This window comes from Ictalurus furcatus, chromosome 7 (genome assembly GCF_023375685.1).
Source record: "Ictalurus furcatus strain D&B chromosome 7, Billie_1.0, whole genome shotgun sequence".
NCBI classification, from domain to species: Eukaryota; Metazoa; Chordata; class Actinopteri; order Siluriformes; family Ictaluridae; genus Ictalurus; species Ictalurus furcatus.
In genome coordinates, this window is record NC_071261.1 from 6850159 (window position 1) to 6919516 (window position 69358).

General features: G+C 42.0%; 7 protein-coding genes across 18 annotated transcripts; 2 read left to right on the plus strand and 5 right to left on the minus strand.

Moving 5' to 3' along the window:
* Positions 1-5267: 5267 nt before the first annotated feature.
* Positions 5268-11043, minus strand: tmem53 (transmembrane protein 53). The gene is made up of 3 exons (XM_053628040.1): positions 10868-11043; positions 6640-6743; positions 5268-6540 (listed from the first exon to the last, which is right to left on the minus strand). The coding sequence occupies exons 1-3, from the start codon at positions 10920-10922 to the stop codon at positions 5854-5856; spliced, it is 846 nt and encodes a 281-aa protein (XP_053484015.1). The 5' UTR covers positions 10923-11043; the 3' UTR covers positions 5268-5853.
* A 1772-nt stretch (positions 11044-12815) lies between these two features.
* On the minus strand, positions 12816-15701 carry opn4.1 (opsin 4.1). The gene has a single exon (XM_053628054.1). The coding sequence runs from the start codon at positions 14499-14501 to the stop codon at positions 12996-12998; it is 1506 nt and encodes a 501-aa protein (XP_053484029.1). The 5' UTR covers positions 14502-15701; the 3' UTR covers positions 12816-12995.
* Positions 15702-20112: 4411 nt separating this feature from the next.
* On the minus strand, positions 20113-42851 carry si:dkey-154p10.3 (zinc finger protein ZFP2). Of its 3 annotated transcripts, XM_053628048.1 has the most exons (12): positions 42360-42851; positions 42211-42280; positions 42109-42137; positions 41824-41902; positions 41606-41682; positions 26431-26927; positions 25624-26317; positions 24132-24219; positions 23769-24002; positions 23225-23358; positions 21915-22038; positions 20113-21638 (listed from the first exon to the last, which is right to left on the minus strand). In XM_053628048.1, the coding sequence occupies exons 5-12, from the start codon at positions 41646-41648 to the stop codon at positions 21440-21442; spliced, it is 2013 nt and encodes a 670-aa protein (XP_053484023.1). In that variant the 5' UTR covers positions 41649-41682; positions 41824-41902; positions 42109-42137; positions 42211-42280; positions 42360-42851; the 3' UTR covers positions 20113-21439. The 3 variants fall into 3 exon arrangements, with proteins under 3 accessions (XP_053484023.1, XP_053484025.1, XP_053484024.1); XM_053628050.1 differs by lacking the exons at positions 41606-41682; positions 41824-41902; positions 42109-42137; positions 42211-42280; positions 42360-42851 and adding an exon at positions 27268-27413 and having other exon boundaries at positions 26431-26924; XM_053628049.1 differs by lacking the exons at positions 41606-41682; positions 41824-41902; positions 42109-42137; positions 42211-42280; positions 42360-42851 and adding an exon at positions 27268-27413.
* prpf4ba (pre-mRNA processing factor 4Ba) lies at positions 27697-40023 on the plus strand. 7 transcript variants are annotated; one of them, XM_053628045.1, is made up of 18 exons: positions 27697-27777; positions 28414-29631; positions 30153-30272; positions 30394-30543; positions 30681-30762; positions 31854-32052; positions 32670-32743; positions 33258-33348; positions 33450-33597; positions 33879-34016; positions 34269-34422; positions 34515-34629; positions 35954-36105; positions 36272-36358; positions 36531-37606; positions 37871-38392; positions 39131-39179; positions 39646-40021. In XM_053628045.1, the coding sequence occupies exons 1-15, from the start codon at positions 27740-27742 to the stop codon at positions 36732-36734; spliced, it is 2970 nt and encodes a 989-aa protein (XP_053484020.1). In that variant the 5' UTR covers positions 27697-27739; the 3' UTR covers positions 36735-37606; positions 37871-38392; positions 39131-39179; positions 39646-40021. The 7 variants fall into 7 exon arrangements, with proteins under 7 accessions (XP_053484020.1, XP_053484019.1, XP_053484021.1 ...); XM_053628044.1 differs by having other exon boundaries at positions 37871-39179; positions 39646-40023; XM_053628046.1 differs by lacking the exon at positions 39131-39179.
* Positions 42852-43287: 436 nt separating the features above from the next.
* Positions 43288-48028, plus strand: LOC128609544 (myosin regulatory light polypeptide 9). 2 transcript variants are annotated; one of them, XM_053628057.1, is made up of 4 exons: positions 43288-43398; positions 43896-44116; positions 45334-45495; positions 46742-48028. In XM_053628057.1, exons 2-4 carry the CDS (start codon positions 43933-43935, stop codon positions 46912-46914), a joined length of 519 nt encoding a protein of 172 aa, XP_053484032.1. In that variant the 5' UTR covers positions 43288-43398; positions 43896-43932; the 3' UTR covers positions 46915-48028. The 2 variants fall into 2 exon arrangements, with proteins under 2 accessions (XP_053484032.1, XP_053484033.1); XM_053628058.1 differs by having other exon boundaries at positions 43313-43398; positions 43913-44116.
* Positions 48029-49715: 1687 nt separating this feature from the next.
* On the minus strand, positions 49716-55565 carry ccr9a (chemokine (C-C motif) receptor 9a). 2 transcript variants are annotated; one of them, XM_053628056.1, is made up of 4 exons: positions 54734-55565; positions 51717-54625; positions 51459-51532; positions 49716-51308 (listed from the first exon to the last, which is right to left on the minus strand). In XM_053628056.1, exons 3-4 carry the CDS (start codon positions 51510-51512, stop codon positions 50265-50267), a joined length of 1098 nt encoding a protein of 365 aa, XP_053484031.1. In that variant the 5' UTR covers positions 51513-51532; positions 51717-54625; positions 54734-55565; the 3' UTR covers positions 49716-50264. The 2 variants fall into 2 exon arrangements, with proteins under 2 accessions (XP_053484031.1, XP_053484030.1); XM_053628055.1 differs by having other exon boundaries at positions 51717-55565.
* A 3479-nt stretch (positions 55566-59044) lies between these two features.
* On the minus strand, positions 59045-64288 carry zgc:136930 (uncharacterized protein LOC563946 homolog). Of its 2 annotated transcripts, XM_053628052.1 has the most exons (10): positions 63446-64288; positions 63225-63285; positions 63043-63138; positions 62772-62951; positions 62497-62622; positions 61085-61305; positions 60939-60976; positions 60108-60188; positions 59352-59390; positions 59045-59164 (listed from the first exon to the last, which is right to left on the minus strand). In XM_053628052.1, exons 1-10 carry the CDS (start codon positions 64213-64215, stop codon positions 59112-59114), a joined length of 1665 nt encoding a protein of 554 aa, XP_053484027.1. In that variant the 5' UTR covers positions 64216-64288; the 3' UTR covers positions 59045-59111. The 2 variants fall into 2 exon arrangements, with proteins under 2 accessions (XP_053484027.1, XP_053484028.1); XM_053628053.1 differs by lacking the exon at positions 60108-60188 and having other exon boundaries at positions 63446-64287.
* Between the last annotated feature and the right edge of the window lie 5070 nt (positions 64289-69358).

Sequence of the window (69358 nt, forward strand, 5' to 3'; positions counted from 1 at the left end):
CGCAATCTGCGATCGGTTAACGACCGACGCTTAGTAGTGCCTACTCAGCCGTCTCTTTCCAGAACCTCCACACTAACTGTCCCTCAGTGGTGGAATGAACTTCCACCCTCAATCCGGACCGCAGAATCTCTCACCATCTTCAAAATACATCTAAAGACCCACTTCTTCCGTGAGCACCTAACCAACCCCTAAAACGCCATCCCCACATTATTTTTTTTTTTAAAAACCCACCTTACTCTGGCTCTTACACCTCGACTCTGCGCACTTTGCTTCTCTAGAACTTAATTAAAAGATCTTGTACGGTAGCACTACTTGTATTCTTCTCCGCTTGATATATTTTTGCTTTGCTTGCATTTCCTCATTTGTAAGTCGCTTTGGATAAAAGCGTCCGCTAAAGGAATAAACGTAAACGTAAAATGGTAATGTTACGTTGTTACATGAGTCATATGATAAACCATGTTGCAAATCCAACCAAAACGACTTACATTTCAATCCTGATTCCTTCCTAATCTTTTCAACTTTTTTTTTTTTGCTCTGTTAGTGATTTTTACTTATTTATTTATTTATTTTGCTTCTACAAATTTTTTTTTTTTTGTCCTGACGTTTGACACTTATTATTATTTTTTTTTACAGATAGGTGGCCTTCTGAGGAAGGTGTACACCTTTGTCCATGTCTACTGATCAAAGTTCTCTGACCCCTGGTCCCACCATTGCAGGCCCATCTGGACCGAGTTCTCAGCAGCAGATATTTCTAGCCTGGAAATGCAGCTGCCTAACTGTGTGTGTAGTTATGTTGCTTCCTCGCTGTTAACAGAAATATGATTTGGCTTTGGTTGCATGGCCTTTGAGAATAGGCCAATTGGGAATAGTGTAATGTTTGACCGTAGTAAGCCAATCATATACAGCTTTGATTTGGATTACTATTATTATTATTTATAGTGCAGTAACAAAGATTTCTGGGCTGTCTGCTAATCTCTTATATCATCCAACAAGAATTTGTACAAAGAATGTGTTGAATTGTTGATGTTTCAGGTGGTACGGTGGCTTAGTGGTTAGCATGTTTGCTGTACATTCCCAGGGTTGGAGGTTTGAGTTCCGCTTCTGTCCTGTGTGTGCGGAGTTTTTTGTAAATATTTCCATCAAATACATATTCCATACTATGTACTATGTATATCTTTTTGTTAGCCATGCTACCTAGAGTATGTAAGTAAATCTGTCGTTCTCCAGAACCATAAACCCCAGAATCATCTCCTAACATTACTCATCAAATGACAAATTATTATTACTGTATACACATCATATTGGGCGATTCATATTCATATTCATTACTTATGCAGTATTTTAAATGCTGGCTACCTTGTTGAAGAAATAGCTTTTAGGAATAAATTAATAACACTGTTCTGACATTTTAAAGGGTATACTAATGTATCAATTCTTACAGGGCAAATGAAGGACAGCGAGTGTTTGGTAACTAGCTTTTGCATGAAATTTACGAAATCAGAAAGCTTTTTCGACAGAATGGTCTGCCTCGGAAGTTTCAAGAGAACATGGTTTTCTTGGGGCATCCATTTGTTTAACCCGTTTAAGATCGTTCTACGTACACCGCCCTATAACTTGGTACATGTTACTGTCAAAAGCCACTTCTTAAAATCATTTTTCTCATGGCCAGCTGGCCGTGTGAGCATTCGCTAATGTTCGGAGCATGACAGGAGCCATTTTGCACGGGCGAGGAGGCTGAAGAGGCCTGGTGACCCCTTTCCACCACAATTTCCCCACATCACACTGTGAGACTTCATTAACTCTGAGGGCAATTGTGACACTTTTTTTTGAGGCATTACCATCGTGGAGTGCTGTACATTACACAGCCTTGCCACATAAATGAAATTCAATAATAAGGTGTTTAGCATGAAGGCCAGAGGACCAGCTTTTCACTTTAGCTATAAATTTGATGGAGTCATTCTTCTTTTGTGTGTCAGCTTGACAGGAAATGACAAAGAACTGTACCAAAAACAGTCACATTTTTTTTTTTTTTAATTTCAATATACAATCGCTGAGAAGAGAAAACAATAACAATTTACACCGTTCATCCTGTTCAAAAGTTTACATCCCCCTGGCTCTTAATGTATCGTGTTGCCTTCTTGAGCATCAGTGAACGTTCGTACCTTATGGAAGATGCTGGAAAACCAAAGAATGTGCAGGACCTGGAGGATTTTTCTGAAGAACAGTGGGTAGTTTAACTGCTCAGGACAAACAAGGGACTCGTGAACAACTCTCACAGAACATAAACACAGTCGTGGAGCATCTCGGTATTTAGAATCAAGGGTGTGTAAACTTTTGAACAGGGTAATTTTGATAAATTCAGCGATTATCTTGTCTTGTGGACTATGTGTAAACATCTGTTATGTGAAACAGCGTATTCAGGATGGAATTAAATGAAAAAAAAAGGGATTCGCTGTATGTTTGGAGTCATTATCCATCTGTACTGTGAAGCATCGTCCTATCTGTTTTGCAGCATTTGACTGAATCTGAGCTGAATGTACTGTAAAGCTCTGTGTGCTTCGGTATTCATCCTGCTACTTCTATCAGCAGTCACATCATCAATAAATACCACTGACCCAGTTCCACAGATAGCCAAACATTCCCACACCATAACACTGCCTCCACATGTTTGACAGATGGCATGGTATGCTTTGGATCATGAGCCCTTCTTTTCCTTCTCCATACTCTTCTCTTCCTATCATTCTTGTACTCTTCTTCGAATCTAATCTAAATCCAATCTGACCTTTCCGTTATGGAGTATTACCAGTGGTTTGCATCGTGAGGTAAACCATCTGTATTTACATTCATGAAGGTGTCTCTTGATAGTAGAATTTGACAAATATACGCCTACCTCCTCCAGAATGTTCTTGCCTTGGCTAGATGTCGTGAAGGGTTTTTTTTTTGTTCTTCACCAAGGAAAGAATTCTGCGATCATCTGCTTTACTTTTTTTTTTTCTTCCGTGGTCTTCCAGGCCTTCCTTTGGTGTTGCTGAGCTCGCCAGTGCATTGGTGCTTTTTAAGAAGAAGTACCATATTGTTGATTCGGCCACTCTTAAAGATTCTGCTATCTCTCTGATAGGTCTGTTTTGTTTTTTCAGCCTAATGACAGGCCTTCTTCACTTGCACCAACACCTCTTTGGACCACATAATGAGAGTTCCCATGAACAGCTACCAAATGCAAATACAAAGCTTGGAATCAACTCCAGACCTTTTATCTCCTTAATTTGTCATGTCAATAATGATTGAACAGGCCACACCGGGCCATGAAACTGCTTATCAGTCAACTGTCCAATTACTTTTGAGCCTGTGACAATGGAGGGAGTCTATTGAAAGTCTACACTTCAACGACATCTTGATTGCTTCATTTCAAACCCATTGTGGTGGTGTACAGAGGCAAAATTATGAAACTTGTGTCGGTGTCCAAATACTTATGGACCTCATGGACTGTATATATGGGCTTTTTTTTTTTCTCTCGGGATATATCCGTAATTCTTTGGTCAGATTGTAAATAAATAAAACTGTTATTTACATACCTCTGAGGAAAGACTGTAACATGATGATACATGATGTTTTGTGGCAGTGAAATAAAAAGAGAAATGGCGCCCCCTTTTGAAAAGAATGCAGTCAAAGCAGTGCAGGTGAACTTGACGTACTACAGCATATCTGAGCAATTTTCATAATCACATGGAGAGAAGAAAAATAGTATCTACATTCCCATACAGCTTTCCACTCTGAGATCTGTTCAGAGATAAGAATAATTCCTATCATGTGACCTGTCTGGGTTGACATCAGAACACAGACTGTCTGTCCTACAAAGATCAAATCGGAATTACTTAAAGCACATGAGCTGCATGTTTTCCCAGACAGGACAATCCAGTCCCTGTGCACTCCAATAAGCGATGTTCATCTGTCTAAGTGTATCTATAAACTCTTTGCCCTACCAGTACCTTTAAATGATACATGAAGTAGCAGGGTGAGCTTTCTGGAAAGACAAATGCCAATGGCTCGGTCTGAAATGTCAAACATGACAGTTCCAGACATCCGATGGGAAGATCTGCGTGATCAGTTTGAAGTGCTGCTGCTCGTATGATTGCTGGCAAAGGCGGATTTGACCTGCCTGGAGGTGAAATGTCTCCACAGCAAGCATGAATGGAGCTGTTAACAGTCTGTAACTCCAGGGGGGGGGAGGTATCTATAAACATGTTAAAGTCAAGACAAAAATATCCACAAAAACATATAGACGACATCCCTTCCAGGGTGTATCCCTGCCTCATGTCCAGACAGACTTCACATCTACTTAACCCTGACCACAATAAAGTGATGACTGAAAATGAAGGAATTAAATTATATAGTACATTCTTAATAACAGCACCACTGGCATATAATGATGGATAAATACCATTACTGGTACGTCGGACAGATCTCCTCACGTCTCATGAGCGTGTGAGGTCATAAGTTTAAGTGCAGAAGTCCGGCACATTCTTTGCTTTTCCAGCATCTTTGCATATTTGACCCCTTTCCAACAGTGACTATATGATGTTGAGATCTATCTTTTCACACTGAGGACACCTGAGGGACTCGTACACGACTACGATATACGGTGCAAGCGTTCACTGATGCTCAAGAAAACAACGGGGGGGTGTAAACTTTTGAACAGGACGATCGGTGTAAATCATTTTGCTTATTTTTTTTCGTTTTGTACCACCCTTCAGAAGCTACATTAGATATTTAGATGTTTACCAGAGGACAAAATAATAACGATTTACACCGATCATCCTGTTCAAAAGTTTACACCCCCCTGGCTCGTAGTGTATCGTGTTGCCTTCTTGAGCACCAGTGAATGTTTGTACCTTTTGTAACAGTCGTGTACGAGTCCCTCGGTGTGAAAAGATGGATCTCAACATCATATAGCCGTTGTTGGAAAGGGCTCAAATATGTAGAAGATGCTGGAAAAGTAATGAATGTGCAGGACCTGGAGGATTTTTCTGAAGAACGGTGGGAAGTTTAACTGCTCAGGACACACAGTGAACTCGTGAACTAGAGTTAGGTTTATAACAAAATATAAAAACCATCCGTTGATCATCCAGGTAAGAACACACCGTGTTAAGAATCGAGCGTGTGTTTTTATGATCCATGTAAACTCATGGCCTCAACTGTATCATTAAGTTGTCCATCTTTTCGCTTAAAAAAAAAAAACACAGATTGTGAACCAACCACCAGACGGCTACTCCAATGAAATGAGTCTTTATTTGAGGAAGGCACATAAGTTATAAACAGATCGAGGATGTCTAGTAGATTTAAAATCATCTTAAATTAAATCAAGCTTTCAATTCACATCACCAGACAAATACAGAATGCAACACTTCAGTTAGTCAAACCTTATATAAACTTATATATAAGGTCAATCAGTACTATTTATACAAGAGGGGGTTGCGGGGGGGTATACACTTTACAGCAGTTTCAAATCACTTAAAAAAAAATATTAAGTAAGAACACAATAGGGTAGGTCTGGGCAATATGACGATACACGATCAATATTGTCATCAATTACAGGAAAAATACAATTCTCTCAGATAGCGTGCTAATATTTTTAGAACGCTGATCAGCTCCATGGTTAATATATCATTTATTGAGTTAAATTTCGTTCTAGAATCAAGTTGGTTTTTTAAACTGCATTACTATTTTGCTGCCGCTTAAGCATCGTGATACATGTTATGCATCAGGACGACATAATAATAAGGATCAGTATCATGATGTGTTCGTTTTCTTTGCCATATCGCCCGACCCTTTCATACGGTCATCGTTACACGTCGTTCACAGGCGTTTCTTCGTTAAGCTCTCGTCACGGTTAGTCATGCAGCTCTTCAGGAAAGTCCGGCACCTGTTCGAATAATCTTCGGGACAGTCTCGGAACAGACTCACGTGAGCCGGCGTGATGAAGTCGAAGCTCTCGACGCGCATCCCTTTCTCCTGCAGTGATTGTACCATCTTCTGCACGTCTCTATACCTGATCACTAGGTCTGCTCTGGAGTAGAGGTACATCTGAGGCCAAGGCGCCGGACGCTCCATCATGGCGTCGTAGTGGTTCTTGTGGAAGTGTTTGGTCACGGGGTACAAGACGACTCTGAGCAGGAACACGGTCACGGTGAACAGAGCCAAGAGAAGACAGCGCAGCACGACGTTGACCTTGGTGCCAAGCGTGGTTTTGAGAGCTCGGACGGCGCCGATGACGTTCTGGTTTCCCGGCGCGCTGTCCATCACCGAGCCCGCCACGTACAGTGAGCCGAACTGCTTGTGGCTTTGCACGAGCTCCACCATGTAGCGGTAGAGCATGAAGCCGCCGTTGCTGAACACATGGAAGAAGATTGGGTTGTTCTCTACCTCGTAGTCGTACAGGATTTCCAGCAGTCTGTGCGCTGTGCTGCGGAGCTCCTTGTAGCCGAACGATTCGGAGATGAACACCGTCTTCAAGGGGGCTGTGTAGCGGACAGTTACACATCCCTGAAATTATGGCAAATAAAACATAAGGCACAGATTATAACGCGCACATGTAAAAGTATAACAGAATGAATTTGGGGGTAGTCGAAGCTCAGAGCTTACTTGTTCGTTATAAATCGAGCTGTACTTTGAGAGATGCTTGTCTCGACAGCCGGCCCAGCCTAAAAGGATAACAACCGGTTGCTTCGATCCGTGCCAGTATTTCTCTAAAAGAAAAGAACAACAAAACAAAACGGAAGGTGTGCAAAGCGCAACAAGCTAAATTCTTATGCCTACACCTTTTAAAACTTCAAACCAGCTATGACACTGTAACGCAAGACCTTTGTTAACAGTACTGTATTAAATAAAGGAATAGCTTTAATAGCCAAAATTTTAAATGTGCACCACTGTCTGAAACGTAATCGATCAGAGAGGACAGGTTTTGTTTCCAAAATTCTTTCATTCATTCATACATCTACAAATCCTGGTCAGGATCGTAGTGGATCCAGGGCCCAAATTAGCATAGCCCATCCACCTGCAGCCATGATTGTGGGAGTCGCGAGGAAACCGGAGAACCTGGAGGAAACCCATAAAGAGGCGGAAAGAACATGAGAATCTCCACACAGACAGGACACACAAGCTCAGGATCACGAACAAAGCAGGACGCTGGAGCGATGAGGTTAAGCGATGGGACGGTAAGTATAGATGTGAATATGCGTGCCAAAGACACATCGGGATCCGATCACTCAAACCATATTAGGAGGTGGTCTGGGACGCATATGGCCACATCCCGTTTGTAGCGTTAACGCAAACGAGTCTCGACACTTCCCAGACAGCAAAAGTGGACCAACTTCAGATGATTCAGAATGCAGTACAATAACCGGCGCGTTACAGTGTATCACAATAACCGGCGCGTTACAGTGTATCACAATAACCTGACGCGTTACGGTGTAACACAATAACCGGCGCGTTACGGTGTAGCACAATAACCGGCGCGTTACGGTGTATCACAATAACCGGCGCGTTACGGTGTAACACAATAACCGGCGCGTTACGGTGTAGCAGAATAACCGGCGCGTTACGGTGTAGCACAATAACCGGCGCGTTACGGTGTAGCACAATAACCGGCGCGTTACGGTGTAGCACAATAACCGGCGCGTTACGGTGTAGCACAATAACCGGCGCGTTACGGTGTATCACAATAACCGCCGCGTTACGGTGTAGCACAATAACCGGCGCGTTACGGTGTATCACAATAACCGGCGCGTTACGGTGTAGCACAATAACGGCGCGTTACGGTGTATCACAATAACCGGCGCGTTACGGTGTATCACAATAACCGGCGCATCACAATAACCGGCGCGTTACGGTGTAGCACAGTAACCGGCGCGTTACGGTGTAGCACAGTAACCGGCGCGTTACGGTGTATCACAATAACCGGCGCGTTACGGTGTAGCACAATAACCGGCGCGTTACGGTGTATCACAATAACCGGCGCGTTACGGTGTATCACAATAACCGGTGCGTTACGGTGTAACACAATAACCGGCGCGTTACAGTGTAACACAATAACCGGCGCGTTACGGTGTAACACAATAACCGGCGCGTTACGGTGTAGCACAATAACCGGCGCATCACGATAACCGGCGCGTTACGGTGTAGCACAATAACCGGCGCGTTACGGTGTAGCACAATAACCGGCGCGTTACGGTGTAGCACAATAACCGGCGCGTTACGGTGTATCACAATAACCTGACGCGTTACGGTGTAGCACAATAACCGGCGCGTTACGGTGTAGCACAATAACCGGCGCGTTACGGTGTAGCACAATAACCGGCGCGTTACGGTGTAGCACAATAACCGGCACGTTACGGTGTATCACAATAACCGGCGCGTTACGGTGTATCACAATAACCTGACGCGTTACGGTGTATCACAATAACCGGCGCGTTACGGTGTATCACAATAACCTGACGCGTTACGGTGTATCACAATAACCGGCGCGTTACGGTGTAGCACAATAACCGGCGCGTTACGGTGTAGCACAATAACCGGCGCGTTACGGTGTAGCACAATAACCGGCGCATCACAATAACCGGCGCGTTACGGTGTAGCACAATAACCGGCGCGTTACGGTGTAGCACAATAACCGGCGCATCACAATAACCGGCGCGTTACGGTGTAGCACAATAACCGGCGCGTTACGGTGTAGCACAATAACCGGCGCGTTACGGTGTAGCACAATAACCGGCGCGTTACGGTGTATCACAATAACCGGCGCGTTACGGTGTATCACAATAACCTGACGCGTTACGGTGTATCACAATAACCGGCGCGTTACGGTGTATCACAATAACCTGACGCGTTACGGTGTAGCACAATAACCGGCGCGTTACGGTGTAGCACAATAACCGGCGCGTTACGGTGTATCACAATAACCTGACGCGTTACGGTGTAGCACAATAACCGGCGCGTTACGGTGTAACACAATAACCGGCGCGTTACGGTGTAGCACAATAACCGGCGCATCACAATAACCGGCGCGTTACGGTGTAGCACAATAACCGGCGCGTTACGGTGTAGCACAATAACCGGCGCGTTACGGTGTATCACAATAACCGGCGCGTTACGGTGTATCACAATAACCTGACGCGTTACGGTGTATCACAATAACCGGCGCGTTACGGTGTAGCACAATAACCGGCGCGTTACGGTGTAGCACAATAACCGGCGCGTTACGGTGTAGCACAATAACCGGCGCGTTACGGTGTAACACAATAACCGGCGCGTTACGGTGTAACACAATAACCGGCGCGTTACGGTGTAGCACAATAACCGGCGCATCACAATAACCGGCGCGTTACGGTGTAGCACAATAACCGGCGCGTTACGGTGTAGCACAATAACCGGCGCGTTACGGTGTAGCACAATAACCGGCGCGTTACGGTGTAGCACAATAACCTGACGCGTTACGGTGTAACACAATAACCGGCGCGTTACGGTGTAGCACAATAACCGGCGCGTTACGGTGTATCACAATAACCGGCGCGTTACGGTGTATCACAATAACCTGACGTGTTACGGTGTAGCACAATAACCGGCGCGTTACGGTGTATCACAATAACCTGACGCGTTACGGTGTATCACAATAACCGGCGCGTTACGGTGTAGCACAATAACCGGCGCGTTACGGTGTAGCACAATAACCGGCGCGTTACGGTGTAACACAATAACCGGCGCATTACGGTGTAGCACAATAACCGGCGCATCACAATAACCGGCGCGTTACGGTGTAGCACAATAACCGGCGCGTTACGGTGTAGCACAATAACCGGCGCGTTACGGTGTAGCACAATAACCGCCGCGTTACGGTGTAGCACAATAACCGGCGCGTTACGGTGTAGCACAATAACCGGCGCATCACAATAACCGGCGCGTTACGGTGTAGCACAATAACCGGCGCGTTACGGTGTAGCACAATAACCGGCGCGTTACGGTGTAGCACAATAACCTGACGCGTTACGGTGTAACACAATAACCGGCGCGTTACGGTGTAGCACAATAACCGGCGCGTTACGGTGTATCACAATAACCGGCGCGTTACGGTGTATCACAATAACCTGACGCGTTACGGTGTAGCACAATAACCGGCGCGTTACGGTGTATCACAATAACCTGACGCGTTACGGTGTAGCACAATAACCGGCGCGTTACGGTGTAGCACAATAACCGGCGCGTTACGGTGTAGCACAATAACCGGCGCGTTACGGTGTAACACAATAACCGGCGCGTTACGGTGTAGCACAATAACCGGCGCATCACAATAACCGGCGCGTTACGGTGTAGCACAATAACCGGCGCGTTACGGTGTAGCACAATAACCGCCGCGTTACGGTGTAGCACAATAACCGGCGCGTTACGGTGTAGCACAATAACCGGCGCGTTACGGTGTATCACAATAACCGGCGCGTTACGGTGTAGCACAATAACCGGCGCGTTACGGTGTAGCACAATAACCGGCGCGTTACGGTGTAGCACAATAACCGGCGCGTTACGGTGTAGCACAATAACCTGACGCGTTACGGTGTATCACAATAACCGGCGCGTTACGGTGTAGCACAATAACCTGACGCGTTACGGTGTAGCACAATAACCGGCGCGTTACGGTGTATCACAATAACCGGCGCGTTACGGTGTAGCACAATAACCGGCGCGTTACGGTGTAGCACAATAACCGGCGCGTTACGGTGTAGCACAATAACCGGCGTTACTACACAGAACCACTGGAAAAGAGGCGGAACTTGCTACTCTTCGCCTGCGAGCTGACACTATTACATCTAGTCCGACTTACCCGAGACCTCTGGCTCCGGAAAAACTATGTTGTAGTCCATGCCATCATCTCCCATATTGAGACGTTTTATTATCCCTCTCGTCTGAATGCCATCAAAGTGAAAACGAGCCTCAGCTTCACTCCGACCTCACTGTACAGGGAATCAAAGAACCCATGCACTTCCGGTTGACGTCTCAGGCTCAATCCCGATTCCCTTCCTGTTGTACAAATAGTACACTATATAACTGTTATATTGTTCACTACTTAGTGCACGTGTATAGGCAACAAAGCGCCATTTGGGATACAACCTCAGTTTCAATGAAACGTTGCTATCGAAACGTAAAATGTAACCGTCGGTGGTCATTTGGGCCTGTGCACGTCCTATAAAGAATAACTAAATTCCTACAAATATAGCCTCCATTTTCAAAGTGAAGCCTTTGCGGCACTTGAATCTATGTTAATAATGTAAATAGGAAAACTTCCATAAAGTTGGTTGGATGTTCGATATTCGTGGATATGAGGAAATTAAGGGACCGTCTCTAAAGTTACATACGACATTGTTATACACGATTCTAACTTCAATAGCATTTGAAGGGAATGACTTACAGTCATATAACCAACTGTAAAGTGTTCATCTAGGTGTCAGGGATAAGAAACACCTTTCAGATTTTTGTTATTTATTAAAATAAGCTATTAAATCATATATAAATTAGACATGAATTTCACTGCAGAATGGACCCATTCTAATATTATAAACAAAATAAACTTTGGTAGCTGCTTTGCAAGTAACGTATTATTGGTGAAGGGGATGAATCTGTATAAGCAGTTAGAAACATTGCTCCTGGACCTGTATGAAAACTCAAGCCGTATAAAGCGTTGAATTGCTTGAATGGGTGGTTTAATGTAAATCAAATAGGCCCTTTTTTTTTTTTTAATCACATAGCGAGCCAGATAAGGTCGTTCTTTTGATGAACCACCTTCACAGAAATGCATTCAAGCTAACAGTGAATATTAGCTAACACCAATAGTGACAAATCTCATGGGAGCTCGTTTCAAAGAAAAAACAATACGGCAGCGGTTCCCCTGACCGTTCTCGGGACATGGTCGGGACAATCCCTTGTAATGCTAGCTCTAATTGAACTCCACTGGTGAGTCTAGATTCTGGGGGTATACTTGTGTACATGGGCACATCATGTTCCAGTGCTGTTGTATTTAACAGCTAGAGGTTCAGTCTTGATGAATCATGACTAATGCACCTTTATGTACTGTCATGTGACAACGAACAAGCTTACACAGCTTATTCTCACTAACAAGCAGTCAAAACACGCGTTGTGTTGATGTCTCCGTAACTAGCTTGAAAGAGAGCAGCAAACAACATGGCTCATTGTGTTGTTTAATATGTTGTTGTAATGTATCGATTAAGAATGCCGGGTATGAGAAACTGGGAGATGTTTGTCAGTCGGTTCTTCAAATACTGATTCGATTAGGATTGGGGGAAAACGACAAAGATAACCGTCTGCAAAACTGCTGCGGAGACGGCCATGGGGCTGAGGAGAGAGTGTCCTGTCCTGACTACTCTAAATTGCTTTTTTTTTTGCTGATATTTTATATTTGGTTTTGGGAAGACATACGCTGTTAGCATTGCATAGATGCCAATGAATGAAATGACAAGTTATTGTTACTATTGCTTTCTTATTTTCAAGTAAGTCCTCGATCAGCGAGTGTCTTTCTACAGTCGACCTGACGATGATCTGGCGTCTGATGATGATGATGATGATGATGATGATGTGGAGTGTCTTTAAGCAGGAATTTCTTAACTGCACTGCGGTTATGCTTAAGTAGGCTTAGTCTGAGGGTGTCTGTGAAAAAAAGAAGCGTGACTGATCTCAACTCGAGTGTTTTATTCAGGTTTTTAAATATATATAACGAAAACACCGGCGTACACAGGACAGATATATGAATTGAAGCTTCTGAAAAGAATGTAATTCTATACATTCAGTGAAATTATATATGATTAAATTTGTACATGGGTAAAAGAGGAAGAACTGGAGTACTTTTTACCCATCTTTAATAATACACCATAGAGTTTATACAGTGAAGCACGTTTTAAAAAGAACATCCATCAAAGCCCTGCAGTGGCAGTCCTCGGTCAGTTACCTGATAGGAGAAAAGATTTAGTGTTAGAAAGCACTCCTCCGTCTGGTTCCAGAATAATGGAGGGCAGAGGAATGCTGCTAACTCTGTCAACCTTCACCATTTTCTGCCCAATTCCTGCGCTCGTGCCAGCCTGCTCCGGAGGGATGGCAGTGTCTGAAGAGATCTCTGTAGACACGCGTCTGGCGAAAGGCAGCGAGTTGGTACTGGAGCCATCAGCCTCACTGTCTGTCCAGCAGGATTCGGTGTCAGAAGCAGAGGACAGCCTTGTCTTCCCCCAGCGGCAGTTAGCACGCGTGGCATTGCCAATCCGGACACCCAGGGCATGCTGGCTGGTTAGGGCTGCCTGATGAGAAGAGGTGCCACTGGTGAAGATGGAGGATGAGCGCTTATTCATTCCAACACACAGGATAAAGCGAAGAAGAGGAACATGGCGCACAATGGCTAGTCTGTATTTAGGGTGTGTAATAGCATAGATTATGGGGTTGTGGATGGCAGAAGCCTTGGCAATCACTGCAGGGATGGAGTTCATATAAGGAGTGATGACATGAGCATAGCCAGCTGTGGCTGTGAGAGCCACCACGGAGTAAGGTGACCAGGAAATCACAAATAGTAAGATGACCAAGAGGGCCACTTTAGCCATTTTCCATTCAGTCTTGATGCATTCGAGCGCCTTAGGTGTTTCACTGGAGTCAAGATGTCTTACCTCTCTCCGGGTTTTTCGGATAGCTCGGAAGATGACCAAGTAACAGGCAGCAATGATGCTCAGAGGGATGAAGAAGACGAACATGAAGAGAAGAATGGTGTAGGTGCGCACCGATGGCGTGAATGACATGTAGTCCCAAGAGCAGGAGGTCTGGAGACCCTCGGGAACATACGCACTCCAGCCGAAGAAAGGAGGTAGACTCCAGCCCAGAGCATAGAGCCATACCAGGGCTAGCACTGTACCAACTCTGCCTTGATTGACCTGTCCCAGCAAAGCAAGAGGCCGGGTTATGGCAAGGCAGCGGTCGACAGCTATAGCTGTTAGAGTCATCATGGAGCAGATCCCAAAGAGGGCACCACAGAAGGCATACAGTTCACACGCAAGCTCGCTGAACACCCAACGCCGGTGAAGGCTGGCCACAAAGAACACTGGCGGCTGAGTGAGTGACATGAAGAAGTCAGACACGGCCAGGTTGACCACCAACATGTTCCCTGGTGTACGTAGTGGGCGGCTGCGGCAGAACACATAGATGACCAGCGCATTCCCTATTACGCCTGTGATCCCCACGATGAGGATGACCGACCCGATAACGTAGTGAGCGTGATCCGGGACGTCCACAGTAGGAAACAGGTGTGCAAATTCGTTGTGGTGGACGGGGGTCGGCCCACGGGATGGTATGTGCTGCATCTTATAGTTCTCAGCACTCAGGGACTCCTTAACCACGGCCGTGCAGTTAGAACCGCCTGGGTGGCAGAGATCACTCTCGCTCTCACTCTCAGTTGACTGGAGGTTCATGATCTTCAGCAAGAATGGTCCAAAATATAATGTATATTTAAAACAAAAGGTTATGTTTAAAGAAGACTTGGCGGAAAGTGTAAAAAAATTTAAAAATGTATCCCGTCGTACTCTCAACGTGAGCAAAAATGTCTCCAGCGCTAGCTTTTTATATGTATATTGATCATTGCACACAGGATGGCATTGATTTGTGTTCTCTGGTCTGGTTTTACATCCACGGATTGACGTCCTCACCTATGGTGGAGATTCAAAATAGTAGCAGACTCAAAATTAAGCCTGTCCAAAAAGCACACATTAATTTATATCAACATGTGGTTTTCCCAAAAATTATATGCGTCATCATCATGGGTATGGAGGGGATAGGGAAAGGGACCCTTATAGTAAGAGAAAAAAGTGGACCATGACAAACTATGGATTTTAGGAGTCATTAATTGACTAACTGTCACTACTGCTTGGGTTCAGCCTAATATTTAAGCCCTAAAGACGCTTTCTGACCCAAAATGAAGCTAAATAGATCGTTTGAGTGGCGGTGGTGAGCTGAATCAATTAGGCAGAGTTCAAAATGTAGAGCTGTGCATTTGTTCCCATAATTAACATCCTTTATTCTAAGAAGTGCTGACCTGAACAGCAAAAGTTCCCCACCAGAAAGTCCCTGAAAATTGCCATTATAACAGGGACTTCCATCCATCCATCCATTTTCTATACCGCTTATCCTACAGGGGAACCTGTCCCGGGGGGGGGGGGCATGGGGCACAAGGTGAGGTACACACTGGACAGGGTGCCAATCCATCGCAGGGCACAATCACATACACACTCACACACACACCCGTTCATACACTACGGACACTTTGGACACGCCAATCAGCCTACCATGCATGTCTTTGGACTGGGGGAGGAAACCGGAGTACCCGGAGGAACCCGGAGGAGAACCTGCAAACTCCGCACACACAGGGCAGCGACAGGAATCGAACCCTCAACGCTGGAGGTGTGAGGCGGATGTGCTGACCACTAAGCCACCTATAACAGGGTCTTTACAAATGTAAATTGAAATAAATCTGATGATACTGAACAGTTTTAGCTTTGCGCTAGTGATGTTAAGCGTTTATTGATTTATAATAACACTCTAGTGCATAGGAATCCCATTGTGACTTATTTCATTTCAGCCATTACACGTCATCTAACTCTAAAACTATAAACACAATCCTACGAAACACCATCGTACTAAAGTTCTGACATTTTCCACACGAAGAAGAAGTCATTTGATTTAGTCATAATTATGACAAATGTATTAGGAGGCTTTTAAAAGCATTGGTGACGAGAGCAGGGATGAAAATTCATGAAAGGAGTCAGATATAAACTAACCAGGAGGTGGCAGCCAGTGCACTTCGAGCACAGTCTGTCATTCCACAACACCTGGAGAGAAGCCAAGCCGATAATATTACTTTGTAGTATATTATTAATATGGTCCGGATTATGTAGCCCACTTTTATTGGACGTCAACGTTCTTCATGACACATCCTCTCCCACCTTGTCTGTGTCCATGTCACCACCTGGAAGATGAACATTTGGTGAACGGGCAAGAAAGTGATCTCATGATCTAATGAACTTTTGCATGTGCAACAGGACACTGTATCTGAGAACATACAGTGTGAGCCCATAGACTCTCACACACATTCTCTATTCAATTTTAAATCTGCCAGTTTTACTCCAAAATAGTCAGTGATCTTACTCACACTTTGATTTCTCACTGTCCTTCAATAAAGATGCATCATAAAGTAAAGTTTCAGTGTTGGCCAAGCAGAATCCATTGGACCTCCATACGTCTGGAAAGCAAGATCATCATCAGATATAATAAGCAAGGAATAAAACGATCGGCTGTACTTTTATAAGAAGATAATCAATGATGGGGTGGAACATGGAATTGTAGTATGAACTCAGTTATACCACAGCGCCGATTGGTCAGAAGACGTTGATTCGTTTTCTATAGCGGGAGTTCTTCTATGCTATCGTATCTATAGTAACAGCTCATTTACAGGAACTTGTATGGCAGACTCACTAAACCTCGTAATAAACAATTAAAGAATATGTTGTTTAACAAACAAACGATGTAGAATTGTTAAGACGGTGATGTTTTCTGTACGCATTTATGAGAAGGCGTCTCCAGTGCCAGCACTTTGTGACAGTCAGAGGTGATACGCAACATGACAAGCTGCATTGTTATGCCTTATTAAAAAGAGAAGTACGAGAGGCTGGTGAGGAAATGACTGCAATAACCTAAGCGATAACAGGAACTAAACTGTTTCACAACATTAGATGCATGGATAAAAATGTTGCTTTTTCATTGTTTGTTAAACAAAAACCGTAATCACTAGCTCATTTTTAAGAGAGCCATCCCATCATTGATTATTATCCCAGAGGTGTGAAGTTCTTCACAAGCAGTCGTCTGAAGACAAACCTGCCCCTGTGACGGGACTGAAAGGCTGAACCGCGTCATCGGTGACTCTCATACCCTGCTCAGGTAGAGGTTCCTCAACCAATGGGAGCAATGCGTCAGACTGGGAATACTGAGAAAGACAAAAAGTCAGTACAAATAAATGCCGCTAAGCGTTTTAAAAAAAAAACAAAACTCTTGGATCAAAACCGTTTTCATACCTTATTAAACATGCAGATTATACTGCTCAGTAATTTTTCCACCTCGTCCAACTGGCTTTGTGTCATTGCTGATTCCATGAGTCTTTTAGCGTCTGTGGAGTTTTAAACATTTCAGAGTTGAATTGAATAATCCCTGTGAAATTCCTGCCGTCCGCCTAAAAGCATCGTACCGTTAAATTTAAGTGTGAAATTTACAGCTACACCAGGATTCCACCTTCTGGAAATGATTATTTTGACGTTCTAATGCTCTTTTCTCGACTAGATCGTTCCACTTTTGTCCGACACGTCGCCCAGCTTCTTAATGCCTTACCTCAGGGATGGAAAGTAGTGGAGTATAAACACTTCATTAATCCACACTCCTAGACTATATGGTTCCCTACGGGTTCTTCGGATAGTAAATAGTTCTCAGCGCCCTTTTAGAACCCTTTTAAAACACTGTATAAGGTTCTACAGAAGCTCTCATGCATACTTTCATACTGCTGGGAGGAAAATCATTGGTCGGTGAGCATTTTGTGCTGAAGGAAAAAAGCATCTCGGTTGACCCTGTAACTGTAACCATAACGACGCTCTGACCCGTCCTACCTAGCATCAGTGAACTAGCTGGTATCGAAGTCAATTAAATTGACCTTTAAATTAGGTGGATGAAATATTGGCAATGAATGACTTTTGATGAAACATATCGTAGGTTGAGAATGAATTGTGTAGTGTGAAAGCACATTAAGGGTCCCTCTAAAGGGACAAACCAAAGAACACTAACTTTTTTTTTTTTTAGGTATTTAATTTTCGAGGAATTTTACTCCAGTACTAAACACAGCCTAATGACTACATCAATCTATCAACTTATTACCGCTATCTGTGATGACAGAAAACCACTAGGCAACTTAGGATCTTAGATAGGGCACAGATGTGTACATATACAGTGCTGTGAAAAAGTATTTACCCCCATCCTGATTTCTTCTGTTTTTGTGTAGCTCTCATACTAAAATGTTTCAGAACTTAAGACAAACTGGAAGATGAAACAAAGGCAACCTTTGTGTAAATACACAATACAGTTTTTATATGATTATTTATTGAAGCAAAAGTGTTATCCAATACCAACTAGGCCTGTGTGAAAATGTATTTGCCCTTGTAGTTACTAATTCCCCAAATCTATGAAACTGCATTGATAACGGGGTTCAGCTGGACTAGACACATCCAGTCCTGATTACTGCAAACCCTGTTCAATCAAATTTACACTTAAATAGAACTTTTTCAACAGCATGAAGTTGGATAAAAGGTCTTACTCAGTAACACACTATGCTAAAATTGAAAGAAATTCCAGAAATGATGAGGAAGAAGGTGATTGAAATACATCAGTCTGGGAAGGGTTACAAAGTTATTTCAAAGGCTCGAGACTCCAAACAACCACAGTGAGAGCCGTTATCTCCAAATGGAAAAACTCAGCACAGTAGTGAACCTTCCAAGAAGTGGCCGACCTTCCAAAATTCCTCCAAGTGCACAGCAATGATTCATCCAGGAAGTCACAACAGACCCAAGGACAACATCAAAGGACCTACAGGCCTCTCTTGCATCAATAAAGGTCACTGTTCATGTCTCCACTATCAGAAAGACTCTGGGCAAAAATGTCATCCATGGAAGAGTGGTGAGGAGAAAACCACTGCTAACCCAGAAGAACATTAAGACTCGTCTGAATTTTACCAAAACACACCCTGATGATCCTCAAACCTTTTGGGAGAATGTTCTGTGGACTGATGAGCTGAAAGTGGAACTGTTTGGAAGACACGGGTCCCGTTACATCTGGCGTAAACCAAACACTGAATTCCACAAAAAGAAATCAGACCTACAGTCAAGCATGGTGGAGGAAGTGTGATGATGTGGGGATGCTTTGCTGCTTCAGGGTCTGGGCAACTTGCAATAATTGAGGGAAACATGAATTCTGCTCTCTACCAGAAAATCCTAAAGGAGAATGTCCGGTCTTCAGTCCATAAGTTGAAACTCAAGCGCAACTGGATTACGCAGCAAGACAACGATCCAAAGCAGAGGAGTAAACCCTAGTCCTAGAAGTACGTGAAACTCTGCTCCTCAGATATCGGAAGCGTTTGGTTGCAGTTATTGCTGCTAAAAGTGGCACAAACAGATTTTAAGTTTAAGGGGGCAGTTAGTTTTTCACATGGGTATTGGATAGCTTTTTTTTGCTACCATAAAAAAAAATACAATAAAAACTGTATTGTGTTTACTCGGGTTGCCTTTGTTTTATGTTGTATTCCCTTTGAAGATCTAAAACTATTTATTACAAGATATACACAAAACAGAAGAAATCAGATATTCTTTTTTCAAAGCACTGTACATATTCGCTTGGTTGTGTAACGGTGCGGTGAAGGATATTTAAATGAGAATACATTTTTGTTTATCCCATCTCTGTGCAAGCCGCCTACTTAAATCCTTTAAATCAAGTGGTTTTTTTTTTTTTTTTTTTTTTTTTTTTTTGGAAGTGCACATTAACATTTAAGTGTTACATCAGCTTCTTTGAGAAACTTGACAATGGTTACATTAGGCATACTACTGTACTAAAGAGTGCAGTGATCAGACATGCATTTCGCACATTAGAAACTCTCGGAAAACAACTTCCGTTGTGAAACCTGATCACAAATCGGTAGTCAAAATAAATGAAACATGAAACACTCACCCAAGTCCACGTCACGCTAACTTCAAGCACCTTTCAGGGAAGAAAACGTTTCTCAGTTCTGTTTAAAAGCGCATTTTAGTAAACGAAATAGATTTGTGAAGGAAATAACCAGCACCGTTTGTTAGAACACACACTGTACCACCCTGTAAGTTGTATAGTGTAAATCTCGGTTGACTTCAGCTTGGAAGTATTCCAACATTCCCCTCCGTGTCCATGGGAAACATGCTTCTTTAAGACACCGTGTTGGTTACACTTACTTTGTACTAGTTGTGGGATTTCACTCTATGGAACAGACTTTTAGGCCACTAAATTTAAGCATTCAATATTCAATATCCCATAATGTTTGTGGGTGTACTGAAAATTATATTCTGTAGCCCACTAAGCACAGTGAGCTAATTGTTCAGCTCCAAAACAATAAAATGAACAGATAAATAAATAAACAAATAAGGACAGCAAAGCAGGATGTTTCTCAAAATAGAAATTATTTTACTTCCATTGTACGATTGATTATTGAAAGCTTATTCAACTTCAAATTTATAAAAGTGCAATGATAAAAAAATATATATATATATATATATATATTTCACATCGATCACATTATAAAACCTCGGTTGAAACAAAAAATAAAACAGAAAATATTTTATTAGTAGTCTGTAAGGCTGCAAAAAACTATTTTAACAGTCCCAGTGTTTGTGTGAATTAATCAGCAAAATATTTTTTGATAAACTGGCTCGCAGATGAGAACAGCTGTATCGAACATTGAATGTTTCGCACTGTTGTTTATTGTTATTTTCAGGAATATAATGTAAAAACTGTGAGAAACAATAACTTTACTTACGCTCGAGTCTTTTACGGATAGTCCCGAATGATTATTTCCTTTTGCAATAGCAACCGATTTAAATGACAAATAAGGAATTTCATAAGCTATTTATTTTAAATAATAACACACAAAACTTGACTTTTTGACTTTTGTGGATTTCAACTGATCCATAGCAGAACCATATATGACAGAGCCATATCTCTATGCAGTTCTCACCTGGGTTCCCACTGAAGCTAATCAGGGTTGAGTCTGGACAGTACCTGGATTGGAGACCTCCTGGGGAAAACCAAGGTTGCTGCTGGAAGTGGTATTAGTGAGGCCAGCAGGGGGCGCTCACCCTCTGGTCTATGTGGGGCCTGATGCTCCAGTATAGTGACGGGGGACACTATACTGTAAAAACCAGCAATGTCTTTCAGATGAGACCTTAAACCGTGATCCTGACTCTCTTAAAAATCCCTGTACACTTATCGTAAAAGAGTAGGGGTATAACCCCGGTGTCCTGGCGAAATTCCCCCATTGACCCTTATCTATAATGGCCCCCTAATAATCTCCATCCCTGAATTAGCTACATCACTCTCTCCTCTCCACTAACAGCTGGTGTGTGGTGGGCATTCCGGCGCACTATAGTATTAGTATCAGCGTCAAGTGGCTTCACTTGATATTATATTCCACCCAGACACAGAGACAAGTGCTTTCTTACATTTCTGTCATTGGTGAAGTAAATGAAGGCAATTTTTCCTATATCGCTTATTCAGACTGATCTTTGTGTTACTGTCGGTGTCATTTGGAGGTTCGAGTTCTTTTAGAAGACGGTGTGCTCCTCGGCCCGAGTATAGAAGAGTTCTCAGAGGTATGGTGTTTGCGTGTGTGTCGTAGCAACAGTTGCCGGTCCGGTGTTGAGTATTGGCACAGCGGGCAGGGGAATGACTCTCCGGTGTGATGCCGACGTGAGTGGAGGTCCAAGCTTTTCTTTTGGATGCTGCAATAATCACAACATGAGATGCAATTGTCAGTTACACACACACACACACACATATATATATATATATATATATATATATATATATATATATATGGCTGAATGAGTGTCTAGACATTAAACAGTCACTTATCTAGGGATTATCTAGGGATTTGAACCATGTTCTCTGTATTCTTTACATCGTATACACTAACTGTTCCTGCCCATGGTTAGTTGTACTCTAGTTAGTTTTTAATGGTTCATGGGGTGATGATGCGTGTATGCGTGTGTGTTTACCAGCTGTACGGACAGTACTGGCAGCGGTAGGGCTTTTCCTGAGTGTGTGTCCGCGAGTGTCGCCTCAGAGAGCTCCTGTCGATGGAGGCATACGAACACTGGGGACACTTGTAAGGCTTTTCACCTACAGCAAGCAAGAAAACGCTTTTTCACCTGAAAGGGTTTAGACGAAACCTATAAGATAAGTCAGATGTCATGGCAACCAAAACCCTCGACCATTAGGCTCGAAAGCTTTCTTTCCCACTGTAGCAATAACTTCAAATTTGCCATGGCTTTAGTTTAATCACAGCATGATAGAAACAAAACAACAGCACCGTTATGTATTAAATGTCTATGTTCTATAACACGTAAAACCTGAACATGAAAGGAGTATTCTAAAAGCGACACATGTAAACACCTTAATCGGAATACTGTCTTATTCAGAATAAGGTCAATAATTACATCACTGCTGTCCGTGTAAACGTAGTCAGATTGCCCTCAAAGCTGCTGCACCACAGCCTGAATGAAATCTTTTCATGTGGTTGAGATGCATATCAAATAGAAACATATTTCAGTTCAGGAAAACGTGTAGCCTTTTTCAATATAGTCGTAAATATCAGCCCGTCATCGCATGGGGGGTTTTCCCAGGCCACCGCATGTTTAGGAATACAATACTTAAGATTGCACTGACAAACCGTTCGTATGCCATATACTTGATTTAAACTGTAAGACGTGTGTACAGGTGTATCTCAAAAAATTTGAATATCGTGGAAATTTTTTTCCCCGTGTTATTTAATTCAAAAAGTGGAACTTTCATATATCGTAGATTCATTACACAAAGTGAAATATTTCAAGCCTGTTTTTGTTTTAATCTCGATGATTAGGGCTTACAGCTCACGGAAATCAAAACCTCCAGTATCTCAACATATTCGAATAAAGAATTTATAATACAGAAATGTCGACCTTGTGAAAAGTATGTTCATTTATGCGCTGTTACTCGGTCGGGGTTTTAATCCTTTTGTATGAATTACTGCGTGAACGCGGCGTGGCGTGAAGACGATCAGCCTGTGGCACTGCTGAGGTGTTCTGGAAGCCCAGGTTGCTTTGATAGCGGTCTTCAGCTCGTCTGTATTGTCGGGTCTTGTGTCTCTCGTAGATTCTCTATGGGTTTCGGGTCGGCTGGCCAATCAAGCGCAGTAACACCACGGTCAGTAAACCAGTGATTCATACTTTTTTTTTAATCAAATTACGGAAAAAATGAACTTTTCCATGATATTCAATTTTTTTGAGATGCACCTGTATATGCTACCAAAGTAATAAATGTGCTGAACCTGTGTGGACACGCATATGCTGAATGAGTGAGGCTTTCAGTCTGGTGCTGTAGCTGCAGGCAGGGCACTTAAAAGGCTTCTCCCCCTGATGAATATCCATGTGACGCCGCATGGTCAGCTTGGTGGAAAATTTTCTGTCAACAAGAATTGTTCAAAATATAAAAGGCTCACGATTGATTGTATACGTCCTGTAATGTTAATCATCATCTCTTTATCATCTTTACTAAAAAGACAGACAGTTCTTAGTCTAATTAAACATTATAGGCAGATACAGCACATTGTTGAAGAAAAAAATTATTAATATTATTATTATTATTATTATTATCTTTCTGGTCTATTTACACCTCTAAGTCTAAACCCGACTCAATGAAAAGTTTAAGTCAGGAATTGAATGGTACACGACTGGCAACCAATATATATGCCAATATAAGATGTAATAGTTATTAACGTAGTCTAAATCTCTGTACTTCAGCCCTCCGAAGAGTTCTACATATAACAGGTTACAGGAAATTTGGAAACTGGAAAGAGTATGAGTAGAACATACTTATCACAAAGCGTGCAGCAGAAGTCTTTCCGTTTAGGGAAAGTCTTTAATCCCACACTTGTCTCCTGCTCGGTGGATATTATACACTCCCTTTTGTCCTTGTCACTTTTCTTCTTTCTCACCACCTCGTGCTTCACGCTCATCTTGGTCACATGTCTCCATGACTCCGCCTGCACATCTCCAAGGCATTTGGAGTAACTGTTTGACAACCGCGAATCAAACTTCACGGATGATCTGTGTGTTGTAAATGACAAACGAACACGGCATGAAATTCTGGTATCATCTGAAGTATATTAGTATAATCTGAAGTGCTAGTGTGTAACACCATTGGCTGGCAGGAAATACATACAAGGAGATACGTACAAGTTGTAGGAGAGGTTGTGGTGTGAATCGCCATCACCCTGCGCGTGCTGATTGAGGACGTGCTTGTACGTCTTCTTCCAAGCTTTTTCTGAGAGACAGGATTGGCATGTGATACGAACAAATAGTATATAAATGTTCTTGATGTTCTCATCGTGTAACCTGGCACCGCTTACATAAAGCTGTGTAGTAGCAGTAGGCCTTGGTGTCATTTCTGTCACTTTAATACGAATGGAATACAGCAGACCTTCTCAACCTTCTCTAACTAAAGCCCCCCCCCCAAGCCTCCCCTATCATGTGACCCCCCACTCCCACACACACACACACACACACATTGGAGGAAACCAGTTATAATCATCATCTATATTCTATATAAAACATATCTATATATAGCCTAATCTATAATCTGTTTTAATAGATCGATTTTTTTTTTTTTTGTACTGCACTGACAGCGAGATAAAAGGCAGGCTAAGCTCCGCCTCTCCCCAGCAAAAAGAAAATACAGAGGGAGAGGGAACACGGGGTTTTACATTTATGCACATTCTATTTACACATTTTCATAGACATGTATCAGCAACAACGCTGACTGGTTGGCTGAGGGGTGTGTCGGTTGCAGGAACCGTTCGATGAGGCTGTAACGTTTCTGCCGTGGGTTCAATCAAATTCAGATTAATATTTAAATATTTCAATCAGAGCACTACTGCTCAAAGTGCCTCTGAAGTGTAAACAATAAAGTGTAAACAAAACAATTTTCCCCTTTTTTGCCTCCAGTACTTTCCCTCTTCTTTAGAAATACTTCAAAACAGTGAAACATGGAACTCGCGTTGTTTTCCGCCCTTTCGTCACTGTGTAATTCAGGAAATCCTGCTGTGGTTCATGCGAGGTCGTGCTCTCGTTACGTGCAAGTTTGAATACTTCAACTTGGGTCAGAAACTTATGTCTAACAAATTAGTCATGTAAAACCACCCTGAGGCCTGTTTCGTCAAGTTTTGAGTTGGAAAAAATAAAAATGAAAAAAATCTAACCCGGGTTAGTTAAGGTTAACATTTTTCACCAGGTGAAAAGATGCATCCCTCGCACAGAACCGCAAAACAATAGAAGCAACACATAGAGTTTGCGGTACGGTAAGAGCGTCTCAAGAAGCCGGCAGAGATGAACTATACCGTCTGCCGAAAATCCATATCTTTCGTACAGATGGTCATTGGGAAAAGCAAGGGGATTGTGTCTGTCCCTAAAAGTTCTTTCCCTTCGAAGTGCCTTTATTATTTGCGCTCCGAGCTCCACAAACGGTGAAGCCACTTCTACAACCACTAAAGGGTTCACTTTGATGCATCAGATTTAGATCACTTTGCTCGCAGCTGATTGGTCCAAGTTGTTGAGACTGTAAAAAGCACAGTTTGCTCAAACTACACTCAAACTTACCTGAAACCGGCGTCGTGAAACAGGCCTCTGGTCCTGAACATGTAATGAATGAACTTACGTTATCTCGGCTTACCTGTGAAATCGCAGTGCAAGCACTTAAACCCTCCCTGTACGTGGCAGCGCTGGTGCATCTCCCACTCCTGCCCTGGGCGGCACCACTCGAAGCACAGGGAGCACTGTGTCAAAGAAGCGGGCTTAGTCCGAGCTCGGTTATGCCTCTTCTGGTGAGCTTCACACAAGTCTGATCTCCTGAACGTCCTGGGACAAAAAGAACACTTGTGGTGTTTAGACCTCTTCTTTCTTGCATGGCTCCTCCAGTGGCACTCCATATCGGCCCAGTCTGCCGCTGCTCGGCCACAGCGCGGGCATTTGAAGCCCTGCTCACCATCGTGGCACTTCAGGTGCACCTCTAGCAGCCTATGGTTGGCCAAGACGGCCTGACAGAAAACACAAGAAAGACCCATTTCCTCTTCAGCCTGCTTTTGTATCTCAGGCGTGGTCAGAAGGGGTTGTTTGTCTTCCAGGAAAGTCTCCGAGACGTCCTGTCCACCTGGGGGCACAGACAGGGTGGCAGGCTGAGAGGGACATTTGGCGCTAGAGATTCTGCACAAGCCGAGGGTCATTAAATGAGCAGACTGCGCCATTTCTTCATCCTCAGCACAGGTGATTTCAGCAGAAAGGGGCCCTTGGAGTCTGTGGCTGGAATCCTCCAGCTGAAAGACGTCCTCCTCTTCGCAGTGTCTGTCTTCGTCGAACAAAGTGCTCACCTTGACAAAACGTACCAGGCGCATCAAATTAAAGCATATGCTGTCATTTTTATACGTCTACGTTTTCTGTTTATCGAGCTGCTGCTCTATATAAACTCTGACTTTGGACTCACCTCACACGTCTGGGCCACATGAAGGTTGCTGTCAGAGTTGGCGCTCAAGTTGATATCGCATGGCGGCGGGCTGATGTTCTGCAGCATGCCATACATTGGGAGCAGGAACATGCGGTCCATGTCCATGTGGTCCTCGCCATTTTTGGAGCCAGAATGGAGATCATAAGGAGAGGTGTTCTGGTCGAGCTCAGTCAAGCTCTCCTCATCCTCCTTCTCCAGGCAGGAGAGGTGGCGGCATGGTGGTGATGATAATGGTGGTGAAGAATGGCTCTCGGTGATGTGACTGCAGATCCTAGCCTTCAGACTGCTGGTGAACTGGCACACTCTGCAGCGGAACACCTCAACCAAGAAGGCTTCCACCAAATTGGACAAACGGGCTTCAATGCCCTTGGCAGAGATGGAATAAAGGTTGGATGTGACGCTCTCTTCTCCAAGTCTCAGCGTTACAGGGTCTATGAGCTGATATGCATCTTTAATCCCAGCCATACTATGGCCTACTGACATAAAAGAAACACACACAAACATATTGGTAAGATATAAAGGGAAGAAAGGTGGCTAGAGATCAGAGACTAAGGCTACATAATAATTCCTACACTATTCAACATGGTACACATCTCAAACCCTACACGAGTTGTGAGTTGAGTTTTTACACTTTCATGTTTAAGATATATTGAAATATACTATTGCTCTTCCTGCATGTATAGTAACGCTGTTACAAGGTCTGATGTTTGTTTACGTGGTTACAAAAACACTACACTGTGTATAGTGCACGTGGGACAGTTTCAATTAAATAAACATTTATTTCACAGTAAGTAGCTTTCATTAACTTCACCTCACCTGTTTCCTAACTTCAGTTCTTTGTAATTCTTTCGCTTTAACGCAACTGATCAGAACAGAATAGGTGGTCTGTGTTGTTTTATGATACTACACTACAGAATGAAAACGCTGGATATGTGACTAGCTGACCAGCTAGCATTGTTGTTTAGGGATCAGTGCAAAATGCTCTGAGAAAGATCAAACGTAAAAAAAATATATATTTTTTTTAATTTAAAAAAAAACAAACAACATTTTCATCTCGAGCAAACTTTTCGCAAAGTAAAACCCCAAAATGTCTACACTTCTCTTACATGTAAATCACGTTCCCTTGTCTTGTATAAACGTCGAAATTTCACTAATAGAAACTATGCTGGCTTTTCGGAATAATTTCCAATATTTTAGACGGTCCCTACCGTCACCCTGGCCTCACGGACTGCGCATGCGCGCAATGAACCTCGCTAGTTTCGTTTAGCTTAAATTGCTACCGCTAAAGATGGAAACCATGATTAGCGACGCTGTAAACCATTTCGCGTAAGGGAGCTTTTGTTTGTATTTGTTTTACTTGTGAAATATATTTGGCAAAGAAATGATTCATTTATTACTCTTAGGCTATATTTAGCACATAGTTGAAGTTGTTGTGTGAATGATATATAGGATTACAATCTGGCTAGCTAACTGCTAAGCTAAGCTAAGCAGCTAGTTTAGCTCGGTTTGCTAGCGCGAAATCAGACACAACTGTTGTCTCTTTTAAAATTATTTTTTTAATAAGCTTCCCAGTTCAAAATTAAAGAGAGATTATTAAAACTTAGTTTTAAACTACAAGTTGGTTTGTTTGTGTTGTATAATGTAATATGTTTAATAACACGATATTAGCTAAGCATAATGTTCAATAGCTAGCTAGCTAGCTAGCTCAAAAACATTGGTCTAGTGTTAAGTAGCTAGCAAGTACATAATGGAATACTTATTAAAAGATTAAAACAAGTTAGTTTAATATATAGTATAAAACAAATAGTTGAATATGTTTGCAGTGTAAAATAAGATATGCGCTTAATTTTTAGTTATTTTGTGTACGTGTTGAATATCATGAAAAGTTAAGCTTATACACGTCATTTGTTTATTTATTTATTAATGTATAACATATATATATTTTCCCCCCATTTCTGATAGAAGTGGAAATGCATCAGGTGAAGACGAAGAGAATAGACTCGGGACATGTAAGGACAGTGACAGTGTGGAGAAACCCAAGCGAAAGAAACACAAACATCACAGCAAGCACAAAAAACACAAACATTCATCAGTGGAGGAGAAGGAACACAGACACAAGCACAGACACAAGCATAAAAAGCGCAGACACAGAGATTCCTCCAGGGTGGATGCCGGGGACATCGAGGACACAGATGAAATAGTGACACTGAAGAGGACCAGATTAGACGACCTGGCAGCTCTGGAGGATTTAGAAAAGCAAAGGGCGCTGATCCAAGCAGAGCTCGATAATGAGCTGATGGAGGGAAGGGTGCACTCAGGAATGGGACTGATACTGCAGGGATATAATTCCGGCTCGGAGGAGGATCTGGACGGGAAGGAGCGGATGTGTAACGGCGGTGAGCAGAGGGAGACTCTAGATCAGCTTTATAAGGCTGGGGAACAAGAACGCCAACTGGTTGCTAACGACGCAGAACAAAGTCAGCACAGTTCCGTGGATGATGAAAGATCGGGTCCTTGGCGGCATAGCAGAAGCAAGTCTGAAGAGAAGGCAATTGGCCAACATAAATCGGATCGAAGAAAGAGTAGAACCGAGTCCGATTCCGATAACAAGGACAGAACTCAAGGTCCATGCCCGTCTTTAGAGCCGAGGCCATCCCATAACGTTCCGCAGACCAGAGATGGACGTCCAAAGTCCAGATCTCCTGCGATATCCAGAAAACAGAATAACACACGCAAGGATCCCCGTTCGTTGTCTGCAGAGACAGAACCCGGAAGTAAAAGAGACCCGCCGTCTACATTTCGACAGCCTGGGACCAGAAGTACCGAGCATCCCAAATCACCAGAGAAGGCAAGCCGCTCCAGATCAAAAGACGGACATGGTAGATTACCCGAGCCTGACCGCAAGCGGGACAAGGACAAGACGACAGCCAAATCTCCTTGTAAAGAGGTCTCATCAGGCAAGGAGAACAGATCTCCGCACAGACGGCACATCCACAGTCCAGTACGGGACAGATCTTCTCGCAGGAGCAGGGAACGTCATTCCCCTCCACAGCCTCCCAACTGCCGCGGCGCCACCCACAACAGATCTCCAGCCAGAAGGGAACGATCGCGCTCCGTCGATAGAAGACGGAGAGAATCCGACCGTCAGAGACTCTCACCTGTCAGGTTCGAATCGGACAGGTGTTCTTATTAATTTTGTTCAAATTGTTGTTTCCCTTTTAAAAATAGGTCTGTACTGCTATCCTTATCATGTTGGATCGTATTTCATCAGCAACGTTAGTACTAACGGGTGTAGGCCCTATAGCATCCTGATATATCGTTACTGTATAATATATTTTAATATCATGATCATGGTATGCACAATTATATTGGCAAATGACTGTCGAAAGAGCCGAGGTTTTACTTTAAGGTATCGTGTGTAAAGAATTTAGACTGGTTTTATTTGACCTCATACGGACAGCAACGAAACACAAGTAAGAAATGTATACAAGAAACATTTATAGTGAACAGTAAAGAGGTGCTGGCCTACAAATCTTTCTGCTCTTACGATCCTGTTGAAAGGTCCATATGAATCACTCCAATATCTGAGTTATGCTGCATGGGCATAGTTAAAATGCCGTAATTGTGGCTAGGCATTTTGACCTATTTTTCTTCACTTTATATTGTTCTTCCCTCACTCAGTGTGTCTCTGTTCCCTATAGGATGCGGTCCCGTGATGATGCATCCAGTTACAGTGGGCCGAATCCTTCTCTGAGCTACAGAGGGAGGCCGAGCCGTTCCCCCAGGAGACGCACCAGCAGATCTCCTCTTCCCAGACGGAGGTGTGCGCCCACCGTCTCGCCATTTACCTATAGCATAATCGTTTTTAACCCAGGGACCGAGAGTTCCCTGAACAGTTTAAAATCTGGAGTAATTGTTTTGTTTGCACTGGTGTTGCTTTAGGTCTTTGGAGCGGGGCAGGCTGGGCCGCAGGCAGCCGGCACGTTCGGGATCTCTGGAACGGAGGCGGAGAAGCAGAGAGAAGGACGATAAGTTTAAGGGCAGTCTTTCTGAAGGCATGAAAGCTGAGCAAGATGAATCGGACGAAGAAGTGTAAGTGGACAAGAGTTTTGTCTGTTAGGCATGTCAGTGTTTAGACATTTTGGATTACCATTTAATATTATTGTTTTGGTTACTTTGGACTAAATCTCTAAAGAATAATTACGGTTCTGGATTATGTCTGTATATAGTCTGGAGGATTTTGATGTGGATGAAGAGGATGAGGAAGCGCTGATCGAGCAGAGGAGACTCCAGCGTTTGGCAATTGTGCAGGTCAGATTTTTGCCAGCCATATAACTGGCCCTGTCTGTTCTTATTGGTTTTTGTGAAGAGATCTACATTATAGGTCTTAAAATAGAAACAGGAAGTGACCTCCATTTTCTGAAGGTATGATTTTACTGACCACTCAGCCCAGTTAGAGTGGAGTTAGTGGCCACACTAACTGGGCTTCAGAAGTCCTATGCAGAGATGAGGGAACCAACCATCTCAGAAATCCTCCATCAATCAATCCTTTTTGGTTGAGGAGATGGATGGAAGCCACTCTTGAGTTAATGGCATAGGGAAAGCACTTTAAGTACTCTGAGAGCACAAGGAAAGATTCTCTGCTCTGATGAGACAAAAATTTAGCTCTTTGGGCTGAACTCCAAGTGCCGCAGGTAGTACAGTCCCTATTGTAAAGCATGGTGGTGGCAGCATCATGCTATGGGGGTGCTTCTCAGTAGCAGAGATTGGGAGACTTGAGGGAAGGATGAATGCAGCCAAATATAGAGCACTCCTTAGAGTGGCTTCAGGACAAGTCTCTCAATGTCCTAGGATGGCCCAGATTTTGAACCCCATAAATAATAAAGAATGGGAGAACCTGCTCAAATCCAAGTGTGCAAAGCTTGTAGAGACTTACACAAGAAGACTCAACGCTGTAATTGCTGCCATGGTCCCCTTACAAAGTGGCTGAATACTTCTAAATGAATTTAAATTTTTTTAAGTAAACATTTTTAATTTTCACTATGTCAATTCTGGGTTATTATGTGTAGACTGCTGCTTAAAAGGCTATTTGCTCCATTTTAAATGAAATCTATAACACACCATGAAGTGTGCAAAAACTGGGGGTCTGAAAACCCACTCTGTGAGAAAAATGGTGCTGAGGAGTGCAAAGTAATTTCAATGTTCATGCTGTTTTGCATTCTAAAAGCCCATCTGCTGTTCACCATTCAGAGATCGTGATTTTTAGGATTTAGCAGTCCAGACCTACATTAGCCAAGCTCTAAAGTCTGACTGCAGTTCAGAACAGTGAAAAACCATTCATCTGCAGTAAAATTAGCTATTCATTACTGTAAATCCTCTGTCCATGTTTATGTCCTGTACAGAAATATAAGGGATCGAATGAGGACAACAGTAAGTCCGAGCCTGGCAGTCCTCAGAGTAGCTCCCACAGCCGCTCGCCCTCTCCGGATGATGTTCTAGAGCGAGTTGCAGCTGATGTAAAGGCTTACGAGCAAGAGAACCTGGACACCTTTGAGGCCAACATTAAGGCAAAACAAAATCTGCTCACCCAGGAAAAAGATGGTACATTTTTATTAAGTAGTAGAAGATATCTGAGAATGACACAGTTGATGGAAGAAATGCATGTTGCTTTCTATCATGGTGTTCTTCGTGTCCTTTTCATGAGTTATTTTCTGATATAATGCCAACTTTGTCCCACGTTATCTTGATTATGCCATGCTTACCTGCCAGCTTAAAAAAAAAAAAAACCTTTCCCCCACCGGGATAAAGCTACTGAAGTCACAGTGGTCTGTAGTCTGTAAATAATTTATTTCTGCATAAATCTGTCATTAATTATCACTTTGGTTTAATGACACCAAAACAATGATGGCGAACAATCGATAGCGAAGCTTAAATAACGGCTTAGACCAAAATCAGCATCTGTAACTGTTGTCATGGTTACGTCCTACCAGAAGGAGTTTGAATCTTCAATGTGTCCCGGTATACAATCAATAATAACCTGTCGGCTAGCCTATTTTCCATTGCCGATGATCATAGATAACATTCACTAGGAACGTTTCTGTGTTACTTTAGATGAATGATGCTTATTAAATAATTTCTCTTGTTGGATCTTTTCTTTAGTTGAACTTGAAAATCATCTTTTGTTGTTTTTTTGTTTTGTTTTGTTTTTTCCTTCTCAGGAAGTAATCAAAAGAAGCAGTTGGCTCCTGACATGTTTACGGAGTCAGATGACATGTTTGCTGCACACTTTGACGTAAGTAGGCAGAAAATGGTTTTGCACTGCCATGGGTTCAAGGCTTTCCATGCTTGAGCGCTTAAATAAAGTCGTCTGTGTAAGGAGATCTGCACAGGTAGAATTGCATAGTCCTGCACAAGATCTTGTCTCTCCCTTATTGGCTTTTTGCTGTGCAGGTAAGTTGAACTCTTCACAGTACGACTGCAGGAACAGTGTTCTAGTGAGACTCTGTTGTTTACTGTGATGTGGCTTGCAGTGGGACAAAAACACACAGGGGAGCACTGGATGTTTCATTGGCACACAGCTGCACGACCATTTAACTCAAACGGTTACATTTTTTAAATAATCTAAAACCATTTTATCAAGTTTAGGGGTGACTCTAATACGGACAATAGAATAACCACATAAAATATATATCACAAATTATCAACCTTTCTGCATCTCATGTACAAGCTTTGTAAAGTGGGTGTGTCTAAATTAGTACTGATGCTCTTGGTCTCAAACTGAATGTTTTTGCCGATTTTCCTTTTAGAACGCAAGGCTGTGTGCAGCAGGCATCGGGAAGGACTTTAAGGAGAACCCCAGTCTCAGGGACAACTGGACAGATGCCGAGGGTTATTATCGTAAGTAACGTTTAAAGTACGCTCGAGTCTCCTCTCAGTTTCCTGCATGCTCTACCGCTCTGATGAATAATCGTGTCTTTTCATTTCCCTCTCGTGTTCAGGGGTGAACATCGGTGAGATGTTGGACAAACGATACGATGTTTACGGCTACACCGGGCAGGGTGTGTTCAGTAACGTCATCCGTGCGAGGGATCTGGCCCGAGCCGGTCAAGAAGTTGCTGTGAAAATCATACGCAACAATGAGCTCATGTAAGGAAGATGCATCGTTGTAAATTGCTCAAACATACACATAACGCGTTAATATTTTTTTTTCCTTCTCTTGGCATATACTAAATGTCATGATCACTCAGGGTCGTGAAATGACATTACATAATGCTGACAAACCGCAATGTTAAAAATCTATTTGTACCGAATGTGTCGTCAATGGACTATAATGCAAATGTGTTCATGTTTTTATGTTGTTGCCATATTTCCACATGGGCATGCTCATGCTTTGATAGTTTTAAAAAAAACAAGTTGTGTTCTTGTAGGCAGAAGACAGGCCTTAAAGAGCTGGAGTTCCTGAAGAAGCTGAATGATGCAGACCCCGATGATAAATTCCATTGTGTGCGTCTGTTCAGGCACTTCTACCACAAGCAGCACCTGTGTTTGGTGTTCGAGCCACTCAGGTGAGATCAATGTCGGCAGTATTGTTTTTGTTTGTTTGTTTACCCATCCTCATAACGTATCTATCATACTGGCAGCAACTGATTTTCCAACAAACATTTAAGGCAGACAATTTATGACGATATATGGTAAGCAATAGTTCTTTAAAAAAAAGTTTGACAGAAAAGGTAAGCCTTTAAGAAACTTGGAAGAGCGATGGCTTTTTGTTTCCCAGTAGTGAATAAATGTTGCATAAACATATGATCCGGTCCTAGCATGAACCTGCGGGAGGTCCTGAAGAAGTATGGTAAAGATGTGGGGCTCCACATCAAGGCAGTGCGCTCGTACAGCCAGCAGCTCTTCCTGGCCCTCAAACTCCTCAAGCGCTGCAACATCCTTCATGCTGACATCAAACCCGACAACATCCTGGTGAGGTTCAGGAACAGTGTGACCGTGCAACACGACATCAAGTCTCCGTGTCCGGTCTCATTTTATTTCTCAGTTGCATTTTCTTCCGTCAGGTGAACGAGTCTAAGACCATACTGAAGCTCTGTGACTTTGGCTCCGCATCCCACATAGCTGAGAATGACATCACACCGTACTTGGTCAGCCGGTTCTACAGAGCACCTGAGATCGGTGAGTCTGTCCCTGTGTAGGCAGTAATGACCTGTATGAAAAATATAGTTCTGCATGAAGAAGCACAGTACTAGCCATAGGTTATCCAAGTAGGCTTCAGTGTGAATAATAGATTACATGTGCATCTTACATATTCTTAAATTCAGTTAATCACTTAAAATCTCTCAGTGAAAATGTATACTGTATTTCACGTAGTGCTTAAGAATTCTTAAACTGTTTTTACTTTTAAGTGTATGGAGCTTTTTAATCTACAGTCGTGTGGAAAAATAAGTACACCCCATGGAAATTGTTGGCTTTTTTGATATATTTGGACAAGCATTCATCATTTGATCATCTTTGAAACCGCCTATTCAACTTCAACTTTCGGACAGATGGCCTCATGTTCTCTTCAAGCACTCTTTGATGTGATGCAGAATTCATAGTTGAATCAATGAACGCAAACTGTCCAGTCCCTGAGGCAGCGAAGCAACCCCAAACTGTAACATTTCCACCACCGTGCTTCACAGTTGGTATGAGGTGCTTCTCCTGAAAAGCTGTCTTTGGTCTGCGCCAAACATGTCTGCTGTTACTGTGGCCGAACAACTCTATCTTTGATTCATCGGTCCAGAACACATTATTCCAAAAGGTTTGGTCTTTGCCTATATGCTCATTGGCAAACTGTAATCTTGCAAAGAATTTTTATTAATTTTTTTGTTGGGACGGTTAGTCCTGGCAAAATTGGCAGACTTTTGAAATATGTGCCATTTGTAGATTTTTCTTACAGTGGAATGATGTATTTCAAATAATTTTGAGATCTTTTTAAATCCCTTGCCAGACACCATCCCTAGGCATCCACAGCCTTTTTTCAGACGGCCTTACAAAACTCTTGACATGATGACACCACACATCTCAATAGCAAAGGGGACACCAGACACTAGATATGAGAGGGGTATAAATAAGACCGGTTCCACCTGCACTCCATAAGCAGGTTCTAATCACTGGAACCAATCTTGAACTCCTGGTCAAAATGTCATTGATTTGAAGGTGTGATAAATGTAGGGGTGTACTTACTTTTTCCATGTGACTGATCTGTTTTGGGTGTGTTTTTTTTGTTAATTTAAATTGTGAAAATTACTACAAAATGTCAATTTTATGTGTCATTTGATAGTGCATCACCTTTATTAATAGACACTGTTTCGAAGAGGATCAAATGTTTGCTTGTCCAAAAATGTCAGGAAAACCCCATCATTTCTATTGGGTGTAGTTTGTTTTTTCACGTGACTGTATAAGTTTTGTTTCTGGTGGTTTATCTGGATTTAAAATGACTGCTTATTTTCTCTGGCAGTCATCGGAAAGCCATATGATTATGGAATCGACATGTGGTCTGTGGGTTGCACGCTGTACGAGCTGTACACGGGGAAAATCCTCTTCCCTGGAAAAACCAACAACCACATGCTGAAACTTGCTATGGACCTTAAAGGGAAAATGCCCAACAAGGTAATGTGCTGGATTTTTTTTTTTTTTTATTTGAATACAGATATTGCGTTATAAGCCTATTATGTCCCATCATGTTAAATCTCTTATCAGTGTGTTTGCAAATAAAAGACTAATTCACCAGTTGGTTAATATCAGAACAGAGTAAATATTGTTAAAATGTTCACAGATGATCAGGAAAGGCTTGTTCAAGGACCAACACTTTGATCAAAACTTGAACTTCTTGTATACCGAGGTAGATAAAGTTACCGAACGGGCAAGTATTATTTATATTTATTTCCACTTGTTTGTTCTGTCTTGATCAAATGTGAAACACTTACGGAATCGTGTTTCACTTGCTGTTTGTCACTCTTTGTCCTACTACCTCTCTTTCATGTTATGTTTTCTCTCTGTCTCTTTTTGGCCTTTGTTTTTATCCTGCTCTCCAGGAGAAAGTGACCGTCATGAGCAGCATCAACCCCACTAAGGACCTACTCAACGACATGGTTGGTCGTCAGAGACTGCCAGAGGACCAGCGGAAGAAGGTGGTTCAGCTCAAAGACCTGCTGGATCAGATTCTGGTGCTCGACCCAGCCAAGCGGATCAGCATCAACCAGGCCCTGCAGCATCCCTACGTCCAGGAGCGGATGTAACTCTCATACCCACACTTCTGAGGATACACAGCACCAAGTCCTTGAAAAGTCTGACAACTGACAACAAAGTGACGGTTTTGTATCTGTCTGCAGGCATGACTGAATAGATGAAGAGACATTTTAATGTCTAAGTAAAGTTAAAATGTTTTGTTTTGTTTTTTGCTTTCTGAATGCACATTTATTATCTTTGCTTTCAGTTTTAAATTTATGATCCCCTGATAAAAGAGGTCACCCCCTTCCCTCCCCCCCCCGAATTTTATTTGGGGTGCTTCACTAGGTGAACACTAGGTTAAATCTTATTTTCTTTTATGTTCATGCTATAATTGATACAACTTGACAGCAGCAAAAAAAAAAAAAAATAACCATCTATATATATATATATATGTATATGTACTGGTGTTTGAATAGTCTGAGCCCTCCCCTAACACTGTACGTGATGATGTGAGTTCAGGATAAATGCCGTCTATATCCGCATCTCCCTCAGGTGCTAGAGCGACAGCGCCCACTGGTGCATGGGCCTGTAGGTGTGCGTCTGCTGAAATTGGAGCTCTTGAGCCCTACCTGAGCCTGTCTGCAGGGAAGGCCTCCTCTGTAAAGGCAGGTTGTGTTCCTCTATCAGTACACTGAAGGTAAGCTCAGCCGGCCAGAACTGCCAGTATACGGTTCCTCTATTATACATTTTGGCTGAATGTCCATCAAAACAAAACAAAATGCTCATTTTCTGGCATCTTTTGCATGTAGAACCGAGGAATGGTCTAAACCAGTCATCCTTCCACAGAGCCAAAGTTAAATCCTAAAAAAAAAAAAAAAACAGTTCTTGCATAAACAAGTCGGAGAAAGGAATTCCAAGGCAGTCACTATCGCTGTTAAGGGTAAGGGAAATTGGGGGTGGGGGGGGAGTCTGAAATATTTGAATTGAACAGGCGCCTTCAGTGTACTGCCTCTGACAGTAATGTATTGTTCAAAAGCAATGTCTGTGACTCTCAGTGGATACGCATTTGTTCTACCTAATGTTCTCGCAAGGAGTGCATGTGTTCAAAAAAAAAAAAAAATGCTGTGCACTTGTATGAGCTTTTGTTGTGTACTCCTGCCTGTGTTCCTTTGTTCTGACGTGATCGTGTTGTCTTTTGATACAGGGATATTCCTCATCTGCTCTATGAATCTGCTTGTTTTGAGCGGTAATTGATTCTTTACTTCATATTGCTTTATTGTTCTAATTAAGACCCAGAGCTAGCTCATTCGACTTGTATAATATCCATACCTCGTTCTGCATGTTAAAAAAAAAAAATTAGTTTGCATAATTGTACATTTATAATTGTGTGTTACAAGTCTAAAATAAAATATACAGTCTAAAATAAAGAAAATGCTTGATGTGGAGGAAAAAGTAAGAAAAATATGGTCATAGACCTCCCGGTCTGTTTTTGTGTGCACCCAGTGGCAGGTAATCATGGTTTTAGATACCATACACTATACATTTTCGTAAGTTTCACTGACACTAACTGCTGTTTGTGATGTTTCTCCCACTGTTCCCTTGTGGTTGCTGAGAGAGCGAGAGAGAGATTATATTCTCCAGCCAAAGGAGGCTCTTCTCTGTGCACCATCCTCCAGCCTGCCTCTGCTCTCAAAGAGACAAGACCTCCACAAGACCCCTTGCCCAGGTCACTCTTAAAGGCATGTGTAGCTCCAACATAGCATAGACAGAAATGACCAGTCTAACTGAAATGGAGGGTGTTGAAATTTCTGCTTTGCTCTTGAGTTTGTGCTTTCCCAGACCTTTCATACATCCCCTTCACACTACTCAGTATTTGCCTACAGTCTTTTTTTTTTTTTTTTAATCTTTAAGCAGTGTGAATGCATATGACTGATTATAGTGTGAAAATAGACATTTTGCTATTCATCATTTTAGCCCTGCTAAAGTTCAGAGTAAACATGGGCTCTAGTTTTGGGCTTTGGATTATTCCAAGTCTCAAACCAACCTAATTTGAATTTTTATATAAATGATTATGAATGAGGATCAGCAAAATATCTTTGTGTCCGTCTGTAATGGGTATTAACGGTAAAAATTCAAGGGAGCTGATGATTGCGCAACACATTTTCTCACAGATTACCCCTAATGACATTATAAGCGCTTTACCAGATGTTCATGAAAAGTCAACTCAAAGACTCATAGTGGTATTGCTTGAATCGTTAACATTTTCGTGTACTTTATAGCATGTAGTGTATATATTGTGTTATCAGAGTGAAAGCTAGAATACATTTCGCCTTTAAACAAGTCAGTTAAGTGAACAGACTGATGTTTTATGCATCGCTTCAGATTGTAGCGACGTTGGTGAATGACTGTTAACCACACTGGGGGAAAAAAAGAGATACTGGTTCATTTGTTCTCTGTATTTTAGGTGCTGTCCGTTAGAGAAGACTCTTAAAGGGACTCACATCTAACCAAAGGTTTTTGCTTTAGAGAGTGATCTTTACTAGTTTTTCCTTTATGCAACACTTTTACACCAAATGACACCTCATTTTGCTTATCAGTCTTCATTTGTCAGCCATTAATCACTGTCTGAGCCATAATTCTGCAGGTAGAGTTATGTTATAAAGTGTCGCACCATTTGGCTGGAAAGAAATAAGTAATGGAGAATTCAGGGGAACTGTGTAGGCTTTTGATTAAAGAGCATCACAAAATCTGGAACAAACACCTCCAAACAGCCAGCCCATGCCACCTGCAGAGAGTCTCTCATAGTTTCACTTCAGCTGTATTACATTTATAGGAAGTCCTTTCTTGTTTTCTGAAACATTGTAATAAATTGGTGGTATAGCCAAATTGACCAACTGCAAGGTAATACCCTTCTTTTTTCACTGAGCCGTGTCTTTACGCACGATCCTCAACACTAACCTGAATTTGTCTTTATTTTAGGGTAAGTCAACATTTCCTGTTCTGATCACTAGACAAGCCTACAAAGAGGATAACCTGACTAGTCGCCCACCCTTTTGCTGAAATCCCTTTTAAAAGAAGCCCATCGTCTCTTCACTTATTCGCAGACATAAGGACTTTTCAAATGAACTGTTCAAATACTGCATTCATATTCATTTAACAGATGTACAGTGTATAATGACATTTATATATATATATATATATATATATATATATATAAACCATGAGTAAATAAAGAAAAAAAAAATCTGTAATACTCCTGTGGTCTTTTTCCACCCAATGTTTTGCTTATATTTTGAGCAATAAACACTTCTGACCATAATTATACGAACGTATGTTCTGATATAATTAAAGTCTTGCAGCACTGCAATTACTAAATGACAAACATCCACCACTGATGAATACCAGGATTAAGTTTTCCTGTTAGGAACTGTTGCCTTTTTGGCCGAAGTTGAGCCTTTCTGTGTCTTTGGACTCTTGGTCCTGTTTAGCACTGTCAGTTTTTGTTGGACCTTCATACTAACAGAGAAATTTGAGAGCACAGTTTCAGCTTTTTTGCATTTGCCTGACATACTGTCAGGACGTTTAGGTAAAGTGGGATGTGGCAACTTGTTCCTGCTTCCTTGTTCTGGTTTTGTTGAAGAGCAAGTATGATGTCTGCATTTGCATGAAGATTTGGGACAAATCATGAGCTTGTTAAAACTACACATAACATCCATTGAAACCCCCGTGTTGCATCCTGGAAGGTCGCTTTTTCTCGAACGATTGCCGTTTCTTGTGGTAGCGGTAGATGGTCGGGATCGCGCTAGCTTTGCTCGCTCTTTCTGCACGGTAGCAGCCTGAAGCCTTTCTAACTCGGTCAGGCGTGCTATTACAGGAGCAAGGCAAGGATCGGTCACAAAAAGACTTTGCTGAATCTCAGAGGACCGATTCTGAGTGGAGTCCAGGACTTTGAGTGAAGCAGGAAGGACCTCTGGGTAAAATGCTGTTTCTGTGGAATGATGGTCCAGGTCTTCATCAAAAGGCTCTGGTTTCAAGTCTAAGTCCATGGCTGCTGCCCACTTTGACATATCAATGCTTTCCTGCTCTTGATCTGAAAGGTCACTGTCAGTGTGGCACTCTGATGATCCTGATGTGTTAGACGACGAGTGTTTGTCACTTACTTTCCCTTCTGAAAGTCCAGCTTCAGAACTGTTCAAACTTATACGATTTGTTTCCTCGTTTTCTCTTTGAACTGCAGCTTGGCTGGCCTTCACGGGGATGATTTTAAGTAAAGAGTCCGTTTTCAGTGCAAGTTGGTTCGTTCTTTGGTTTTGCTCAGGTGTGTGGTCATTCCTGTTACTACTACTGACAGGATCTTGGAGACCAAGCCTCTTCCACCTGTGTGTCAGCATCCTTAGCTTGTTGTTATGATGATGTCTCAGACTGTAGGAGATAATAAATGTCATTCATTGAGGGGGGGGGAATCCTCCATGAGACAAAAAAATAGAAAATATCTCTGTCCTGAAGCTACTTCTGCTCAACAGACAGGAACTCATCAGACTTGACATCAGAGCCCAGTAGTGCAGAAAGCAAGGGTTTAATGTTGCAGGATAATGAGCTACATGCAGTTCAACTACAGGTTAAGGAAGGATTTTGTTGACACCTACAATCCCCAATGCCAAGCCCTGTCAGAAGCAATGGTGCACTTATTTATTTAGTTAATACGCATCAAAATGACTTTTTGAGATTTAAAGGCAAGATGCAGAATCAAAAGCCTAGGACTAAAGATCTCTGTTAACTGGACAAATGGAAGTGAATAGGCATCCTCCACTGCAAGTTGCTGGGAGCAAATGAGCCTAATATTTCAGAACACTCCGCACTCGAACCCATAACAAAAGGTGCACGTCATCAGACTGGGAGCGTCTCTGGTGGGTTAAAAAAGATCTCTGTATCTACTTACACTCTGGCAGATCCTGGGCCGTCACAGCAGATGGCTGGCTCATGCACCAAATCGACACTCCTGGCTGATGGATCTTTCTGGAAAATTTTTAATACAAGGTTAGAGCATGAGATGCTTTCCTACATTTTGTGCTCAAACCAACTGAAAAGGATAAAAAAAAAGTTTCTTCACTTGCAATAATATAAAATTCACAACACCTTAGAGAAAACTATCGGTACCTGATACCTTTGGTGCAGTCAATCCTTTAGATATGTGTAGATACTCAATTTGTCGTGTTAAGCACGTGATTAAGAAATCCTGCGAGGACAAAATATAAATAATAATGCATTCACTTGTATTTGTATGTACATGGTTTAGTACTTGTATGCACTACATGGCTACTCTGGAGCAAAACCTTTGATGAAATAACACATCACAATTACGTTATGTTTCAAAAAAGATATTGAAATGTGTCCAAATAGTATTAATATGCTTCACTTACTGTTACTGTATAACAAACCCACCTTGTCAGTTATTCTCGGCAGAGGTACACCTGTACTGAAACATGCAAGTGAGTTATAAACAAAACACAAAGATACTGAGGCAAAACTGATGTTACTAAAGACCTTGAGATGGTGCTGGAATGGTAGGCAGCACTGTCCTGTCCTCTTGGTTAAGTGTGCTTGGACTTTTACGCTGAGAAAAGAAACAGTGGAGCACAATCAGCCAAAGACTACTGGGCAGCTGGACAGAAGGTTGTTGAATGGCCTCTTACGTCATTAGTTGTGGAAAAGTGGGCGGGGTCATCGGAACGCGCTGGGCTAACACGCCCCGCCCGTTCTCTCCTCTCATGGTCCATAGGCCCCGCCCATCTTCCCCGCAGAGTCGCACTATTATAAACAGGGAGCCGAGGCGCAGTTCTAATTAACTACGTAAACAAAGGGGAAAGTTTTAATAAGGAACTACATGTTTTGAATGTTATGATCAGCAAATCAACATACAATACATTTCAAACCTGATAACAAATTCCTCTTCTTTCCATTGTCCTCATGTAACCGACAAACATGGCCTCTTGTGTTAAGGTGATTAGCAATATGTCACTCCTCATATCTCAGGACACCGTGAACAAACGGCTCGAAATATCCGTCGGGCAGAGCAGCTGGGCATGCACAGAGAGACGCTGCCCCAAATATACCTCCATCTTCTGGATAAATATTGGCGAATGGACAGCCAGAGAGGCTTTTCATACTTCCTGTTGTCCGGCGTAAAACTTTATCCATAGCAACCGACCGGAACAACAGAAAACCTTCAGCAAAAACAGACAATAATAAAGGGTCTAAAATCAAAAAGCTGCATGTTGATGTAGATAAAGTCCTCCGACTCTCATGTAGTCTCTGATTTTACGTCATTTGTTTACTACAAGTAGTTCAGTCTAGTCTGCTGCCCATTCAACTTATATATATATACATACAGGCCACACATGTTATTCGCATATTCCTGTTTTGTGTTTGTTTCCGTTACAATTATATTGCTTTGACTCATTTGCTTTTATTTCTCCAGATTATTGTCCATATTTCCAGCACTAAAACATGAAACTGTGCACCTTTTGGTTGTTTTTTGTTTGTTTGTTTTTAATAGGCAAGTTTAGGACAGGTGCAACAACATTAGCACCCCTCCCCCTGCAGTGTAAACAATGGAATGTTCCAGTCTTGTTTGAAGGGTCTCGGGCGGGCCCATGTTGGTCTTTTATAGGGGGTGACTTTCAGCAGAGTCTTGGCGGCCTCGTTGGTGGCTCTACTTTTATATCCAGTTAGGTAGGGGTTGTTGTTTTCTTCTTCTTCTTCTTAATTTACACGAATTGCGTTTTGTCCATCACAATATTAAAGCTATTCGAAAGCATTTAGCTAGTTTGGCTTGAAGGAGATAGTTATTTATCAGTGCTTAGCATAGATGCTATCTAGTGCGTTGTGATCAGTGGGCGTTTGTTTTTGTAACATCCACCCGGCTGCATTGACCTCATTTGCTCTTCAGGCAAATCTGACAGCAGATATAAATATTGAAATAAAGGTTCATGTTCATTTCTTACACTTTTATATAAACACCCAACACTAGTTAACGTTCAGAACGGCTAATTATATAGCTAGCTCGGTTAACGTGTTAACTAGTTAGCATCCTTGCTAATGGAAGTGTAATAACCTCGACTATTAATTATTAAGATAAAACGACCGCTCTTTTTATATCTCACTCCTGCTTTTGCTAACGTTACTGACGGTTGTTTTGAACACCATTTCCCCCTCGTTTTGTTTTAAAGCCCTTTCTCCTTGGCAGTCAAAGACAGAAGTGGCAAAATGTCCAGCAAAAGGGCAAAGGTGAAGACCAGCAAGAAGCGTCCTCAGAGGGCCACTTCCAATGTGTTTGCCATGTTTGACCAGTCCCAGATCCAGGAGTTCAAGGAGGCCTTCAATATGATCGACCAGAACCGTGATGGCTTCATAGATAAAGAGGACCTGCATGACATGCTGGCTTCATTAGGTAACACTGGTGGTGGTGATGTTTAAGATAAGACACAGTGGCAGTATAGGAAATATAATTATCTCAAAATGTAAACCCTGTATTAATGTCCAGAATCATGACTGCTATTGCCAGATATACTAGAATGCCCTTAAAGTTATAGGGTCTTCAGGATGTGAAATGCATGCTCAACTAGGTTAAGGTCTAAAATCTTCCTTTGTCGAGTGGGCAGTGTGTTTTGAGTCATTGTCTTCCTGCATGATAAAGCTCCTCCTGATTAAATTGGATGTATTTCTCTGTCAATTTTAAAACACTGACTACGTTTACACGGACAGCAGTAATGTAATTATTGGCCTTATTCTGAATAAGACGTATAATATTCTGATTAAGGTGTTTACATGAGTCGCTTTTAGAATACTCCTTTCATGTTCAGGTTTTACGTGTTATAGAACGTAGATGGATTAACGTCACACGTCATTACGTCCCCCCGTCACGCCGTCCGACGTTCCCTCCAGGATTTCACGTATCGACATACAGTTGGTCTTCGTTATGGAACCGTGTACAGTTTTGTATGTTTCATTTTTAATTTTACGAAAGCTTCAAGTGCGGTTAATTATTAGTCGTGCCGTACGTGCAAATAGACGACTGCTTGAAGCCGTAGGCTGCGTCTCAAACCGCGTACTTACCTGCTATATAGTAGTTGAGATACATGTATTTCACCTACTATATACCTTAGTAGGCAAGTACGCGGTTTGGGACGCAGCCCACGGCTTCAAGCAGTCGTCTGTTAGCACGTGCTCTCTTGTTTGCCCTCAAACGGTTGAGCGCTGCCGTGTGTGTACGTGTCCTGTTGCAAAATGTGGTGAAAACTCTCACACGGCGTTAATAGCGTGATTAAGGTGTGTACATGTCTGTAATACACGTCGATAATGCGACTAAAACAGGAAATACTCCACACGTCTTAATTCCATTTGTGTTTACTTAGAGTATGACTCTAGTCGGATTAAGGATCATCAATAATCGCTGTTTACATGCTAGTTTCTTAATCCGAGTATCGTCTTAATTGGGTTAATATCGGATTATTGTTGTCCGTGTAGAGGTACTGACTGTTTCTGTGGACGTCTGAATTAGTAGCTGACATGTTATAGGGAGAGATGGGGATGATGGGAATTAACAACGGCTAAATCGGAAAAGGGAAAAACAAACTAACTCTGATGACAAAACCTGTTTTTTATTAGGTAAGAACCCCACTGATGAATACCTTGAGGCCATGATGAACGAAGCACCAGGTCCCATCAACTTCACCATGTTCCTCACGATGTTCGGAGAGAAGCTGAATGGCACAGACCCCGAGGACGTCATCAGAAACGCTTTTGCTTGCTTCGACGAGGATGGAACAGGTCATTCTTTAAAACAGTAGTAGACATATTGAACCAGTACAGTGAATATGCTCCATTTTCAAGCCTCACCAAGTCTTTTCACCCTTTAATAGTGATCTAGTGCGTTATGCTTTCCGGTTGTCACCAGAGTAAATGCTATAAAAAATATCCAGGTCATTTGAAATGTCTTATAGTAATAAGTCAGTAAAACAGGACAGGGCTTGTGCTATAATCTCATGTAGTAGAACTGAAGAAGAACAGCAGATCATTCAAGATTACAATTTGAGACCGGGTGATCGTTTCACCATGTACACGCATACGTCGTGAATACCCCCTGGATTTCGTTCAGCTAATTTTGCATAGGGAATTGGTTGCACCAGTGCTTACTTACCTGATGATTTGCACTCCTCAAAAAGTCTAACTTGTGCTTCTCCGTGGATAATCTCGGCTTAATACTGTCGATTTACGCATATGAACCGCTGCTGTAATCGTAAACACGGGCCTGCGCTCATCCCAGGACATTTATTCACCATACACCGATCAGCCATAACGTTAAAACCACTGACGGGTGACCTGAATAACATTTGATTGATTACCTCATTGCATTGAATTAGACCGCAAGTGAACATTCAGTTCTCAAAGTTGATGTGTTGGAAGTAGGAAAAATGGCCAAGCGTAAGATCTGAGTGACTTTGACAAGGGTGCCAGATACCACAGTACACCTTCAGAGGTCTTGTGGTGTGCGTGCCTCGACGGCTCAGGGCACAAGGGGGACCTATACAATATTAGGCAGGTGGTTTTAATGTTACGGCTGATATGTGTTTACTCGTCCCGAACGCGCACAGTACTGGTCGACTTCTACACCCGTATCCTCTAATAATTTATACTCTCACTATAAGGTGTCACCCAGTAGAGGATGGATTCCCTTAGGAGTCTCAAGATTTCTTCCGCATGTTGTCTCGGGGAGTTTTTCCTTTGCCGGTGTCGCCGCCTATACTTATCTCAAATTAGGGATCTAAATCGATATCCGGATTTCTGTGAAGCTGCTTTGTGACAATGTTGTTCAAAGTACTGTACAAACAAATCTGAAGGGGCTTCACAGCAAAGGGTGAATACTAATGCAGTTTCAGTTTCATCTGTAACTAAAGTGAATAATTGTATTCCCCTAAAAGTCTGAGGTGGGGTGAATGTTTGTTTGTTTGTTTGTTTGTTTGTGTATGCAAGCGACTGTAAGAACCGTTCAACGTTTTCTCCGTACTTTATCCAGGTTCTATCCAAGAGGAATACCTCAGGGAGCTCCTGACCACCATGGGCGACCGGTTCACGGACGAAGAGGTGGACGAGCTCTTCCGAGAAGCTCCTATTGACAAGAAGGGCAACTTCAATTACGTGGCGTTCACACGCATCTTAAAGCACGGGGCGAAGGACAAAGATGATTAGGAAGGGACTGGATTTTGGCTGAAGACCCAATTCAGATTACACTGTTCATAATACTTGCACATCATGTTTTACCGTTGTAGGACGATTCGCACATGTCGGCTTTAGAAGGAAGGCACATAACACTACAAGGCGAGACTGATAAACCTCATGTCCTATTATACGTATATATATTTATAACTACATCAAAGTAAACAGCGGAGTCCTCAGGAGCTAAATGAAGCTGTAGCAGTGTTACAAGGTTGAGAAATAAACCCGGGAATGATCGTGGTCTACACGCTAGCAGCTTTGCTGTTACCTTTTTGCTAGGTTTTCCCAACATTCATCTCAAACCCAGTTATTTAAAGGCCGCTTTGTGTTAAGCTTAACGTTAAGTCTGAAGTATGACACTTAACATTGCTGTATTTCGTTGTTTATGCACTAATTATTTATACACTTTTTGTTTTGCGATGCTATTTAGATATAAAGTAAGATAGGAAATGTTTGATAAGCGCGCACAGCTGAAATAGTTGCCCAAACGTTAGTAAGGGTGCTTATATACCGAAATAACCAATGAAACGTAACCACGTGGTAGAAGCAGCTTGGTTGTGGCTTTCCATTTGCGCCGAGTAAAGCAATAATCTCACTGCAAAATCTCATCGAGTGTGTCACTGAAATAAAACACTTATTAATGCGGTTTTGATTAATTATTATTGCAAGTTACTCAGTTACAAGAAAGAGTGAGGGGAAATGCATAAGTGCGGCAGTAGGATCGCCTCAGAGCTGCTTATCACTCGGTTGGTCTTCTCAGGTTTTCTCAGAACAGAAACGCTCACGATTGGTTGAGCCAGATGACTGATCTCTGCTCGAAGAAAACGTACCTCAGCTGTTTACTCTACGTGCACTTCAGGCTTATCTATCTAGGTAATTAATCTCGAAGACGTTTTTGCAACTCGTCCAAAAACCGTCGAAATTCATCACTGGGAAGTATTCAGTTCGGCGGAATGAATGAAGTACATTTCACAGACACTGTAGGGTTCTGACTTTTCAGGATCTACTGCTTAGACGACGTGTATAATATTGTGCATTTGTCCTTAACGTATGTACAAATAAACGACAAATAAATTCATATATTATAGTCTGTCGAGGAGTGGTGTGTGGAAATGTGACCGAGAGTTCAATAAGCAGTGAAGCATGTCTGAAATCCACACCGGTATGTCATTCATAAAGCAATTCTAAATACCATTCTGAATATCGCAATCCTAGTGTGACGTAATTGTCAATTGTCCGTTCTTTCGCTTATATCGCCGGGTTCAGAGTTAAGGGTACGTTTACTGTGTGGAGGTTTAAGTTGTAGAGTATAGCATAATTGCAAGTGCTGAGAATGCACCGCTACTTTTGTTGTATGCGTCTGATTCGACTTGTCCCCCCTTGAACCACTTGCACTTCCTGTCGTGCGAACACGGCAGTGTGAAGTGTGTGTCTGTGTGGTTTTTTTGATCCAATCTCAGCCTGTGGTCTCAACTAACCTCTGCCAAAGTAGAACATTTTGTTTTTGTGGGCTACGAATAGTATAGTTGTAGAAAAAGAATCAACATCTAAACAAACCAAAGCATGTACTTGTATATGACAAATCAGAACACATTTGAAGCAGATCTCTACACCAAAATTACAGCTAGAGTCTTCTACGTGAGGTGATCCTGGATAAAAACTTTTCTCATTAAAACGTATAACAGTTATACCTTGTGGTCAAAATGGTGCTCTGGATCTGCTTTTATATTTTTGAGAAGAGTCTATGTACACTCACTGGGCACTTCATTAAGAACTGTACTGATATTGGGTCCCGAACATGCTCTGTTAGACTCTGCTGTACACTGAACTCGTGGCCATTATGTTTTTGAAACGACACTGACATGGCACTTGTCATGTAGGAGGTAGCCATTAAAGATAGGTCAGTTGACCTCATAAAAGGTTGCACGTGGTCAGCAACTAAGATAGGTTGTGACATTTAAATGATGGTTGATTGGTATTAAGGCCCCAGTGTTGTGCCAAGAAAACATTCCTTACACCATTATACCAGAGGGGCAGTGGTGGCTCAGTGGTTAAAGGTGCTGGTCAGAAGGTCAGGAGTTCACTAACTCTTAACCCTCAATTGCTCAGTTGTGTAAATGGGATAAATGTGAGTCACCCTGGATAAGGGCGTCTGCCAAAATGCTGTATGTGTAATTCCACCAGCCTGAACTGTTGACACAAGACAGGTTGGGTCCAAGGATTCATGCTGGTGACCTTCCATATAATATCTGTAATTATAAGGTTCTATCTATGTGAGCTGTTTTGGAGATATGGGGTGTCAAAGTTGAGCCATTTCAGCTAGCAAAACTCACACTTTAGGATGATTTCAAATTTGCATTATGGACATTCTGAGATCTTTAGAAAGTGGAATTTTGGAAAGTGGAGTTTTTGATCAAATAAAACAAAATGAGGAAAGTATGCTCCAAATTCCCCACCCCAAAAAGTTTTTTCCTCATTCAAATAAGAGACAGCAAACTAGTCTGAGTCAAATTTGAACTAGAGACGTGACTTTGCCCACAAGTGCCACAAGTCCCCTGCATTCAAAGGTTGTACGTCATGTTCACAACGGCTTTTCGACCACAATCTCTACTACTCTCACCGTGTGACCAAGCTTTGCACGAAACACTCGACAAAGTAAACAAATAAGTGTAACCAAGGTGATGCTAGTTCTCCTTCTGAAGAAAAGTGAACTGGTTTTGTTTCAGATGTATTCAGATTGAAGTTTATGTGCAAAAAAAACCAAACGGAAACGATTGGCTTAAACTGAAATTTAATGTAGCCTTAGTACAAAAAAGTCGCATGAAATATATATATATATATATATATATATATATACACACAGACACGTTGGTTCAGTTTTGCATTACAGTGAATTCCATGGAATACTTTGAGGATAAAATGAAAATGCATACCGAAATACAAGCTCTTGCACTTGCAACAAACAATGGTGAGACACCTGGAGGCATACAAATCATAATAAAGTCACAGATATCACTTCAATGTTATTTACATAGCTTTGAAGGAACACAGCCTTCTTTTTAATACATCATATTAACAGGAAAAAAAATAATAAACCATCACTCGGTACATTCTGTGTAGTTATTCCTTATTCACAGGCTTTTACACATACACAGCTCTTTTCACTGACCTCAGTGTTGGGCAGATCTATGCTGCATACATCTGAGGCAGCTTTCGTGCACACCTACTTAAAAGAAATCTGTCTTTCTGTCACGAGTCACAGATTCATGAGCTTTGAGAACTCATTCCTGAACTCGTGCACTAATACTGTCCCAAGGCGGAGCTTACAGCGAGAAAGCCATGGTGCTGTCTGTATCGGACATGACAGAAGAGCGAAGTGGACCTCCGTGTTTGCCGGATTTGGATGTCGTGCATCCGTACTTTCTGTACAGCCTTTTCAGGTCTTTTCGGAAGCGCACCCCAATGAAGGCATACAGGAAGGGGTTGAGGCAGCTGTGCATGTAAGCCAGACTCTTCATGACCTGGGTGGCGATGTCAAAGCCCTGGGCCTCGGCACAGTCCGTGATGGTGGTGTTTGCTGCCTGCGTTGCCTCCACCACCAGCAAGCTATTGTACGGCAGCTGAGAAAGGATAAACACGGTCACGACTGCCAGGATGACGCGCAGTGCTTTGTGCTTCTCAAAGTTCTTGGCCTTGAGCAAGGTTCTAATGATGACCGAGTAGCAGTAGATCATGACTAGGAGTGGGATACAGAAGCCCATGCTGATCTGAAGAGCCAGGACCAGGATCTTTGTGTGGTTGTTTTCATTGTTCCAGTAGACCATGGTGCAAAAATGATTGCCGTCGGGGTCCACTTTGGTCCGGGCGAAGAGAAACTCTGGAATGGACAATATGATGGACAGGAGCCAGACAAACACGCACACCACTTTGCTGCAGGTCAGACGCAGCTCCTTGGAGTTCTGCGCCTTGGTGCTCTGTACGATCGAGACGTACCGGTCCACGCTGATGCAAGTCAGGAGAAACATGCTGCTGAAGAAGTTGATCTTGTACACTGCCGATGTGCTCTTGCACAGAGCCGTGCCAAATGCCCAGCCCTTCATGGCATCCACCGCCCATAAGGGAAGCGTACACAAGAAGAGCAGGTCAGCCAAGGCTAGGTTCAGCAGGTATACATCTGTCATGGTCTTCAAGCGATTCTTGAAGTGCTTGTAGATCCAGAGCACCAGCAGGTTCCCCGCGAAGCCCAGAGTGACGATGAGCAAGTACAAAGGGGGTTCGTAGTACATGCGAAAGCGTCGCACGATGCTCTTATCACACGGGCTATCAAAGTCATAATCGCCAGTACCAGAACCACTGCCATAATCATCCTGTGGATAAAAGAAGAACATTAATACAATCATTCTGAACGAATTTCAAGTATTGAGTAAATCAACAGACGAAAGACAGATATCGCTCAATGCAACTGGCGATTTTCAACATGCTGTGATTTATTTTGCTTTGCTTTACATCCTACTTACTGTTGGAGAGACTGTTGATAAGAAGTCAGCCAAAGTGTCAGTCATGTTTATCATTTTTAATTCTCTGAACACTTCTGAAAACAGCAAGAGAACACGTCAACGTTAATGACTTAGTAGTTCAGGCACCAAATACCAGAGCGATATCCGATTTGAAATGAAACCATCGTTAAAGTTAAAGCTCGACAATCCAGCAATCAAGTCAGATTTCAAGCTCTTTGTCATTTTATAAGCGTGTCTTTTCTGTTACATGTTACTCACATGTTGTCAGATGCTCCGGAGTGAGTTCACGGTAAGAGAAACGTCGAGGAGAGCGAGAGAGATGCTCGATGTTGAAGTTGTGTTGTGAAGCCGTGTTTTGCAGAAGCTTTTAAGGGCTCGGATTAACCACAGTGTGACGCACGTGTGTTTTTTTCTCTTTTCCTGTAGTATGCAGTTTGGCCATACATATTTACAGAAATTAGTCACAGTTTTAGCTCTATATTAAAATGAATAACGATCGAGACAAATCAGGGGATTAACATAGAACTATCATAAGAACCTGGATTCTGATAAAGTGGTTTAAGAGCACTTTAGTATGATTGGTATTATTATTATTCGTATCATGTGGCTTTTGTTTTGTTAATGTAAGAGATTGTGCTAGATTGCATTCGTCATTTTAAATCATTCATGCTGACTGTAGAACCATAATGATTATGTATATTATTCAAACTGAACTGCATTTTTGATTGGGTAAAGCAAAAAGACACTAGTTCATTATTTAATATGTACCAACAGATGTATTGTTCGAACCATCATCCCCTTAAAGCCTCGTCTTATTATCGGCTTATGCATCTTGAAGCACACTATTACTGAATAATTCATAATTCAATTCAATTCAATTTTATTTGTATAGCGCTTTTTACAATAGACATTGTCTCAAAGCAGCTTTACAGAAATATCAACATGGTATACAGATATTAAAGGTGCGAATTTATCCCAACTGAGCAAGCCACTGAGTGGCGACGGTGGCGAGGAAAAACTCCCTAAGATGTTTTAAGAGGAAGAAACCTCGAGAGGAACCCGACTCAGAAGGGAACCCATCCTCATCTGGGTAACAACAGATAGTGTGAAAAAGTTCATTATGGATTTATATGAAGTCTGTATGGCCTTAGGAGCAGCCGTAGTCCCAGCAGTCTGGAATTAGAGAAGATTTGAGCTCCATCCAGAGGCAGAAAGGATCTGGATCTCTAGTATCTCCATAAATTCATGTGGGGCTCGGCGAAAGGAGAGAGGGAGAAAAAAGATTATTATGACTGCGAAGTAGTAGAACAGAATCTAGTCAGGGTAGGCTTGAGTAAACAAATACTTTTAAGCCTAGACTTAAACACTGAGACTGTGTCTGAGTCCCGAACACTAATAGGAAGACTGTTCCATAACTGTGGGGCTCTATAAGAGAAAGCTCTTCCCCCTGCTGTAGCCTTCTCTATTCGAGGTACCGTCAAATAGCCTGCATCTTTTGATCTAAGTAGGCGTGGCGGATCATAGAAAACCAAAAGGTCGCTTAGATATTGTGGCGCGAGACCGTTTAGTGCTTTATAGGTTAATAAAAGTATTTTATAGTTAATGCGAGATTTTACTGGGAGCCAATGCAGTATTGATAATATCGGTGTGATATGGTCGTACCTTCTAGTTCTAGTTAGGACTCTAGCAGCTGCATTCTGGACTAACTGGAGCTTATTTATATTCCTACTGGAACATCCAGACAGTAAGGCATTACAGTAATAAATAATTACAGTAATAATAGTTTTGGAATAACTAAAACAAAGCATATGTAGTTGACAGAGGGAGGAATACAAGTCTGGGCTTGTTGCAGGTGTCCTGGAAATTTAAAGGATCCCTTTCGGAAATTTGCGCTCAATTCCGTACAATTGCTTGGGCGTGATTTAGCTTCCTATTTAGAACCATTTTTTAAAATAATAATAATAATAATAATTTTTAAAAAAGAGTCGTCTATAAAACTATCTTACAATCGCATTGTTTTCAACCCAAATGACTAATGTACCCTACGAATAGAGTAAGTCGTAATGTTCGTAAAGTTCACCAAAAAAGAAAGAATCCTTTTGTTAACAGGTGTTGTATTAACATCTGGCATGACAAACACTTTTAACTTGTTAATGAACCCAAAGAGAGAGAGAGAAGTGTGACCTTTGACCTACTGGCACTCTTGTTTTCTCTATTGACGTATTGTTTTCACAGATGGTTTAACAGACAGGGAACCACCAAAAATAATGACCACGCAATCTTCTTATTACCTTCTCCTTTTCTTGTTGATTTTTCTTGTCAGTCACGCACTCGCACGGACGCATGTGATGTCCAGTGGTTGCAGATTCTCTTTTGCAAAAATATCATAGGAAAGTTCTTTTCCCTGTCACGGGCTTGTCTTAGGCACATTATTAGGACTCTGGAACTAAATCAAATGCTACTTGGAGCCTAGTTCCTCTGACAAACTTGAGCTCTTTTGCATTAGAGACATCCTGTTTTTCTCTCTACACTCTAACGCAGTCTAGACTCATCTCATCTTATTTTGTCTGTTTTATTACGCAATATCTTGAATTTGAAGCATCAGTTCCTCGTTCAAAATCATCACATTGTTATATGTTATGCAAAACTGATCATAAAATGATGAGATGGTTCAAGCGGCAGTAAGTTCTAGACATGTGGAACACCCAGTATGTCCGTGTATACAGTTGTATGTAGAGCAAACATGGATGAAACCCTCACTTTGCTCTACTTTTATGGCGTTTGGGAGACGTCCTCATCAAGAGCGACTTCCATTTATCTCGTTTATACGACTGAGGGTTAAGCGCCTCACTCAAACGCTCAGCAGTGACAGTTCAGCAGTCCTGGGATTTGAACTCACGACCTTCCGATCAGTAATCCGACCTCAACCCGAATCAAACCAGCCGCTGAATGTTTCATTTCACTAACCCACTTTTTAGGCGGTAATATCATATCACAGGTCTACACACGTAGTCACATATAGGGTACAAAACTGTAATATATTAATATATAATATATAATACACAGTCGAGCCCGAAATGTGTATGAAGACTGCCATTGTCTTGTGTTGTTTTGGCTAGCCAAGAGCTCAACATGTGGCACATGGGTGGATTCACAGCCTGGATTCACTAAAAAAAAAAAAAAAGCATTCACATCTAGCGTGTGACATCAGGGCATGCAGTATCAGTGAATGCAACAAGAACTTTATTTTACTTTAGCATGTTATGATGACTCACATGTGCGTGACTGAGGAGCTCTCAGAGATAAACAGTTGACCTGAAAAAAAGAAAAAAAAAAAACCAGAAACGCTCGAACATCCTGCGGTGGTTTTTTTCACAATACACATTAAACAGGGAACTGAGCATATGTGCTCACGTAACCACTCACCTTTTGCCCTTTCTATTTGCCCGCAGATGCTGCCCAGAATAGTCATGTTTTCAATCATACTTCACTATTTGACCAAAAGTATCTGGATATCCCTGTCTAATTATTAAGTTCGGGTGTTTAAGCTTACACCCGTTGCTAAGGAGTGTATAAAATCAAGCACAAAGCCATGCAGTCTCAATAGACAAACGTCGGCATGCAGAATGGATTGCACTGAAGAGTTCAGTGACTTTAAACATGGCTGTGACAATTTAGGAACTATCTGCCCTATTAAGATCTGCCCAGTGTACTGTAAATGCTATTATTGTGAAATGCAAGTGTCTGTGGATTTCACACAAACTCACAGAGTGTGGCTGCCGAGTACTGAAGCACATAGTGTTTAAACATAACGTCTAGTGTATCGCTTTCACTCACTACAGAGTTCCAAACTGCCTCAACATGAAATGGGTTTCAATTAACATCCAATGGGGACTAAATCTGGAATGGGATGTTCAAAAAGCACATACGGATATGATATCCTGGTGTCTAGAAATGTTTGGCTGTATCTGCACTTATATAGCGCCTTTTAACCTTAGTGGATGTACAAAGCGCTTTACGCTGTGTCTCATACACCAGTGGTAGCAGAGCTGCCATGCAAGGCACTAGCCTGCCATCGGGAGCAACTTAGGGTTGGACCAAGGACACTTCGGCACGTGGTGTCATGTGGGCCGAGGGAACCCTGCGATTAGTGGACAACTCGCTCTACCGCCTGAGCCACACAGCCGCCCACGTGTATGTATAATGTGTGAGAAAACCAGGGTTCGATTTCATCCCTATCCACCACATTATAGTATTATATTATATTATATTATATTATATTATATTATATTATACAGTGATTATTACCTAGATACCTTTTTATTTTCTGAACAGTCTTCATGCCATCTGTAACACATCTCATATGGTGAACTCAGAAAAGAATGCAAGCCCTTCTGTCATCCTAACGTGTGAAATTAAGGGACTTCCAGAAGTGTGTTGTCAGCCTGTAGCTAAATCTCAAATGCCATAGACAGGGACACGTCCTTGTCTCGGTCAGAGAGGCAGACGCTCTAGCTCTAGCATACACTAGATAGAAAACTGTCCAAGTTGGCAGCAGATAATGTCAGCATTTTCTTTATACTACTACATTACAATAATAAACATAAGACAACGTGATCAAATACGAGTTTTGATTAATAGTATGTTTAATAGAGTTTTGAACCTACTATTTGTTCGGCTATTGCGTAACACAAAGCCTATAGTTTATGCACGGTGTCTTCTGTAGGCAAACTAATGATGACCGTTTAATTTAAATTGAATGGCTCTGAGAAAATTATTGTAATGGAGAAATAACAAGTCCTTTCAGGAACGCCGGCCCATCATGACAAAGTTTACCGTATTTGCGGTCATACAAGTGCAAGTGGCTACCTACTTGAAGATTTAATGAAATGTCTGTTAAAAAATCTTTTTATCCATAACTCATGCAGCAAAGTGCCCTATATCTGTGCATGTGTCAGTGTAAGAATCTGATAAGCCAGATGTTTTTTGGAAACGTCTGGTCAACCAACAACCTACACGCTGGCTGTAAATAGTATGTTCAAAATAGTAATGGCACCATTCCACTCTTGAACATTTTTGCGGACACTATCAGTGTTACAAGTGTCAGTGTTTTTAAGTATGTAATTTAAGTATATTTCAGCAGTGTCTTCTTTTTACGTTTCAAACAACCCCGGCACCACAACCTTTGCATCACACCTATAGTGTTCCCATAGTTTTGACTTCCCTGTGCATTCAAACTGAAGTCTTCCCATAGCCATTTAGTTGCTGGTTGCTCATTAGCATCCAATGTTGGAGGTTTATTGAGCTTGATCTGAACAAGCAGAATTGGCCGGTTACACTGGATGGACCTAAATAGGTTATTGAACCCAGTGTTGCTCTGATGACAATATGCATCACCCATGTATTTTGTGGAACAAACATTTTTTTCTTGTTTTTATTCTTTTAGGGAACCCCCCCCGGAGATATGCTTGAAACCGCAACAAAACAAAAACATGAGTCACACAAAGTAAACCATCAGACTTGACAAGTATGCTACTAGACGGTGCTAGACGGTCTGCACCTTCAGTGTAGACAGCCCCCCCCCACCCCCCCACCGTCTAGCAGCATACTTCATACATACTTCATACATTCTTTTAGGGGTTCCCTAAAAGACCCTTATAGTGCCATGAGTGCAGCAGACATCTCCGAGCACCTTTCCAGTCAGTGGGTCGTTCCTCATGGCATCGTGGTGTATTTTATCTAGATGATATTCACCAGCCCTAAGTTTGGAGCTGTGAAACAGAATGCTAGTTACATATCTAACTCTAACGTGCTCATAATTTAAACTGCAGCATTAGCTTTTTCCCCAGTGTCACAAACGACTCGTTCAATGATCCGTTCTAAATGATTCATTCTAAACTCCTCCATTCAGAGAGCATACTCTGCTCTGATTGGTCAGATGTCCCAGTCTCTTATGATTGGTTTACCGCTGTTTCAAAAAGGAAACGCCCACTACCATAATGAGTTTCAGCTCCGTCTGTCAGCGAGCAGCCGATGAGGACCAGAGGCGGGGCTTTCTGTTGCAAACCTACGTAGGTTCGTACAGGACGTAAAGTCTGGAATCACTAAAGAATCGTTTCAGCCGTTCAGAATCGGTTCCTTCTTTTAGGAGTCGATAACTCTTAACGTTTGTCGTGCGCTTTTGATTTTCGAAACTTTGCAGACGTTTTACATTCACAAACAGCTCTATATACACACTACATGAAAGGTAATGTTTGAAAAACCATAATAGGTGCATTTATTTTTAAGCATTTATTATAATATTGGGAGATTGGGAGAAAACTACTGGATGGCAATATATCCGAAATGAGACAGCTCACCCTGACACCAATGATACACTGATGCAGGCCCACTTGCTAAACAATTCATACCTGTACCAGAATATAGAAGATGAATTAACCAAATAATATGCTGGGATTTTAAGGAGTTAAATTGTGATGCATTTCTGCAAAACTGATCTAATAATCTAGTCACTATGTGTCGATAATACTGCAGCAGTGCCGGACCAAAAACACATACAATACCACCTATCTGTACAGACACACACAACATGATGTCTTGAGAGTAACCTGTGGCTATCGAGTGGGTGAGCCAGACATAGGAGAGGAAAAAACAACGTTAAAATAGAACAGTTTGTAAGCAGCTTCCGCTATGTCTCACAGCGAAAGCGCCTCAGAGATCAGGTGCATCTGCATTGTTTTCTCTCAAAAGTGTATTTGAAAAGAGAACACCATTTAGTGTATATAAAAAAGTTTCTTTTTTTTTCTTTTTTTTTTGAACAGCTAGCAATCTAGAAATATTGCATGGTTATTATACAGGTGATTTTGCATACAGATCCACCTGTAAATTGAATTTCGCTGCTTTGTTATGGTACTTAATGCTAGAGTATTGACTAGGGGTGAAATACATTGACAATATCTGTATCGTGTAGTGCTCCAAATATCCGTATCAATATATACGTTACCCAATATATATATATATATCCCTACCACTATGCCCCCGTACGTAAAGAACTAGTAGCCTAATTTAAAGCCATGTGATCCTGACCAGGCATTTGCTAAGTCACTACGTGTTAATGAACATGGTCTTTCTTTGTCTCACAAGCTTCATATCTGACCGTTCACCCACACTTGATCACGTGGAGTCCTAATGCCCTGTGAAACTTTTTTTTAATAGTGGTCCTCTTATTTATATCTGTATTGATATCCATTTAGAACATATTATGGTGGCTTGACGGTTAAGGCTTCAGGTTATTGATCTTAAGGTCGGGAGTTCAAGCCCTAGCACTACCAAGCTGTCACTGTTGGGCCCTTGAGCAAGGCTGTTAACCCTCTCTGCTCCAGGGGCGCTGTATCATGGCTGACCCTGCGTTCTGACCTCAACTTCCTAACATGCTGGGGTATGCGAAGAAAAGAACTTCACTGCGCTGTAATGTATATGTGACCAATAAAGACTCATTATTGTTATTATCTGCACATTCTAAGTAACTTGTATTCATTGTTACATCCCTAATAGGGGGGATCCAAGGGGACAAGGAAACGAGAACATATATTTGGACTGCTGCTTTATTGGAATAACATTGAGGGCTGTTTGTTGCAAACAATCCCTTGGCATTCAATAGGACTCTGGAGTGCCTGCATCACTGATGGCTGAAGTCTCCGTGTGCTCTATTGTAAAGTAAGAGAGGAAAGAAAAGAGTCAGATACTGAAAGATAAAAGTCACGACATGAAAGATGTTTATAAAAGTCAACTGGTCATCTCCCTGTATTGAAGGCATGTCAGATCTACCTTCATACAAGAGACCATGGACTGCTCATGATTCAGAAGTGAAGTGAAGGTGTGTCTGATACGTACCTGTGATTAGCTCTTTGATTTGAATTCCACCTCCGCCAGCTGGGATTTTTTTTTTTTTTTTTAAAAATGGAGAGAAATTGAAGTTTAAAAATGCAAGTGGTACAAACAATACTGACAAAACTGCATTCTGTGCTACCTTGGATTAACTAGCTCATTTATCCTAGCTTGACTTTATTCATGCGATAAACAATGGCAGTTATGAAACAGGGGCAGAAGAAGGACTGCAGACAAACACTCTACTGCAATCATCGGTAGACATGTATATATATATATATATATATATATATGGATCTGGACTATACATTTTTGCGTATATATATGTATCGTCCAGGCATTTGCTAGTATAGAGCAGTGAAGTGAATGTACAGAGAAACTGTCACATGAACACTGAGACACAAACACTTCCTTTCCCCTCGCCTGCCATTGTCAGGTGCAATTCAAGGCCCCTTGCATTCATTTTTTAACGATCACACTCACTGATACTGGTGCGCACTCAGATAAATAGAATGTTCCATGATTCCCCCGATGGCTTAATACCAAGCAGTTTACTCATTATTACACATTATCGCTATATAACAGACAAGTATCTCTGTCCGTATACACACGCACCTAAAAACATGTACTTGTACTCATATAAATTTTTCAATGGTATTGATGCATCCTTAATTTGAACCATACCTAAAGTCATCAAATGCCACATATCAGTTGTGCTTTTGGTAAGACTACACCGTAGGCGTTTGGTTGAAGAGGACTTGCCTTTGTGGATGTATCTAGAGTGTATTTCCACGGAGACGTGGGGTGAGTCCTGGGGCGTGCTGGTTTTGGCCGGGGCACTCCCTACAAGACGGAAAATTGTAGATAAGAGAGGGCCACGTCCACCCCCACGCCTCAGGAATCTGGTCCCCTTTACTATACGGATACAAAAACTTGTGCAAAGCGCAAATATATCAAATGTGATGGCTTTGTCCTCAGCACCAGCATTTGTTTGATTTATGTTGAGCTCAAAGGTTTAAGGGATGGGATGGTTTTTGGACCAAAATGAAACCTTTTGGCAACTAGTGTCTAAGATTAAAGTAAGTGTGTGAGTAAAAAAAAAAAAAATGTGATCTAATGATCTAAAGGTCACACTAATGATTATATTTTGAAGAAGTGTTGTGTCATGTGATCAACAACTGATTTTCACCGCTATCAGTGATGCAGTCAGCTAAAAAGTTGCTGATGGTGCTTATATGCTTCTCTTATGACTGTTACATCCATGATCCTGCTTGCTTCGTTGTAAAAAAAAACCAATAATAATAATTAAGGATAGATTTTTTACCCCCCTTCATTTCCAGTGCTGTTGAGTGACAAGTAAAAAGCTGGTGGATATGACTGTATTGAGCAAGAATATGTTGTTGATATGATATGATGTTATGTGGCCTCTACCACAAAGATGTGAAGTTTAGAGGTGAGCCAGGCAACGGTTGCTAAGTAGTCTAAACAATCACCAAATCTATGATATAACAACACCTCAGTTTGGTTACCAAGTTAGCCAGGAATCTCATCATCTAAAAACCCCGTTTTCATTGAACATATGTCTGCTCTCACCTGAGAAAGTGTAGGACGTCTCTGTAAATTCTGGCAGTCTGAAAACAGGAAAAAGAAAGAGAGAGTGCGGATTAAAAGATGTCAAACCTCTTGTGGAGGTATATTTATTGGTGTTGTGGTATGAGTCTGATTTGAACGAGGCTCACTTGAAGTCGTCTCCCTCCAGGAGTTTTCTGTAGGTGGCGATTTCCACATCGAGAGCCAGTTTGACGTCTAGCAGCTCTTGGTAGGCTAGAATCTGTTTGTGAAGGTCATGTTTAGCGGCCTCGATGGCAGACGTGAGGCTGGCGATCTGGGCCTGGTGCTCAGCCACGCCCACGCTGGACTGAGCATTAGCTTCTGCCAAGCTCTGCTCCAGGGACATGTTCTGGGAAAACAAAGATATAGATATCACTTTATAGATTCTTTTACTTTCAGTTCAATGTGGTGAGATTGGTTTTCTTGAGAATGCTACACTGCATTCAGTAGATTTGACATGAAACAAATAAACCAAGGAGTACTAAGAAATTACGCTACAAGCCATAGTGTGCATGAACCTGCCAGAAAGTACCTAACTTCTCAACACTTCTCTGCATGGTATACAATCGAGTCAGTAATGTCAGAATGTTTGCAAGCTAGGATTTGTACTTTCTCTGAGAGCAAACACTGTGAGAAGCAGCTCTTCTCGTCCTGCGGTACTGACTTTCAAACCACTTCCTGTGCCTTCTGTTTCCTGTACCTGTCAACTGTGATTTATGGTAAATATGATAATCGATGAGAACTAAGCAGTGCTGTCTCTTGGCCCCACAAAACATGCCCAGCAAGCATTTGTTTCCTGTTCTGTCAGTTTACAGACATGCTTTCATTCTTTATAAAGTCCCCAGAATATAAAAAATCCCCCAGACAATAGAGGAAATTATGTTTAGATGACGGGGATAACCAAACTCAGATCAAGAACTTCAGTTAATGTTCACATCAGATGTCAGAATGAGAGAAAAAAAAATGGATCTCACTGACTCTGACTGTGGAAAGGCTGCTGGTGCCAGGTGGGCTGGTTTAAATATTTCAGAAACTGTTGATCTCCTGGGATTTTAACTTAGCACAGTTTCACGCTCACTGGATGATTTGTTTTTCACATTTGAAGTAAACTCTAGAGAATGTGCAAATCCCCGGAGATGAGTAGATTCTAAAATACTCAAAGCGGTCCACCTGGCACCAACAACCACACCACACTGAGTGTATCAGCTGTACATCAGGTGTTGCTTGTTATTCAAACACACTGCCCACTGAGATCAAATGAACTATATCTGAATATTCTGCAATTGAATAATCGATAAATGTAGTTATGAACATGCGCACAGACGTCAGCACACGTGTGTCTTAATTACTGATTTAATTTAAATAACCTTCACGTGCTATGCGTCATCACTGCTACTGATTCCAATAGCATTTCGAAAATGTATAATAAGTTGAATGTAATCTTTAATAATGCTATCGTTTTATAAAATGAAAATGATTAGTGGAGCTTTGGTCGTAGGCGTTCTTACTTCATGTGAATCTTTACGTATCGAACACTCACTTGTGAGAGAAGGCCCTGTAACTCTAACCCGAGCGCCTGTAGCTCCTTCCTGGCTGCTGTGATCTCGGCTTTGGTGGATGACACCGCCTCTGTGCTCTTAGCATTAGCAGTCTGTATTTCATCCATCTAAGAAAGAGAGAGAGAGAGTATACTGCTTAGTTTCTGGGACCCGGACTGGTTTAATACTGACAATCAGATTCATTTAGGTAGTAACAGAAAAGGAATTAAAAGAGTAGAATTAAAGATAACCCCTAAGGCATTTCTTATATGCTCGCCTTGAGTTTGTAGTAGGCTTCGGCTTCCTCTCTGTGCTGCTGGACGGATTTCTCGTACTCCATTCGCATCTTGTTGAGTGCTGTGGAGATGTCAAACGACTTGCCAGTGTCCACTTCAATCATGGAGACAGAGGTGTCCATGGTCGTTGTACCCAGTTTGGACTGCAGAGAAGAAAGCTCCTGAAGAGAGATGTATTTATGTATTAAAATAAAATAATAAAAAGTCTAAAATAGCAGCTAAGTGTTAACTAATAGTCTAAATTTGAAGTACCTCTTCCTGCGTTTTGGTGACAAAGTTCAGTTCATTCTTAAGGCTGGATAACTTTGCATCCAAATCAATTCTTAGGTCAGATGCTGCTTCAATGTCCTGAAGACAGAAATAGAGATAAATAAAGATAACTGTGCTTACAACAATGAAAACTACTTAAGGTCCCCCCCCCACCCCCCCCTTACCTTTTTCATGGCACCAATGTCTGACTCAAGCTGGAACCTGACCCCTTGTTCAAAGTCAAGTCTTTAAAGAAAATAATAGTAATAATAATAAATACAACAATACTGTTTTTGAGAAAAATAAGGCAAGAGAGAAGATCTTATTTAAATATACTAATATGCAAAAACAACACTATGCTGAGTATTTTATGCTATGTGCTTTATAAGCAGACTCAAACACATACTTGGCCTTGAGCTCATGGGCCGTGCCACGCACGTTGTCAAGTTCTATCTCCAGTTTAATGGTGTCAAGCGTGAGGTTCTGCAGAGTGGTGCGATACTCGTTCAACTGGGTCTCGTATTCAACCGTAGTAGTGCTTGACGATTCTGGGGACATGTCAGTGCCACCGGTCAGTTGGGACAGCTTCGCCTCCAGTGCAGCGTTCTCCTGCTGCAGTGCACGCACTTTGGCCATGTACACAGAGAAGCGGTCATTCAGGGTGGACAGCGTGGTTTTCTCAGCTGCACGAGATAGGACGGGAGCCAGAGTTGGGCCCAGAGCAGGACCACCAGCCAGAGCAGCACCGGCAGTCATCCCACCAGCTGCAAATGTGCGACCCATGGCAAATGCAGGGCTTGCAACTAGTGCTCCAGCTCCTCCGCCACTGCCCAGTGCCAACCCTGCACCACCTGCACCCTGTCCATAGCCCATACCAAGTCCAGAGCCCAAACCAAGTCCATAGCCCAGACCAAGTCCGTAGCCGAGACCAACTCCAGAGCCCAAACCAAGTCCAGAGCCCAGACCAAGTCCAGAGCCCAGACCAAGTCCAGAGCCCAGACCAAACCCAGCCCCAGCCCCAGCTCCAGACCCAGCCCCAGCAGCACCACCACTGCCCAGAACCAGACCAAGCCCCAGGCCTGCTCCAGACCCACCAAACCCTAATCTGGCTCCCCCACCTCCAGATGCTGAGAGACCAGACAGCCTGGAAGAGGACAGCGAGTAAGACAAAGCCATTATAGACAGTTGTGGATCACTGGAACAAGCACGATATGAAGAAAATGGAGAATGCACAAAGTTCCCTGAACTTGCAATGGTTTATATAGAGGCAGTGTTGAATAGGGAGGAGGAGGAGGAGGAGCAGCACTAATCTATAGTATGTGCCAGGACTTCATGCTAAGCTTTCTGTGCCATCCCCAAATTCCATGGATCTTGAAATCATAAGCTCTCCCTGAGGGAAGAGTCTATGCTTGATCACTATCAAGCACTGAATGATTTATAATGCCCTTAAACAGTCACGCACACTTAATCTTCCCATCAAACTGATGTTTGAGACTCTACTGGAAAAGTGTTTTCTGGATTTGTTTTATGATGGAAATTTCACCCCATCAAATATATATTTGACAGCCATCCAAAAGGGTAAGGGAACAGTCCACTCCAGTATAGAAAAAAAAAAAGTCCTTTAAACAGTTAAGCATTCTTAGCTTCCTAAAGGGGTTATACTTTGAACCCTCTCTGATAGGAAAACCCCCTGGTGTAGGATTGCACATAGAACTTTTCCTCAGATGTTATCCCCAGAGAGACAAATCTGTAACTGTCTTTTGGTTCCATATCTGCACCATGAAGTACTCACCATGAGATCCTTTCTATAGAGCACCTAAAACAAGTGCAGAAACAATTTTACTTTATAAAATAACTGGCTTTTTTTGGAGATCCGCTGATTCATCAGAAATCTTTTTCAACAGAGTTGCTCATAAAACCTGGAATTTGACAGGCTCTGCCTGGTCTTGAAACCTAAAGGGGAGATTTGAGCAGCGCTTGCTGCCTGAAGCATTGGCATCACCTGCTTGCCTCTCTGTCAGGTGAAGCATAGCGTTTCTCATGTCACAAATCTGGCACCCTACCAAAGTCATGATTACATAACCATACAGGCAGCACCTGGTACAGTGCAAAATCAGCAACTCTAGGGTAATACCACTATTTTTCTTGTCTATATTGGTCCACTTTTTAAAGTTACTAAAATGTTATTTTAAAACTTTGTTGGATTTAGATATTCTAATTAAGATTCGTATTATATCAGGTGTCATTTTTAACTTCGTAATAAAATCAACAGTACATAATGCTATATATTTTTTTTCCATTCTTTTCTGCCCGAGAAGAGCAAATGTGTTTGTTTGTAAACACTTTGAATGGAAGTGTAACACAATGGTAAGAGAATGGTGCAATGTAAGACTCCTAGTTAGCTAACTAACTAGCTAGGTTAAAATTTCACAATAAAGGTAAAAAAAAAAAAAATTTAAAAAAAGGTTCAGACACGATTGATCTTGGTTTCTTTTTTTTTTTTTTACCTCACAAAAACCTGCCATTTTAGATCCACTGTACAGACATTATGCTCACTTCATTAGGAACATTGTACTAAGACTGAAAGTGACCCATAGCTCACTCCATCTTCAGTTTCCGTTTTTTGGCCGGAAACCGATGTGACTTTCTGCTGCTGCAGCTCATTGACCTTGAGGATCAACATGCTGTGCATTCTAAGATGTTGTAGGTTGTAAAGAGTGCTTCAAGGATAACTGTAGCCTTCCTGTGAGCTCAAACCAGTTTGAACCGTCTCCTCTGTCCTCTCTTATCAACAAGGTATTTCCATCTGCAGAACTGCCAGTCACTGGTGGGGTTTTTTTTGTTGTTGTTTTTCGCACCATAATGTGTAAACTGCTGTGCATCTTCGCACCATTCTGTGTAAACTGTTGTATATGAAAATCAGCAGTTTCTGAAATACTCCAAAAACCAGTCCGTCACCAACATCCACGTCACATTCTCTTAAAAAAAAAAAAAAAAAAAAAAAAAAAAAAAGAAGTAACAAGGGGAGAACATTTGAAATTCTGCACAGACAATAACCTGAACTCAGGAACTACCCCAGGCAGTAATTCTACCCACTGCAAGACCATGCCACTCAAGGTGATGTCAAAATACAGCTAAATATAAGAACATTAGGAGCATGTGCCAAAAACCACTGGGTGAAATGACACTTTCTATTAGATGTTAGCATGAGCAAAAACAAGGGGGTGAAAGTATACTTTCTATTAGATGTTAGCATGAGCAAAAACAAGGGGGTGAAAGTATACTTTCTATTAGATGTTAGCATGAGCAAAAACAAGGGGGTGAAAGTATACTTTCTATTAGATATTAGCATGAGCAAAAACAAGGGGGTGAAAGTATACTTTCTATTAGATATTAGCATGAGCAAAAACAAGGGGGTGAAAGTATACTTTCTATTAGATGTTAGCATGAGCAAAAACAAGGGGGTGAAAGTATACTTTCTATTAGATATTAGCATGAGCAAAAACAAGGGGGTGACATGATACTTCCTGTTACATTCTCTTTAAAAAAAAGTTGTTAATTGAATGCAGTAGGGAAGAGATGGTGAGTCTTGTTAAGCAACATTGCTTCTGTTTCCTTTTCGTGCTGCTTCTGTAAAATCAGCAAGACGTTGCTTTCAGGTACGGGGGGGGATAGTGAATTTGTTTCTAAGTGTTTCCAGTGCTGTGTGAAATCAGTCAGCTTGCCCAGAATTTAGTGCAAGATGTTTGCTGATCAGTCATCTCATTCTGCTCTATAGCATTCAATCCAGTGTGTGTGCTGCCACAGATCTGAACATGTTGCTCTAAGCAGTGCCATGTCAACAAGCTTTCTTCACAAATATCACCTGCAAGGCAATGCAGTTAGAACATGTACAATGCCAGAACTTGCACTCGGAGATGTCTGTGGATATCTTAAGAAATGCTGTGCCTCGGCAAGTAGTACTGACATCGAGCTTTAGAGTTGCTTGTAGAGTGGAACACAATAGCAAAAGAGTGTAGCAACATGCAAAACAAAGGCAAACAATTATGATGGATATCTGTTTAGAATTCATTACTAGTATACAGTTCCCTCCGAAACTATTGGAACGGCGAGGCCAATTCATTTGTTTTTTGATGTAGACTGAAAACATTTGGGGTTGAGATCAAAAGATGAATATGAGAAGAGAGTTTAGGATTTCAGCTTTTATTTCCTGGTGTTTATATGTAGATCTGTTAAACGGCATAGAAGATAGCACATTGTGTATCAGACCACCCAAATTGTAGGTGAGCAAAAATACTGGAACATGTGACTGACAGGTGTTTCTTGTTTCCCAGATGTGTCCTGTTAGATTGAATGTTTAAACAATAAACAGCTCTGAACAACTCCTCTTGGATTTAGACTTCAGTTTCTTCCGTAAAGACAGCATTTATTGTTAAAAAGGTTAAGCCAACATGAAGATCAGAGAGCTGTCTATGGGAGAAAAGCAAGCCATTTTGAAGCTGAGAAAAGTGGGAGATTCCATCAGAGGCATTACACTAATTACACAAATGCATCCAGATTAATTAGGAGGAGCTTTATCGTGCAGCAAGACAATGATCCAAAACACACTGCCGACTCAACAAAGGGGAAAAAAATGGAAGGTTTTAGACTGGTCAAAGATATCACTAGACCTTAACCCCTACTGAAGAGAAAACTGAAGGGAAACATAATTGCACATGATTGTATAGGATGTCTTTTTATGCTGTAGCATTACAATTTCCCTTCACTGCAGCTAAGAGGCTCAAACATGCTCCAGCATGACAATGCCCCTGTACCCCTGAGAGGCCTGCACAGAGCCCTGACCTCAACTGCACTGACTGCAGCCTGTTCACCCAACATCAATGCCTGACCTCACTAATGTTCTTGTGGCTGAATGAGCAAATCACCACAGCCACAATCCAATATCTAGTAGAAAGCCTTCCCTGATGAGTGGAGGTTATGATAGCAAAGGGGGACCTCATGCGTGAGGCGTTCAGGTGTTCACAAACTTTTGTCCATATAGTGTATTAGGTTTGCATCGAGCATACGGTGTAAAGTGAGAGGCTCCAACCAGGTCTACATCCGCTGTACAGCATATTCATCTGTTTCTTTCATCTACTTTCATGTTGAAGCTATACAATAACAGCTGAAGAACGTTTCAGACTAACAATAGATGCAGTTTTACTCGTCCACCTCTGAAACCAACATAGAGCTAGACTAGTAACACCCTTCCTTTCTCGTGGGAAGTGTGACAGTCAGGTCTGCTGAACAGGATGGCATGACTTATTAACGATTCTTTAACGGAAGTTAAGCATAACAGAAAGTGAACCCTTATGTCTCATCACAAACTGACAAAAGTCTCACTTTGCATTTAGATGTTGTGAGAGATGTGTGTGTACCGCAAGCCCTTCCGTACCTTAAAAATAATGATCAGTGTGTAGGAAAAAAAAACAGGTTTTTTTAGCCAGCATAAATGGCTTACACTACAATTTGCAAATTGTACAAATAGCTCAGCTGTATCTAATATAATATAACATAACAATATTTAACACTCATTCATCTTCAGTAACCATTTGGTTCTGATCAGGAAGGTGGTGGAGCCAGAGCCTATCTTGGTCACAATGCAGGAGAAAGGCACCATGCACACATACATTACCATTCTGTGTAATCTGTTGTGTATGAAAATCAGCAGTTTCTGAAATACTCCAAAAACCAGTCCGTTACCAACATCCACGCCATGGTCCAAGTCACATTCTCTTAAAAAAAAAAAAAGAAGTAACAAGGGGAGAACATTTGAAATTCTGCACAGACAACAACCTGAACTCAGGAACTACCCCAGGCAGTAATTCTTCCACTGCACCACCATGCCACTCATGGTGATATCAAAATACAGCAAAAGATAAGAACATTAGGAGCATGTGCCAAAAACCACTGGGTGAAATGATACTTTCTATTAGATGTTAGCATGACCGAAAACAAGTGGGTGAAAGTATACTTTCTATTAGATGTTAGCATGACCAAAACCAAGCAGGTGAAATGATACTTTCTATTAGATGTTAGCATGACCGAAAACAAGAGGGTGAAAGTATACTTTCTATTAGGTGTTAGAAACATAACACAGATAGTAACCGAAGCTAAGGACCCTGGAGCTGTAAGGCAGTAACACTACCCACTCTGCCAGTGTGCTGCCCTAAGGCACAGCTAGTTATGGATTTATGGATATGCTGTTTTTACTATTAGCAGAGCAATATTAACTATTCTATTTGAAGGTGGATTGCGCTTTGTTGGATTTGCAAATATG

Excerpts from the sequence above, each read along its gene's own strand:
- tmem53 (XM_053628040.1), bottom strand. The coding sequence starts at position 10,922 with ATGGGAGATGATGGCATGGACTACAACATAGTTTTTCCGGAGCCAGAG. Across the intron at positions 6,744-10,867 it reads TCCGGAGCCAGAGGTCTCGG|AGAAATACTGGCACGGATCG; the intron begins GTAAGTCGGACT and ends CTTTTCTTTTAG. Across the intron at positions 6,541-6,639 it reads GCTCGATTTATAACGAACAA|GGATGTGTAACTGTCCGCTA; the intron begins GTAAGCTCTGAG and ends CCATAATTTCAG.
- opn4.1 (XM_053628054.1), bottom strand. The coding sequence starts at position 14,501 with ATGAACCTCCAGTCAACTGAGAGTGAGAGCGAGAGTGATCTCTGCCAC.
- prpf4ba (XM_053628044.1), top strand. The coding sequence starts at position 27,740 with ATGGAAACCATGATTAGCGACGCTGTAAACCATTTCGC. Across the intron at positions 32,053-32,669 it reads GCTCACCCAGGAAAAAGATG|GAAGTAATCAAAAGAAGCAG; the intron begins GTACATTTTTAT and ends TTTCCTTCTCAG. Across the intron at positions 34,630-35,953 it reads CTACAGAGCACCTGAGATCG|TCATCGGAAAGCCATATGAT; the intron begins GTGAGTCTGTCC and ends TTTCTCTGGCAG.
- si:dkey-154p10.3 (XM_053628048.1), bottom strand. The coding sequence starts at position 41,648 with ATGAGCCAGCCATCTGCTGTGACGGCCCAGGATCTGCCAGAGT. Across the intron at positions 22,039-23,224 it reads GCATATGCGTGTCCACACAG|GTGAAAAGCCTTACAAGTGT; the intron begins GTTCAGCACATT and ends TGCTTGCTGTAG. Across the intron at positions 21,639-21,914 it reads CAGTACTGTCCGTACAGCTG|CATCCAAAAGAAAAGCTTGG; the intron begins GTAAACACACAC and ends TGATTATTGCAG.
- LOC128609544 (XM_053628057.1), top strand. The coding sequence starts at position 43,933 with ATGTCCAGCAAAAGGGCAAAGGTGAAGACCAGCAAGAAGCGTCCTCAG. Across the intron at positions 44,117-45,333 it reads TGACATGCTGGCTTCATTAG|GTAAGAACCCCACTGATGAA; the intron begins GTAACACTGGTG and ends GTTTTTTATTAG. Across the intron at positions 45,496-46,741 it reads CTTCGACGAGGATGGAACAG|GTTCTATCCAAGAGGAATAC; the intron begins GTCATTCTTTAA and ends TACTTTATCCAG.
- ccr9a (XM_053628056.1), bottom strand. The coding sequence starts at position 51,512 with ATGATAAACATGACTGACACTTTGGCTGACTTCTTATCAACAGTCTCT. Across the intron at positions 51,309-51,458 it reads TATCAACAGTCTCTCCAACA|GATGATTATGGCAGTGGTTC; the intron begins GTAAGTAGGATG and ends TTTTATCCACAG.
- zgc:136930 (XM_053628052.1), bottom strand. The coding sequence starts at position 64,215 with ATGGCTTTGTCTTACTCGCTGTCCTCTTCCAGGCTGTCTGGTCTCTCA. Across the intron at positions 63,286-63,445 it reads GCCCATGAGCTCAAGGCCAA|ACTTGACTTTGAACAAGGGG; the intron begins GTATGTGTTTGA and ends TTTTCTTTAAAG. Across the intron at positions 59,391-60,107 it reads CTCTAGATACATCCACAAAG|CTGGCGGAGGTGGAATTCAA; the intron begins GCAAGTCCTCTT and ends AAAAAATCCCAG.